Source organism: Martes martes (assembly GCF_963455335.1).
Source record: "Martes martes genome assembly, chromosome: 3".
Lineage (NCBI taxonomy): Eukaryota > Metazoa > Chordata > Mammalia > Carnivora > Mustelidae > Martes > Martes martes.
Window position 1 is genome coordinate 155,383,208 of NC_137890.1, and position 71,129 is coordinate 155,454,336.

At 43.7% G+C, this 71,129-nt stretch overlaps 1 protein-coding gene across 2 annotated transcripts; it reads right to left on the reverse strand.

Moving 5' to 3' along the window:
• Positions 1 to 29,438: 29,438 nt before the first annotated feature.
• SPP2 (secreted phosphoprotein 2) lies at positions 29,439 to 50,962 on the reverse strand. 2 transcript variants are annotated; one of them, XM_080798659.1, is made up of 8 exons: positions 50,777 to 50,962; positions 50,562 to 50,686; positions 46,525 to 46,647; positions 45,305 to 45,412; positions 40,547 to 40,601; positions 38,610 to 38,657; positions 36,068 to 36,165; positions 29,439 to 29,982 (listed from the first exon to the last, which is right to left on the reverse strand). In XM_080798659.1, the coding sequence occupies exons 1-7, from the start codon at positions 50,856 to 50,858 to the stop codon at positions 36,095 to 36,097; spliced, it is 612 nt and encodes a 203-aa protein (XP_080654785.1). In that variant the 5' UTR covers positions 50,859 to 50,962; the 3' UTR covers positions 29,439 to 29,982; positions 36,068 to 36,094. The 2 variants fall into 2 exon arrangements, with proteins under 2 accessions (XP_080654785.1, XP_080654784.1); XM_080798658.1 differs by lacking the exon at positions 29,439 to 29,982 and adding an exon at positions 30,118 to 30,482.
• Positions 50,963 to 71,129: the final 20,167 nt, after the last annotated feature.

Consider the following 71,129-nt stretch of genomic DNA (forward strand, 5'->3'; position numbering starts at 1 on the left):
AGCCATGTCCAGACTTCTGGCCAATGGAAGCTGTGAGTTGATGAAAGTGTGCTGCTTTAAGTTGCTAAGTTTGTGATGATTTGATAGGTAGCAACAGAAGGCTGATATAGGGTAGCACTGAGTACTGGACTAGATTTGTGAGTCATGTGATGATTGACATTTATATATGTGTAAGTAAGTACATTCCACAAGTACAAGGGCTACTATTATACCTGTAGGAAAAGGGTTCAGAAAACTACTATCTGGTACAGTGTAACTTGTTTATTAAACAACACGTAATTAAGTGCAGCAAAGTTCATTTTGGAACTCTATACAAGACTTCATACATATAATTTCAAGCATGTCAGCACACAACAAATCATAATTCAAACTACAGAGACATTTTGATTCTCTAATTTGTTAATAAAACCCCACATTTCACATCTCAAATAATTCCTCTATATTATTCATAATATAATTATAATTGCTCCATACTGTAGCAGTAGGAAATTTCCCATTTTATCTTCTTTTTAAGAAATAACGTTTAAACCTCAGGGTTAGAATAACAGAGATTGACTAGCTATATTTTAAATGGCTTCAACCCACTTCTCATTTTAAAAATTGTAAAGATAGTCAAATATGGAGAGGAAGAGCCAGAGGTCAATTTCAGGGTGAAATTTCTGCTGTGGTATAGAGTATGTAAGTGGATTGAGAAATACATGCTCCATCTTCTGAGCTTAAAAAAAACATAATTGATTTCCTACAATTTCCTGCAGACTATTTTTTTTTAAATCAGGAAAACAAACAAGAGTCAAAAAGCCATGTAGCCATCAGTCAACTTTACAGACACTTCCTTCTGAATGAGGCAGGTCAGGGACACAGCAGCCTCCCACCCCACCTTCGACCCATGGGCCTCTTCCCCGCATTCCCCCTTGCAGACTGTAACCCTCTGCAGGTAGCAGAAGGGCAAGGAGGGAATATGCTGGGGCCACTGCTTTTTGGTATGCTCTCTAATCATAAGTAAAGTAGCTTCAAGTCAGGAGCCTGAACTGCAGGGAAGCCCATCCTGACAGCCATAGCACCCAGCCAAAGAACCACACGCTATGCATCACCAGTGATTTAGTTACGAAAAATAAGGTGACTGATGGAGCAGGACATGAGTCAATGCTAGTCATGCACTGGAAATAATCAGAATCGGCTTGCTGTGGTTTTACAGTTTTGCTCATTTGGTTGAGTTTGGGGTCTAACTCCATAGTCTGGACTCCAAGCTACAAGCCATTTGATCCCTCAGAATTGGGAGTGCCTGAAAAGATATGCAAATTGGCCATGGGCCCCGAAACATAGAGTCAATAGATGATAGATAGATAGATAGATAGATAGAGATTATATAGATAGATGGTACAGGTACAGGTGCAGGTACAGGTGTAGGTAGCGGTATAAGTATAGATTAAGCTGCATTTATGTTTAGATATGATTGCTGGAAGCTGCCAGCCTTGGAGAGGGGCAAATGCTCCTCCAGCCATCCTGGCTGTTGACAAAATGCTCAGCCTAGTGGAAGTCTCCACATTCCTAAATGAATCGGAGAAAAAAAAAAAAAACCCAACAGCCTCTGCCCTCTGTAGCTTCTGACTCATAATGGTATGCAAATGATGATGCAAGTAATTAGCATTAGTAATTAGAAAATGTGTTGGAGAGGCTGACGACCTCTCCCAGAGATGCCGTTTGCACCCCGAGCAGAGGGAAGATTTGTTCGCAAATTACTTCCCAACAAGTCTATTAGAATTTCATTTCTGGGCCATTTATTTATTTATTTATGCTGCTCACGATATTCAGGAATCAATTTATTGCTACCTGGAGATGACTTTCGCTGATGAGGACAAAGACATTTCCCTGTCACTCTTAATACCATCATTAGCATGCGGTCCCCGTGGCCCCACTGGCTGTTCGGGAGCTGGGCTTTTGACTCCCTGTTGTGTGATTTGAAAATTCAACCTTTGCTCTCTGAGCTCTCACAGCGATCCAGGTAGAACCTGGGTGTGTTGCCAGGCCTCTGGTACCTGTGACACCCCTGCACTTACCCCCCACCGCCTCCACCTCCGGGCAACTTTGACCCCGTCAGAGGGCCACCATGCCCCTCTGGTCCTAAGCGACCTGGCAGACAACTCTATCTGTTAGGACAGGTCTCCTTTCCTTGATTCCCTGCCTGCCTTCCCTGACTCACATCCTGGAATCCTTGTTCTGGGACCCTTGCAGAGAAGGTGCCCAGGAATCCCCAGAGTCATGAGAAGGAAACACAACTCCTATTCAGAAACCAGTTGAGTTATTGGGCATAAGGTATGCCTCCACATACTGTACAAACAAAACAAATTGACGACATGATGAGGGAGGGCCCCCGGGAGAGGCGGGCACAGCTCACTGTGGAGGCTGGCAGTGAGTGGCACAACCAGCAGCCAGTGATTGGCAGCGTGGAGTGCCTTCTTGAGCCCAGGGACCTCCAACCACAAGAAGGGGGAGCGGGGCACCTGGGTGGCTCAGTGGGTTAAAGCCTCTGCCTTCGGCTCAGGTCATGATCCCAGAGTCCTGGGATCGAGCCCCTCATGAGGCCCTCCGCTCTGCGGGGAGCCTGCTTCCCTTCCTCTCTCTCTGCCTGCCTCTCTGCCTACTTGTGATCTCTCTCTGTCAAACAAATAAATAAAATCTTTAAAAAAAAAAAAAAGAAGGGGGAGCTTGCAGATGGTGGACACCCTCCCAAGCTTCTAAGGACAGCAACAGGGTGATGTGAGAACCACCCCGTTCTCCCACCATGGACTCCAAGAAGATGTGATGGGCAAGGAAATGCCAGGAAGAGATGACAGTACCTGTTAATCAAGCAGGTAGGGGTTCAGAGCATAGCTATTTACGGCATTCCCATAAGGAGACGCTTTTATAATCAACCATAGGGGAAGCTGGAAAACCAAAAAGACACTCCCTTAGTGATACTCTTATTTTCAAAAAGACAGTCCTTCGAAGCATGGAAAGGTTAGTTTTGATACCTATGACCATTGTTTCATGTAATGATCTAACTCCTGTACTACTAATTAAAACCTTTTAAACATTATTATTAATTGTCCTTCCTCCTCCTAAGTGACTCAAAAGAGGCTATCTATTCCTCACCCAAGAGGAATCTGGAACCTTGGCAAATATCTGTTTAATGGATAAGAGGTATTTGATAAAACTCCAGTCTTGCAAATAAAAATATAAAATTCATTTAGCTCAAATGATCTCTTCAAAGGCCTTTGCCTGCATCAGATTTGGCTCTAGAAATTTGCAGACTCTGGTCAGGAAGCTAAAGAAATGAAGGCAGAATAGGGCTCAGAGGGGCGCTTTGGATGTTTCCTTTTCTCCTTCTTTTCTGGTGCAAGCTTTTTGCAGACTCCTGTGGTTCACTGGTTTTTTTAGAGGTCTGATACAATCAACCAGACCTCACGAGAAGCTATCCCATGTGATGAAGGACGACCCGTCCCAGCAGGCTCTCCTTCAACACACAGATGAGGTTTCTCTGGCTACGGGCTTATTCATTTTCCCCATTGTTCGGCTACCTGGTTTCTTATCTTGCCTTTTTTCCAGAGATTCTTCAGAGATCATTTCTACGATTCTCTGATAGCCTTGTGGTAGTCACATTATCGCACATCCCAGGGGGAGGGGTCTCTGAGGAAGATCTGCAGTCAGGGCTGTGAATGTTTTGTTTCAAGACTTGTAAATCATGGATTTGTGTTGCTAGGGATGAACACCTGGGTTGTTTTCTTCCTTGTATTGGCACCATGACTTGTTTAATTCATTACAGGGCATCTGTGCCTTCAACATTTCCTATGGATGTTACAGAAATTCATCCCCGTTTTTGCAATAGTCAAAACAAGCTTGACATGGACACTTTTCCACTTTCAGATTTAAGCCGAAAGTCGGGCTAAAAGCAGGGGAAGAGTGCAAAGTGGCCCAGAATTTGCTGCGCTGACCATCCTTGTGCTGGACATCGTGCCAGGAGCAAGACACATCACATTCCTTGTCAGCCCTCATCGTGGCTCTGCCCAAACACACAGTTTGTACAAAATCATCTTCCCATTATCTGTGGGAAGGGGCGGGGTGTGTGGGGAGGAGGAGAGGGAGGAAGGTACACAGATGCCAAAATCACCCCAGGTCATCCAGAAGATCTGGGCCACACTGACCTCCTTTAAGACACAAAGGGGCAGGTTCATCTCCTCAGTGGGCCATGTAATCAGGCAGTGCCTGCCTGGCTCTGATTTCTTAGGGGTAGCTAAGCTGGTGGGTTCAAGTTCAAGTGGAGCAATCATAAAGCAGTTTCAGGACCTCTCAGATGCATGGGAGAAATGGGGGCCCTGCTTGGGCATGCGCAAATATGTCACGGATATTATTGAAAGTGCCTAAAGCCAGCTGAAGCAGTATTGTTGAATTGGGATAAAACAGTCACTCCTGGATAAACATAGCAGCTGTTGGATGCTTTAAGTTAACATAATGGAGCGCCCGGGTGGCTCAGGCAGTTAGGCGGCTATTTTCAGCTCAGGTCATGATCCTGGAGTCCCTGGATAGAGCTCCTCATTGGGCTCCCTGCTTCTCCCTCTACCCCACACCCCGCTCACACTCTCTTTCTCACTCTCTCTCTATCAAATAGATAAGTAAAAATCTTTAGAAAAAAATGAAGTTAAAATAATGAAACACAACGATACCGACCCTTTCTAGCCCTTGTCCTAGTTCTGGACAGTGAGCTAAGTGCTTTGTGGATATTCACCTACTTTATCCTCAGAGCAAGTCTATCTGGTGGGCATTTATACTCCACGCAACCCAGGAGGAAGCTGTGTGACCCATGCACTTCTGCTGAGGTCACACAGACACCAAGTACCAGAGCACAGGGGTCAGCCCAGCCTGCTGGACTCTGCCTTCAGTGCTCCCCAGGGAAGGTGGGCTCCAGTAGGACTGTTCTTAAAAGAGGCTCCCATCCAGTGCCCACCACAGGCAGGCTGCCTCCACTGGCCTGGAAGAAAGAGTTGTTGACACTATTAATTTTGAAGAAAACCAAATTTCTTCAACGTAAAGAATACTCCTTTACTTTAACATTGCCCTTCCGAAGTTTTCCTTTATATTAGAATGTCCTTTCTTCAGTGAATTGATAGCGCTAAGGGAAGGCGGTTTTTTTAAAATATCATTTTTTAAAAACAGAAATCTGCCAACATGTATGACAAATGCATATCTAACGCCATGTGAGCCAGATTACCCAAGGGTCTGTGAGCAACCCAGCCAGCGTTGGCATCTGTCACATGGGTCGACTAAGGATGGTGACTAGAGAGAGGCAGATGTTCGCCATTGTCCTGACCATCCTGAGAACATCCCATTACCTCCTGGTCAGAGGTAGAGGACCTGCTTCCCATCCCATTCCTGGGACCAGGTGCCCAGGTCCACCCTCTACCCAGAGGCAGGACTACAAGTGACCTTGCCCACTAGACAGCAAGTGCCTCCAGAACATGTGTCAGTGGGATCCACACTCGAAGAGGTTAAGTGGCTGTTATGTTCCTTCTACTCTGTCCTCAGGACAGCCTGTAGGCCCTTCTTCCTTTTGCGTTAGGAGGATTCTGCCCCTTCTTCTATCTACGAGGACCTCTTTCCAGCAGCGTTCCCCTCCTCCCAGCGGACCTCGCTAGTCCCTGCGAGCGGAGAAACTGGTTCTCCAAGAATCCTGGGAGCTTCATGCTTACCTTTTCTTCTCCAGGGTTTCTTGTGAGTCCTTCTCTCTGCTTTGGTGTAGGCTGAGGTGACCTGGAAGATAGGGGAGAAGTAGATGGAAGGATCCATACTCCAGTTGAGCTATGGACTGAACGTGTGTGTCCCCTCAAAGGTATACACTGAAGCTTATATCCCAATAAGGTGATGGGAGGTGATTAGGTCATGATGGGGGAGCCCTCACGAATGGGATCAGCACCCTTATGTGAGGATGGGGGAGACTCAGGGTCACATTATCTCTTTTCTCTGCCACTGAAGACATAAGAGAAGGCCATCTGCAACTCAGGAACCAGGTCCTCACCAGACACCAGGTCTGCCAACACCTTGATCTTGGACCTCCAGCCTCCAGAACTGTGAGAAATAAATGTCTATTGGTTAAGCCCCCAGCCTGTAGGTAATTGTTACAGCTCCCTGAACACATCGCTAAGAGCTACCACCTGGCTACTACCTGAGCACACACCTATTGTTGTCTGCGTGGGAAGAAGACTTGCTAGCAGATACTGAGCCCTGGCCCAGCACTGGGTGAAACACGGACAGTGCACTCCATCTAGTCCTAATGTGGAACTAGTGTGGAAACTCTTATTATCCTGCTCCTGTAGATGAGAAGGCTGAAAAATGATGTTTGGGTAAATTTTTCCGAAGGGTCATAGTTGGAGAATCAGGATCAAGTCTCTAATCTGTCTAACTCCACAACCAGTTGGTCCCAGTCAATGCAAAGCCAGCACCTGTGTGGTGCAGTATAGGCCAGTCCCTGCCACTTGCCTCCTCCTCCTCCTCCTCCTCCTCCTGCCTGGAGGTGCTCCCCTTATGCACAACAAGGTGCCTCTCCTCTTGGCTGCCTGAGCAAGTTTAGCTCTGCCCCCTATGACACCAGAGCCCCTCCGAAGGGAAATTTCCACAGTGAGAAAATTCATCAATAGGCCCTGTACCTTCTTCTCTTCCTCCTTATTCAGAATCCCAGATGCTTCATGGGAAAGTGTATTCAGAGGATAAAGCTTTCCCACAGCCTTCCTTACGGGGCCTCCATCCATCTGCACAGTGAACTTAATCCTATAAAAAAGCCTCCTCGGCATTTGAAAACCCTTATCCTGTGTAGTCAAAGGATCACAGACCTTGGGATTTCTTGCTGTCAAGAATAAGAGTAAGATATCCCTTACCTCCCTCTACCCACCTACTTTCACTGCCTCTTTGTGAAGAGCTTAATTTTTACTTGAGTCTTGGATGCAATTCTCTCTCATGTCACCAGTGATGACAAGACCAGTCAGGGGTCTTTGGGTGGATCCAGGGTAAATTTCAAAGACCAGTGCCTTTTGCCCAGGCAGTGTGAAAATATCACATGGATGCTGAAAATCCATATATTGGAGCAAGACAGAGGCTCTGTGCTTCTATATCTGGTTTATGGGGATCAAATCCAGAGCATAGATCCCCAACCCAAACATCAGAACACATGGACACAGGGCATTTGGGTCATGGGTAACAATGAAGTCTTCTTTCAGATTATACATATAGAAAAGAATCCAGGCCAATTGTAAAATGTCAAAGAGCCCTGAATTTCAGATTTTCAGTAGTTTGAATATTGTCACTAAGGATGCATCACTTTAACATTTTACTCATGCCAACTGTTATGCCAACAAGAAAAGCAGTTGTGCAAAAAATTTATTTATAATACAAGGAGTTTCTATCTGGGGGAACAACTCTAGAATTTTTCAACAAATTTGTAAAGAAATAACTGAAATATAACCAGGATAATGATAATTTTGGAGTAGGTATTCTTTTAAAACTTAAGGATTTGTAAATGAAATTATAGATAATAAGTTGCCATCTACTCACTCAAAACAAGTTGAGAAAAAGAAAAAAAAAACAAGTTGAGAAAAAGAAAATGAAATATACCTGAAGCTTACAGTAGAAAATATCTACTTTTTGGAAATCTGTGTTTGCCATTATTGAATTTTTGTTTTTCTGGAGAAAAGAAAAAAGAGTTCAAATGATGAACTCAGCTCGATTTCTTTTTTTTTTTTTTAAGATTTTTGTTTATTTATTTGACAGACAGAGACCACAAGTAGGCAGAGAGGCAGGCAGAGAGGAGGAAGCAAGCTCCCCACTGAGCAGAGAGCCCGATGCAGGGCTCGATCGCAGGACCCTGAGATCATGACCTGAGCCGAAGGCAGAGGCTTTAACCCACTGTCAGCTTGATTTCTATAAAAACATCCAAAATTCTAAAATGTATCATTAGCATATCTATCATTTCCTATTGCTATATAACAAATCTTCATAAAACATAGTGGCTTAAAACAATGACAATGATATTTTGCCTCTCGTGGATTGTGTCAGGAATTCAAGAACAGCTTAGTTAGGTGGTTCTGGCTCTGAGTTTCTCATCAGGTTAAATTAAAAAGTTGTTTGGCTGTAATCATCTGAAAGCTTGCCTGGGGCTGGAGGACCCAGTTCCTAGGTTGCTCCCTCATGTGACTGGCAGGTTGGTATAATGAGCTGTTTCTTCTCCATGTGAACCTCAGCATGGGGTTGCCTTTACAACATGGCTATAGCTTCCCCCAGAGTAAGTGGTCCAAGAGATCAAAATGGAAACTGAAATCCCTTTCATGACCTAGCCGCAGAAATCAGAAGCTGTAATTTCCACCGTACTCTACTGGGTGCACAGGGCCAGCCCTGATTAATGTAGGTGGGGAGAAACAAGGTGCTCATACAGGGATGAGAATCATTGAGGGCCATCTTGGAGGCTTGCCCTTAGGGAATAATAAGGACTGAAATGTATGGGTGAGGTCACCATTATCTAAGATTGTAAGACGATACATAATAATATATTTTTCAAGTACAATGGAAGAATAATAGCCAGCTTAATAGTGAATATTTTCTTTTTAAAAAATATTTTATCTATCTCCTTATTTATTTGAGAGAGAGAGAGAGAGCATGAGCGGGGGAGTGGGGAGAAGTGGAGGGGAGAGACATGGAGGGGGAAAGAAACTCGAAGCAGACTCCTCGCTGAGCGCAGAGCCTGACATGGGGTGCTATATCACAACCTTGACATCATGACCTGAGTGGAAACCAAGTGTCAGACGCTTAAACTACTGAACCACCCAGGTGTCCCAAGTGGTTCATATTTTCCATGTACATCTTAGTAAATGTTGCTGTTGTCGTTATTGTTTTTACTAATAAGGAGATAACTAGAATCTACACACATCAGTTATAAAAGTATTCCTACAAAAAAAATCAAAATTGATTCTGGTCTGGGATGGCACTAAACACAAGAGGCAGGGCCACTCAGCTGGGAAGAAATTTTAACAAATTAATTAATTTTGGCATAACTCCTTTATTCCCCAAATCACTTTGAAACTTCTATCATTTCTCGCAAATCATAAATACAGTATTTCTTTTCCTTTTGAAAAAAAGAAAAATAATATCTCTCACTTGTCTTTGAAGCATATTTTTAAAAGCCTGGAACACTCAACATTTGGTAAAGACATGACAATTTAGATTGGCCACTTGTAACTGCAGAATTGTTTAATAAACTCTCAATATTTCAACCAAAATTAATATCTGAGGATCTTGAAGCCATAACAGCTTCTTCTTTAGAAGAAATGAAATATTTGGGAGGCAAGTAGGAAATTTGTAAGAATAAGGATTGCAAAAATATGGTCAGCAGATGAAGAGTATGAAATCATTATCTATTACATAGGTATGTAATTGTGTGTAATTATATAATTAGTTAATATTACCAATGTTTGGAGACTTAGTATAAAAATACATTTTAATTTAAAATTTTTTTCATTTTTTGGTTGAAGCACAGTTGATGCGTGTTACACTACTTTTAGGTGTACAATGCTATGTTATGCTCACAGCAAGTCCAGATCCCTTCTGTCACCATACAGTGCTGTTACAATACTATTGACTACATTCCCTATGCTGAGCCTTTTATCTCCATGACTTATCCATTCCATAACTGGAAGCCAGCACCCGCCACTGCCCTTCACCCATTCTGCCCATCCATCCACCCCTGTCCCCCCAGGCACTACATTGTAATTTTTAAGATAATTTAAAAATGAGAAAAAAATTCATTTACAAAAAGTGAAAAAGATCAGAATTATATTTAAGTGGAAAGAGTGACTGGATGAGGTAAAGCAAAAATCAAACATGTGCGAGAATTTTACAAATTTATTGCAAATTCCAGAGAAATGTAGTCAGCTGGCACTCTGAAACCCTCTGTTGTTATCCATCTAAGTAACCTTGGTTGTTTGTGATATGGTCCTCAAAGCCAAGTTACTTCGTTGTCAGCACTACAAGATTTTGATTTGACCTAGCCAATCATGACAGTGAAGGCAGAGGGCTCATTTTCCATTGTAAGTTGCCTACAAATACACTGGCCTGACACAGATTCCTACTGAGTGGAAATTGTAACCAAATTCATGGAGCCTGAAGGACTCGCTGCTGGTATGTGAAACCTGACTGCCACAATGGAGTGAAGGTGATGGCTTATTAACTTCATTTCCCCATGAGAACTGTATACTTCAGTTACTGTGAGTTAGAGTTAAAAATGGAAGATAGATCTCCAAAATTGCTCCTGTGATTGTAATTGTGTCTCTCTCAATTCTTTCTGTGAGGTTACATTTTAAAAAACTGAAAGGCCATTTTATGAAAATATTTCATACTATCCAAAAACAAATAACTAGACATTTCTGGCCAAGATGGATTAACAGGGAATGTTTTTTAGAAAGCAAAAAACCAAAAGTACAGATGCTGATTCTTCAATCAAACATAACCCAGGTGGTACTGTATTTTATAGATGTCATTAGAGTCGATAATCAGTCAACTGTCAGTGGGATTATCCTAGAAAATCTGGGTGGACTGGATTCAATCAGTTCAAGGCCTGAAGAGCAGAGCTGAGTTTTCTTGATGAAGAAGAAATTCTGCCTTTGAATAGTAGCTTAAGCTTGTGACTGAGAATTCTGGTCTGCCCTCCTGAAGGACACTTCTATAATTTTAGATTTTTCTGGCCCATTCCCACACTCATGTAAGCCGGTTCCTTACCATAAAACTCTTAATACATACTTCCTACTGACTCCCTGACTCTAGTTGAACCCTGACTGATATGCCCCTCAATTAAGGACAGAGATTTTATACTCATGTAAGCCAGTTCCTTGCCATAAAACTCTTAATACATATTTCCTACTGACTCCCTGACTCTAGTTGAACCCTGACTGATATGCCCCTCAATTAAGGACAGAGATTTTCCAAGTAGATAAAACAGCAAAACTCCACTATATGCTGCCAACGAGAAATCCACTTTAAAGATGAAGATAGGAGTGTGCCTGGGTGGCTCAGTCAGTTAAGCATCCAATTCTTGATCTCAGCTCAGGTCTTGATCTCAGAGTTGTGAGTTTAAACCCCATACTGGACTTCACAGTTAGGCATGGAGTCTATTTTTTAAAAATATAAATAAATGAATAGAAATAAAGATAAAGACACAGGGTAAAAGTAGAAGAGAGAAAAGATATACACTGATCAAAAGAAAGCTGGAGTGTTTTTATTAATATCACACAAAGTAAATTCCAGAGCAAACAATATTAAAAGGGATAAAGAGAAACATTTCACAATGATAAGGGAGCCAATTCATCAGGGAAACATAGCAATTTTAAATGTGTATGCATCTAACTGAACTTTGAAATACAAAAGCTGATTTGACAAAAGCACAATTATGGTTCAATTTCAATCCTCCACTCAGTAAAAGAAAAAAATGGATTAAAAATCAGTTTAAAGTTGAAATTAAAATATCTCTTATGACTTAGCCTCAAAAATAACACACTGTCACTTCTGTTATATTCTATTAGGTACACAGATCCAATGTGCTGGATAGTATACAGGGTATAAATACCAGGAGACAAGAGTCATCTGTGGCCACATAGAGACTGGCTATTACAGAATAATAATAGGTAAAATTTCCTGGGTAAGATTGTCATTATCTAAGATTATAAAGCATTACATAGTAATAAACTTGCTAATGCAATAAAAACACTCGCCAATCTAATAGATGATATGAGCATTTTAATCATAGCAATATTGCTGTTGTTTTTTTCTCATTTTAACTAGAATCAATGCACATTGCTTATAAAGACATTTCTGCAACAAATCAAAATTGATTTTGATAAAATAGGGGCATGGCTTGTGGTGGCACCACAATACGGGTAGGGTCATACAACTGGGAAGGGATTTTAATTAACAAACTCACTTAAGTATATCATGATACATGTACAATCACGATACATGTATAATCCCTCTAAGTATATACTCTGTCATGCACCTCATTTGAGATTTTTTTTTGTTAAAAAACCAGAAACTAGCATCATCCAGGAGCTGATGCCATTGCCAGCTGGAGGAACAAAGGGTGAAAGTGGATTTACCAAAGCCCAGGGATGGTGTCATGGCTGGGTATGTCTGGTCTAAGCTGGATCCAAGGAGGATGTGTGACCCCTGTTAGTGGTAATGCCAAAGGCAGAGAAAGAAAAGAATAAATGCTTTGGCTTCTCTATTCCTTCACCCTCTAATCTCTCAATAATGCTTCCCCTTGGCCAAATCCATTTGGAAGCCAGTTAATAAATGTATTTGTTTCCTACTGCTGCTGTAACAAAATAGCTCAAACTTTCAACACACCATGACTTAAGTTTATTTTCTTACAGTTCTGAAGATGAGAAGTCCAGAATCAGTTTCATTGGACTAAAGTCAAAGTGTTAGAAAGATTGGTGCCTTCTGGAGGCTCTAGAGGAGAATCTGTTTCCTAGCTTTTTTCCCCCTCTAGAACTAATTCCCTGCATTTCTTGGTTCACAGTGCTTTCCTCTATTTTCAAAGTTGCAAGGGTAACATCTTCAAATTTCTTTCTCTCTGTTCCCACTCTTGGCTTCTGTTGTCACAACTCCTTCTCTCTGACTTTACTGATTACATGAACCCGCCTACATAATCCAGGGCAACTTTTCCGTCTCAAGATCTCCAGTTTAATCACATCTGCAAAATATCCTTTGCCATGTAGAGAAATATATTCACAGGTCTGAGGATTAGGACAGGACATCTTTGGAGGACCATTATTCTGTCTACCACAATAAGGGAGCCTGGGAGGTGTCACCTGCAGGGATCAAGCCTTCTGGGTACAGCCATAGAAGGGATTGCAAAAGAAATTATTCTCAAGGCAAAGAGAACCAAAAACAGACCCTCATTCAGAGAAGAAGTTCTCTAACTTTTCACTGTTGAAATCTTACACAAAAGGCTTCATTTCTTTGTCTTTCTCTTCCTAAACACTATCAATTAATGAGTTATTGTCTTCATCATGTCTCCTAGAATAGACTCGGGAGAATGCTGCTCAACTGAAAACAATTCACTGACAGACAATGATAACACGAACAGCAAGTTTTTCCTCTGGTTTTGAACTTGTAGAAACTGAGTGGGTTTTTAAAAAATCATATTCAGATTTTCATCTTTTACTTACTCCTTCCTTTCCAAACTATATAGGTTTGCTTTTCTTGTGTTGGGTTTGTTAAAGAGGAAAAGGAGCAATCCCCACATACTGTCATCTAGGACATTTAAAATCTTTCATCAAAAGACATGTTATCACAACAAGAACACTGGGTCTTCTTAACAGAAGTGGATCCCAAATTATGATCTGTGCAGAGCCTCAGCATCTCTCTGTGTATCACCTTCTTACCTCTGTATCCAAGTATCCATGATCCAGCATTACACCTGCCCACTGTCCACCCACCGTCTCCCACCATAGCACTGTCCTGATATGCAACTTCAGAGGCAGTCCCTAGAAGAAATGGGACCTTGGCAATTACCATGGTTCATTTGCTTAGGTCAGTTTTACTGTCTGTGTACAACTGAAAGACCATAACCTAAAATGGTCACTGGCTTCTTGCTTATTGATCATGCCAAGCATGTGACAGAGTCCAATTGGTAAAAAAAAAAAAAGGAATATCAGGTAATGGCTAGTCTTCAGAGAGTAAAGGAAATTTGTGATTGGTTACTGCCACTTGCATTACTCATTGATATCAAGAGTGGCCATGAAGGGCCAGAATGTTAAGACTGCCAATGAATTGTAGATGTTTAAGAAAAATACTAGAGTACAAAAACTCCATGAGGACAGGAACTCTAATGGTCTTGTTTGCCACAGAATCCTCAGCACCTAGGACAATGCCTGGCTCAACTGAATGCTGTCTCATTACTCACTGAATGAATGTATTACTTAATTTAACTTAAAAAAATCATTTGTTATAACATTACTCCTTTTGGACTGAAAATCTATAAACCATACTCATTACTACGACTCATTCTTTCTTTCTCCAAATCACGTATATAGAAAAGTTCACATGTACAAAAAAGTTGAAAGAATAGTCAAATAAATATTCATACACTGGCTGTCTAGTTCAGTAATTGTTAACAGTTTTTTGTATTCAATTTATTTTTTTCAATATTTTATTTATTTATATTTGTAGACAGACGTGTGTACCAGTTAAAGTTCAGAGACACAGAACCACCACATGTCTATATATCTTCATATCTGTATTTGTTTTTATATATCTGTAAGGCCATTATCCTCATGTCTGATGCTGGAGCTTGAAGTCCACAGAGCAGGAGTCAGAAGGGAAGACCAATGTAAAATGGAAGAGATCAAAGCTGGAACCCCACAAGGATGGACAGATGGCTACTCTTCAGTTGGCAGATTTGAGTCATTTTTGTTACCTCCAAACTTGATGGGACAGATGTCCTGCAAAAGCCAGCCCCTTCCTCATGAAGCTGGCCCAAGAGTCAAAGAAGCTGAAGGGAAATCCAAGGGAAGGTGGACTGGTTGCAGGTCCAGATGCTCATTCAGACCAACAAGGGGAAAGGTGAATCAGCTGCTCAGGGAAGTGCAAGACTTACAGAATGACTACAGTGTCCCTGTGCCCTCAGAATCTCCCACAAATGTCCTTGGTCACCCATGGAACCACAAACATACAGGAAAGGTGACCCTGGGAAACAGGTCAGCGTAGCCAAGCAAACACATTACAAAGCCACCATCTCAAATCAAGCTTCAAAACTGCTACCATCCCACCCCTAAATTGTTCAACTTTCACCTGAAGTGTCCCTTCCAAAATGACATAACAGCCATCTGAGGAATTATAATGGCATATGTTCAGCTCTCATGAGTCTTATGGATTCAGTGTTTAAAACAAGTCCTAGGCACTGTTGCAGTTTGATTTTACTTTCATTTGACACAGTATCTTCTGTTCTGGGAAGATTTTGTTAAACCCACCTGGCCTGGTCTAGCATTGATTTTTTACTTCACTCCACCAAACAATAGAATAAGATCATCAGAATCATTTTGACAAGTACTAAACTTTTATTTTCGTCAGGAAAAACAAGTTAGCATAAAATTTCTGATGGGAGCCTGCCTCCCAACTAACAGCTTGAGTTTTAAAATGAATCCTTTGACAAATGGCTTTTCTCCCATTCACAAGCTGCTATGATAAAATCTCCATCCTGGAAAAAGAAAACCATTCCAAATGTTTCTTCTCAAAGATCTGTATTGTAGCTCTCATGAAGTATCGCTGTCTCTTGTTTTGTTTTTGAAGGGATTCAGAAGAAGTCTCCCCAAAATTTGCCACTTTAGCATGTGGACTATTTTAAATTGAAGATAGTCAAGACCCAGGAGACACAAGAAAAACTCTCATCTCTCCTTTAAACTAGCTAAAAGAATTTGGATAGGGGTCAAACCCCAGAAAGAGAGCGATTACTAAGAGATCACTTTCTTATCTTCATGACCTAGCCACATGGCAGGACAAACATCTGATTACCAAACAACTGATCTTCTCAACTTCCTGTGAATTGCCCTCCTCCCCTTTGAAGCCCCAGGCCCTATCCCTTTTCTTAGCTCAAAATGACATATAAGCCTCAATTGTCCAGCTTGTCCTCAGGTCTCATATCTTTTGGGGGGCCCCTACATACATAATGAAATAAACTTAATTTAATAAAGGTTTTCTCCTCTTAATATGTCTTACGTTAATTTGATTATTATACCAGTCAAAAAACCTAGAAGGGTAGAAGGAAAAAATCCTCCCCCACCACCAACATTTTCTTTTCTTGGCTCTCCTTGGGTAGGCATTGCTAAACCTGTTAAAAAAATTTATGTATTGTCTCTCATTAGAATCAGACTATTCCTTCAGCTTCTGAAACTTGAGTTGAATTAGGAACAGCAGATGAAGAATTTGCAACCAAGCAAAACTCCATAGCAACAAGTAATTAAAGTTGATTATAATTGTAAGACATTTACTCAGGATTTTTTTTTTAATTCTTAAGAGAAATTCAATATGAAAGAACATCTCAGAATTTCAAGGCACATAAGTTGGCAACAAGTAAAAACCATTCATGTTAGGTTTAGTCATTCAAAAAATGGATGCATATTTTAGGCTTGATAAAAAGCTTTACTTTGAGAATTCCAACAAAGTCAGATCCCCAGTGAAGCCTGGGATGAATTCCGTATGTATGTTTCTCATCTGTGTGCAACCTTGAGTGGATTCTTCTCTAGTGAGAGCTGTATCCCTGGTAGTTTGGTTTCCAGACTAGTCCACAAAATCTTGTTTTACCCACATACACCCAAATTACAGCTCTAATCATACTATTTCAACTACTTCTAGCTGCATTGTTCTATGCAAAATGAATCTTGAATTCCAAGTTACAATGCCAAGAACACATCTTCTCTGAACCCAAGAGCCAGAACAAGCAACTGCAATGGGTTTTAATTTTACTTAGTAAAATATAACTCTAGGTTAGCACTTCCCAAAACATCCCTTGGGAAGTTCCCCAAAACAGAAAGGGAAGGAAAGTCCAACCAAATAAGCTCAGGAAATTGTAGGGGAGGAAAAGTAACTTCCCCCCACCCTTCTGAGTTCTTAGTTGAAACCCCTAAATAAAAGACAGATGAACAAGAGAAAAACAAGCTGAAGTTGATTAACATATATACTTCACTGTATAGTAGGAGATACTCAAAGGAAAGTGAGCAGGTGGCCCAAGATACCATCTTCAGCTTAGATATCATCTTTATTAAAGACAAAAGGAAGAAAGATATGTGTCGGTGTAGGAGAAGCCAGTCCCAGAGAGGTTGCTAGGAAAGCCATGGTAATTAAGGGCAAGGATGTTATGCAGGTTTGAGTGGTGACTTCTCCACTGATAGAAGTTTCTCATGGTTTAGAGAATTTCCTAATTCATCCTTCTCTTCCTGGTACAGAGAAAGAGACACCCATACAAATGGAAATTTTTCTTTATACATGTTAATTTCCCTTTAAAAAAGGTAATTTCAACTCCATTTTCAGAACTTTTCCTGTATCTGCTGTGTCTCAAAATAATCAGCTCACATTAATCCTTCTGCCAAAGAAACATATTTTGGAGTAGTGCATTCTGCTAGCCTTCAAAGTGCTGCACCTCCTCTCTGTGTCTCTGAAGACTTCAGTTCATATTAGGATATGTTAAAGAATGACTACAAGAGACAATTTTGGTGACACAAACAAATTTTATTTAACACTCCGCAGTGTAAGCAGTCTCCATGAGAACGGCAAAATGGAGCAGAAGGCGAGATCTTTCATAGGGTAAAGAACAAGGAGCCTGGACCTCCTCTCTTGTCCGTCAGCTGGAACCAGATGCCACCATCAGTTTATGACTGACCCCGTCCCAGCTGAGCCTTCAGAAGAGCACCAGCCCTAGGCAACACCTTGAGTGCAGCCTGTGATGGACGGGAAGCAGAAGGCCCACCTAAGCCACCCTCAGGTTCCCGACCCATAGGAGCTCTGAGATAATAAGATGTGTTGTTTTAAGCTGCAAAGTGGAGGTAATTTAAACAGATAAGTAATACAACAGCATTTGGAAAACTTCTACTTCCCAAACTTCCTGTACATTTATACTGTATTCATTTCCTAAGGCTGCCATAAGAAATTTCCAGAAACCGGGTGGCTTAAACAAGAGAAATTTATTTGCTCACAGCTCTGGAGGCTGGAAGTCTGACATTAATGTGTGTGCTAAGACATGCACTCTTTGAAACCTGAGAGGGGATCCTTTCTTACCTTTTCCCACCTTCTGGTGGTAGCTGCAGTCCTTGCTAATCCTCGGCTTCCAGCTGCAGTACTCCATTCTCTGGCTCCACCTACACATGTCCTTCTCCGTGTCTGTCTGCACACGGCCGTCCTCTTATAAGGACAGCAGCCGTACTGGATTCGGGGCCCACCCTACTTCAGTATGGCCTCATCTCAATCACGCCTACAATAAGGCTATTTCCAAATAAGTTGGAGGCACTGGGATTCAGACCACACATATCTTTTTTTTTTCTTTTTGATGGTTGTGGGGGGCAAAAAAATTCAACCCATAATATATAAAAGGATACTTTTAACTACGTGATGTCATTTTCTGAATTAAACACGCTTAATCTGACCACCATCTTTTTACAGAGAGTAAAAGTTTGTTATTCCTGGTCCATGTGTGACTGATTAAATGCAAAACAAAAAGTGAGAATTGCCAGGGGCATCAATCACTTGTAAAACCCAGTGATTCACAATGTCAAATAAATGCCCTGGCCAGATGACTTTTATAATATTTCCGGTTGACACAATTACTGCTCAGTGGAGGAAGGTGGCGAAGCATGAAAAGGATAGCATTTGTTTCTGCCACTGATGTGAGTAATAGGATAGCTGGGAAGTTTATGGATCTGGAAGATGAGAGTAGTTTAAGGAGAAATACAATGTTCAATACAGTTTCCAAACGAGGGTTTTTATAATGGTAACAAGATACCCTCAGATAATGCTCCACAATCTCCTTTTATTGTTCATCCCTGGCAACATGCCTTTCACACAGCGGACACCCAACATGTTGGCATGAACAAATGGATCAGCATAACAAGCAGCGTGGGCAGAAGATGTGTCCGGAGACTGTTGTCCTCCTTCTCCTATTCCAGGGGAAGCCTGGGTGTCAGACAATGACCTGCACATGGTGATTTCCAGGTCTTAAAACCACATGGTCTGATTCGGGGTCTTATATGTCTGTCCTTAAATACAATGTCTAGAAAAACAAAAGGTGGGTTATTGGGAGGTAGAATCAGGAGTAGGGTACATAAGCGACGAAGACGAGAGGGAGAAAGGTAAGAGGGTCCACGCTTCTCTGAAAAAAGTCCAGCCATGTGGGAGGGGGGGCTGTCTGCAGCCCCTCTTCTGCTCCTCCTCTTCCCTATAAGGCAAAGTCTAGAATGGATATGTATGCAAGATGTCCTCAGGAACCTATAAGCCTTTCTGAGCATTACAACAGCAACAGTCAAACATTCTAATCAAGAGGCAAGAACTAATTGGAGAATATAAATCTTAATTAGCTTGCCCATCAATATCAAAACTCTAAAATGTTATTCATTAGGCAGGTACCTTGGTGCACGAGCAAGGATTAAGAAGAATCCCAGTAAACTGGGTCATCAAGATACGGTGTCCCACACAAACACTGCTCCATTGACTTTATCTATTTTCTCTGATCATCAAAGACCCTCACCAGAAGAACCCATTGCTCCACCAAAGCATAACATTTGAAAAAGTATGTGCAAGATCTGCTTGAGGTTATAAAGGCCCATCAGGAGACTGGGACCTGGTGCTGGGTGGGCTTTGTGTAAGTAGTTGACGATCTTGGGCAGGCCCTGAAGCCATAACCTAATGGGTTCTGGTTTCCTGTATAAAATGAAATGAACCAAATGTGACAGTCTGTCACACAAACCCCTCCAATAATCACCCACCCAAAATGACTCAACAATAAAGAATGAATCAGCTCTGGAAGTACAGGTTTGGGGCTTCATTGAACTTGCTGGCTCTGGTCCCATGCCTCAGATTCTCTTAGCTCTGCCTCCTGCCCTGCATCATCCTCATCTTTGTAGAAGAAAGATAGACCCAAAATGCAAGAAAGCCATACCCAGTAGCTTCTAGCACACTCTTTGTTGCTCATCTCTGGCTGACATGCATTCACATGCCCATTTCTGGAGCAGTCACTGGGTGGAGCTGGCAGTCAGCTTCCAGGAGGACAGAAGACCTCCGCACTTCTGCCACAGGTGTGCTCTGAAGCTCACCCAACTCCAAAGACTCAACACATTGTATGAAATGACATAAACAAATCAAAACTTAGAGAAATAAAGGAAACCAGATAGTAACATAACTTTAAGGAAAAATAATGTAACTAAGTCAATCCTGAATCTCCTAGAGATACTGCACACACCCTGAGGACCCATATCTATTAGCTCCCCGCTAAATTCAAAGGGGGGTTACATGAACATGTCACCTTTCTCTATGATGGCTTTACTACTACAGGCCTTTCCCCATGATGCATGGGGTGGTTAGCTCTTCCTAAAGAAGAGGCATTGGCATTTGCTAAGTTGGCATTGGCATTGCTAAGAGGAAGGTTGCACACTTTCTAGTGTGTGTGGCTATGCATAGGCATGCATGAGTGTGTGGCCCGAGTGTGTGGATGAGCATATGTGTTGTGTTTCTTTCTTTGAATCAAGAGGGAGGATTGTCCAATAGTTATTGGCCAAATAGATAAGGCATCTCATATTTAATTACACTAATAGGCTTCTTTCTGGACTAAATCTTAAAAGTCATTTTCAGATTCCAGGTCAGAATTATATAGACATATTGTGCAAGTTTGTGGCAGGACACAGTCTTTTATAAAGCTACAAATGAGACAAAATAGTTTGGTAATAATTCCATGATTTATTTTATTGCCTTTAATGACAACATTTTGTGTCAAGATGGTTGTTCATATAATAATAAAATGTTTCATTCAGCTGAAACACCGAGGTAGGCTCCTAGAGCAATAACTATCTTTGTGATAGTTATTTTGGCAAGAACTGGACTCCAGGTATCACCATTGAGCACAAAGGATGGCTTGGTATGACTCCGATACATATGCTCCAGTACTGAGCAATGAACATGCCAATGCCCTTCAAATGGGCCATTCAAACATCAGTGGGAGAATAGAATCTTGGAATCTTTGAGTTTATTTAGCCTACTGTTCTTATTGCCCAGATATGCCACTGAGGTGAAGTGAAACTTGCAAACATTCCCGAGGTAAAAATAATTTGATGTTAGCAAAGTACAAATTGAATTGCAGATCTTCTGACTCTAGTTACAGTGTTCAGTGATTTTTCTGTGCTGTCTTCTTCAGAACAATGATACCCACAGACCTCTTGGGTTAACATTACATGCAGCTGCCAGTACATTCGTGTTATTCAAACCTGGGGGCTAAGAAGCACCCCCATGCAACTGTTACTCTGGCTACTTAAGGATGACTGGCTAGAGCTAAGGATTTGCCTTCATTTATTTTTATTTTTAAAAGATTTTATTTATTTATTTGAGAGAGAGAGAAAGCATGAGTTGGAGGGCAAGGGCAGAGGGAGTGAGAGAAGCAGACTCCCCGCTGAGCAGGGAGCCCGACACCAGTCTCCATCCCAGCACCCCATGATCACGACCTGAGCAGAAGGTAGATGCTTAACCGACAGAGCCACCCAGGTTCCCCAAGGGTTTGCTTTTAGAGTGGAGACGTATAAAAGAAGAAGCACAAAGAAGCATGTTTTAAATATGTGTCTGCCACTAAGATGGAGAGACATGAGTTGATGTTGACTAAAACATATCAGAGGGAAACCCAGACAGCTAAGTGCTGGGTTACCTGGTCCTCAGGGAGTTGTTGTTCATGCTCATAAGGACAGCATTTGTAAGCATTGTCATGCAGATAGGTCACAGGGTTATTACACATCTTATACTAACTAGCGTAAAATAATATTTACAGGCTTTGAGCAGTCGGCTTCTTGCAAGAGAGGCACGTGTGAGCTGAACATGCGTTCTTTGACCAAGCAGTTCCACTTCTGGGGGATCTTCCTGAGGATGTCATCAGGTTCTCAAAATGCATCATCAAGTGCATTTAACTCCTTGCTATTTTAGTTCGTTCAATTTTAAAATATTTAATAATTTGCCATAGAAGATTGACAGGCTTCCTCAAACTATAGAATCGTGTGCTGTCCTTAAAGATAATTACCACCATGTGTAGTAGCATGGGAAAGTACTTACAAAATAATTCATGTGTTAGGTTTCTAGGGCTGTCATAACAAATTACCACAAACGGGGGGCTTAAAACAAGAGAAATTTACTGACTCACACTCATGGAGGCTGGAAGTCTGAAACCAAGGTATCAGCCAAGGTGTCAGTGGGGCCATGTTCCCCACCAAGTTCCCAGGGGAAAATTCTACCTTGCCTCTTGCAGCCACTGGTGGCTCCAGACATTCATGGTCTTGGAGCTGTATGATTCCCATCTTTGCGTCTCTCCTCATGTGGCTTTCTCCGCTGTGTGTCTCTGTGTCCTCCCCTCCTTGAAAGGACACCTGTCATTGGATTTAGGACCTACCTTGAAATCAAGATGTTCTCATCTTGAGATCCTTAAATGAATTCTAATGGCAAAGACCCTTTTTCCAAATCAGGTCATATTCATGGGTTCTGGGAAGACATATCTTTTGGGGGAGGAGAAAGGCACAATTCGATCTATTATAATTAGTTAGAAAGGCAGTCTATAAACTTTATGCAGTCCTACCACAACAATGTACATATACACAGCGGTAACACAATGTTAGGACAGGACTGGAGAGCCAACATAAATATGAAAAGACCCCGCCACTGCCCCCCTATGCAGAGTTAAGAGAATGAAGGAGTCCTGGAGGCCAGAAGTCCCCAGAAGGTGTTGGTGGGTTTGGTTCCTTCTGGAGGCTCTGAGGGAGGATCGGGTCCAGGCATATCTCCTAGCTCCTGGTTGTTCTGGCAATCCTTGGCTTTTCTTGGCTTGTAGGCAAAAACTCCAGTGTCCACTCCATTGTCATACAGCCTTTCTTCCTGTCTCCGTGTCTCTGTTTTCTCTTATAAGGACACAGTCACTGCTTAGGGTCCATTCGAATCCAGGATGACCTCATCTTAACTAATTACATCTTTAAAGACCCTATTTCTAAATAAAGTCACTTTCTGAGGTTCTGGATAGATATGAGTTTTGGAGGAACATTACTGAACCCAAGCCAGCTGGCATGAGTTATCCCAAGACAGTCCAGTGTGGGGGCCTTGAGTGGGCAAGTAGACCTGGAGAAGGAGGGTGAGGTGTGGTACAAGATGCCCTGGGGATGACCAATGAGTCACAGGAACTATCTCGAGGGGAGCTCTGTCAGCTCCAGGCCCAGTCCAAAGGAACCCAGGAAAAAAGGAGCACAGGGTATCATTTCTAAAGAGTCCTAAGTGGAAGAACCAGACTTACCACGAGCCATTCCCTAGTGCAAAGAGTGCAACTCTCCAAAACTGTCCAGTACCCCCATGCCACTGCTTGCAGGGCGAGTGTGAGAACCGAAGACCACACATATTAAATGCCATGCATTTTCTTGAAAATGTGAGTTTTGCTGCCACAAAAACTCACTTTAAGAGTTGAGATGGGATGTCCCTCCCCCAATGTGTGCCTCAAAGTGGGAAACAGTAGGAGACCACCTTCTGAGCCACCAGGTGTCACACTAGCTGATCCACTGAGCTGGTCATTGAGGGGGCATAGCAGGGGAACACATGACAAAGCAAAAAAGAAAAGAAAGCAAGGAAGGGTGGAATGAGCAGGAAGCCTTCCACAGTGGCTGCAACCATGTGGAGCTCTCGTGGATGAAGCACCAACAGCCCCTGTGCTTCTGCCCACAGAACGACAAGCACTTTCCAATTTCATTGTGACCTAGTTCCTGGGCCTCGCCCTCCTCACCACAGGCCCGCAGAGCCCGGCTTAGCAAATCCTGCCACCTAGTGCCCTCCAGCTCCCTCCGAGCACCCTGAAGCAACTGGGAGTCTAAAGAAACAGCTCCTTTTTTCTTACCCTCCCCCGCTGTACCCACAAAGCCATTACCTCCACCACATCTTAGTTCAGGGAAAAATAAGGCTCAAATGTCTTATCAGCTCACCAATTTTGTTTTTTCTTCTGAGGTAGGTTTTGTTTGGCTTTTAGGAATGCCAGTTTTCTGTTGAGTGAAAGCCAAGGGAGTGTCTATTTGGATGTCCAAAGAAAGAATGCCAAGGTCATGGGCACAGGAAAACTGGGAATGAACCCAGGTCCTCATCTAATTGCATAAACTGGGAACTCCAGGCCTTCACTCTAAAAAGAATTAAATAGACGGGCAACAGTGTGAGTGTTTAACAGAGAGCTTTAGGGTAAATCAATTCTCCACGCCCACCTGTATGGAGTCCCCATAGCTGATGCAGAGAACCATGCTCCCTGACTTGGTGTATAGAATGCTTAATGCACATTTATCCGAGGGGTAGGTGAGTCTGCAGGGTGAGCTCGCAATGGTTTTGTAAGAAGTCGCACCGGAAACATCTGATGGTCAAAGTGGTCTATCAGGCCAACAGTCTGGCTATCATTCTCTTTGCTTCCTATCTACTGAGAGAACTTCAAACCTACTGGTTAACTTTCTAAAGGTTTATTTATTTATTTATTTATTTAATACTTTAAATTTTTTTAGGGAAGGGAGAACACAATTCAGAGAGCTGAGATGTAAGCTCTGGGTTTGCCTCTTACTAGCAATAGGGTGAGTTTTCTCTAAGCCGTGCCTTCCTCATTGGTCAAATTACAGTTATAGTGGCAGGCACCCAATAGGGTTATTTTAAGAATTACATGATGGAATCCATGTGGAGTGCCTGCCTGGTCTGTGGTGTCCAATAAATGATAGCTATTGGGCTGTTTGATTCGGTGATTGTGGTCAGGTGAGGAATGGCCTCCTAAACATGTCCACATCCTAACCCCCAGAGTCTGTGAGTGTGTTATCTTACAAGGTAACAGGGATCTTGCAGATATGTTTAAATTAAAGCACTTGAGATGAACATATCCTGAAATATCTGGGTGGACACAATGAATCATGAGCTTCCTTGTAAGACAAATGTGGCATGGTCACAGAAAAGGCCATGAGTGATGGAAATGAAGGTTGGAGATTTGTCCTTTGAAGATGGAGGAGGGGCTCTAAGCCAGGGAATGAGGAGGACAGCCTCTAGAAGCTGAAAAAAGCAAGGAAATGGATCCTCCCTGGAGACTCCAGAAAGAACACAACCCTGTTAAAAATACCTTGATTTTGCCCCAGGAGACCCATTTTGAACTTCAAACCTTCAAAACTGTAAGATGATACATTTGTATTATTCAAAGCCATTAAAGTTTGTGCTTCAGCAGCAACAAGAAACCAATATAGTTATAAATACCCAAATCTCCCAGTGTGGCTGGCCTCATGACACTGGTTCAGGATCTTTTTATAAGAGGGATTCCTTCCCTGTCACTAGCCCAAGGATCCAGTCAGGGTGAACATATTAGTGAGTAATATATTGATTGAAATAGCTGACCATTAACCATGGCAATAGAGTCAAATTCAAATCATATTTTCAAAATGAGTAACATCACTTGGAATAAAACAGTCCTGCACCCCAAACAGAGCAAAACAATGAAGGATGACAGGGAGAAAGCTCATGTGAACACTGACTGAAGATATAATGGAAAATACATGTTTGATACTCTGCCTAATTTGGAACATGGGAGGAGAATGGCTGAAGCAGTCTACTACCAAGACAAGAGAACGTGAAAACCAACACAGACAATGGGACCAATCCTAAGCTACATCCCACATGTAAGGCCATGAGAACACCAGGAGGGAGAGAAGCAGACTGAGCTGCGCAGGGGAGAAATCAGCTCTGGGGGCCTTCCAGGGCGATGCAGAAGACCTCGCAACATGGAGGGTGGAGAGGAGAGTGGGGTCAAAGGGAGAAGGAAGACAGAAGACACGTGGAGTTTGGATAAATATGCAAACTCAAGCACATGAGTTTGAGAAAGCTGAGCGTCTCATATCTGTGGCTTCTCTCATTGACCTCTTGCTGTTTTATGTAAATTCTATTGGCAAGTCCATCAAAATGGGCAGCTTTGGACTGCTTCTCTCCCTCTGCCTATTGGCAACTCCAGGAGGATGGGTTCTTACCATGGGGAATCCATTCCTTTGGCAGGGTGAGCTGGTGGGTAGAATCAGGACTGTAGCAACCATGACAGTTCAGAGATAGAGCAGAAACATCCTGCTGTTGTGTAGAAATGGCTCTAGCCAGGGGACATAAGGGGTGGATGTTGTCACAAATCAAATCTGGGATTTTGTCTCTCAAAGTTCCCAGGGTGGGATGGAGGTCACAACCTCTCTGGTGTGTCTAATTCTCTTGACCACCAATGCTCACCTTTCTGCATCTGACCCTGGCAGCTCCCTGTAGTTCACTGCCTGATCCTAGCCAGAGATTTCATATGTTGCATGGACCAGTGGCTCCATCTGTCACATGGCAACTGTGGCTGGGCTCCTGACTAGGAAACATTATTTGCCCTTGGGCAATGATTAGGGCAACCACAGGAAACCATACACCGTAACAAGGGTGTTACGTGACCACTCTGGAGAAGTCTCACCTCCAGAAAGACTTCAGGAGGCTCCAGCTCCCACCATGTTCTAGGCTCCTTGTGTCCCAAGATCACCCACCCAGGCCCCACACCTACCCACTGCAACTGCAGCTCCAGCTGAAGCCCCTTTGGGCTTCTCTTCCTCACCCCACTCACATTCATCCACAATGGGCCCCACATACCCTCCGTAAAATCTACCATCTGCATACGCAGAGCTCTACACATAGACAGTTGGAAAGATGGAAAAATCTTCATTTGCCTTCCTTGGGTTGCAGAAGGACTAAAGATACCACAGCCTAGAGAAGGAGAAGACAGGTATGAGGAAAGACAACAGAGAAAGAAGGAAAGAGACAGTCCAGAAGCTCAGAGGTGATTAAGCTGAGCTTCATTTTAATAGGCCAGAACATGACATCCCTAGTGCAGAGCAATTTGTAGACTGTTTTTTACATTGTCCCCATCTCACTTCTCCTGAGTCACTAATGCCCAATAATCTCTGAAGAAATCAGGCCATGTATTGTGAAATGTACATAAAATTAATCTTAGGACCAGAATTGAATCTCCCACTGTGGTCTGGAAGGAAAGTAACACAAAAAAGAAGACCCACAAAACAGTTTGGGAAGTTGCCCCAAACTCGAGGAAGACACCAGCAAACCTTCAGGCTAGAGCAGCTCCAAAGGTAAGACTTGAGTGTACAGCTTTCCTCGCACATGTCCCCTGGACGAGGGAAGACAAGTGTGGTATGTGATGGGTTGGCGACACGCCAAGCCACACCAAGACATTCCAGGATGGAAAAATGAAAAAGAATGTTAAATGTTGGAACCCTGGGCAATTTCTCATCCAAGCTGTGAAGGGACAAGGGAGGTCAATGCAGTCCCTCTGTAGAGGGGTGTTCATGTTCCCGGGGCTCACAAGAATGCAACATTGTTACACTTGTTCACACTGCTAATGATTCCCTAGCCAACCTGTCACCTCATACAGATTGGCTCCAGTCACACCTGCCTCTGGATAGAGGCCAAATTGTTCTGCTGCCAACCCCAGAGTGGCACAATGACATTTTTAGGGAGAGGTTTTTGTCACTGTTCCTTGTACTGGGATTCCTATAGAGGTGGGAGCTGGAAGAGGACAGGTGCGTGCTGATCAAAGGAAACCCATGAACTCTCTTGGGTCAACAGAAAACCACTCACCTGAATTCTGGCCTGAAGGAATTAGAAACAGCCTCAGTGGAGCACGCAGAACCTGGAGGTCCTACACTCACAGTTTGTATTTTTGTAGTCCCCGCCATTGCCAATGGTGGATGAGCCCATTTCCCCCACTAAGTGTGTCTATCCCTGCTGGTCTGCTAACATCCTGGGAACATCAGTGCTTGGAGAAGGCACAGGCTGAGTGAGAGCATGGTGTCTGTACTCAGTGAGGAGAATGACATGCACAATTCCCATGCACACATTTACAGAACAAATCAGACAGTTTCTCTGCCAGATACATGACCCAGCAGACTCCTACCCCAGTGCCCGTGAGTATTGCTAAGCACACCATTTCAGGCCAAAGTCTGTTTCTTGCTATTCTCTCCTTCCAGAACACAGTGGCAGAAATGTGTTGCAAAAATGTTTGGGGAAGGGTGTACCTGGGTGGCTCAGTCAGTTAGACATCGGCCTTTGGTTCAGGTCAGGATCCCAGGGTCTGGGGTTGAGCTGCTAGTCAGGCTCCCTGCTCAGTGGGGAATCTGCTTCTCCTTCTCCCACTCCCCCTGCTTGTGCTCTCCCTCCCTTTCGTTCTCTGTCAAACAAATAAAAATCTTTAAGAAAAGTTTGGGGAAGGCAGATGACAGAAATATTAAAATTACTTAAATGTGGTTAATATATTGTTGTGATCACTGAAGAGGTCATACCTGTCCGCCATGGATGCAGGATGCATCCTGCATGGATGCTCCTTTATTAGACCAGGGCGCAGGGAGATGGTGAGAAGAGGGAAAATCCACATACAAGCTGTGTTGGGTTTCACAAACCCAGTAAGATGCACAACAGCACAAAAAGAGAGTGACAGACCACTCTCACGTATGAATGGTGATTTGGACATCCTCCGTGAAGCAACTAGAATCTGGCAGCGTTTTTAAAAAATAGTAAACCATGGCCAAGTGGGGTCATTCCAGGAATGCAAAGATGGTTCGATTTAGGCAATATATTAACATGATTCACCATGTTTTGTTATCAAAGAAGAAAGACAAATTCCAAATCTCCAACTTTAAATTAAAAAAATTTTTTTCAAAAAAGGTTTGTTTAAAAGCTCCATATATACTTATGTTCTAAACTCTTAGCAGTGGAAGAACGGATGCAACCCAAATAGAACTGAACTATAAACACCGCTTATACCAGACCTGAAGGCATCATGGAGCTTAAGGGTGCAACACTGACATGCTTCTCAGAATGCTATCAAAGTGAGGACTAAGACAGGATGCTTATCACCATACCATTGTTGTCTAACCCTGTCAGAATATGCTCAAAGAGAATAAGAAAAAGAAAAAAAGGGCACAGATTAATGATGAGAGGAGGCAAAATTAATATTATTTGCAAAAGTTATATGGTATCCATGGGAAACTCTGGAATAGCAACTGAAAAACTTATTAAAAACAATATGAAAATTGTTGAAGACAGGCCAAAAACCTAACGTATATTAGTCAGTTTATGTTATAAGATAGAATGACAGAAGATCTTATTTGTAATAACAAAAAGAAAATACCAATAAATAATTTTTTAAAATGCCAAACACACCTTTCATGCAAAAAAAACAAAATTTTAATATGTCATACACACCTCTTACACGCACACCCAAAAAAAAAAAAAAAAAAAACCCTCTTAGATTCTATTAAGGGTCACATAAGAAGACTTCGGGAAATGGAAATGTATGGCTTATTCCCACAGGACAAACCTCAGAAGTTGAAAGATGTCAAGTTTTCAAAATAAGCTACAAATTTGGTGTAATAGATTTCAGATACCAACAATTTTTTTCATGACTTGACATGCTGATCTTAAAGTGGAAATAAAATTAGTATATGGGAATATCCAGGAAAGTTCTGAAAAATAGGCAAGATTGTGTAGCAAGACAGTTTCTAGTCTTAGCAGACATTGAGAAGCTATAGGAAGTGGGGCAGTTTGCTACGGGAGCAGGAGTAAGCATTCACTTCTTTTTTTTTTTTTAAGATTTTATTTATTTATTTGACAGACAGAGATCACAAGTAGGCAGAGAGGCAGGCAGAGAGAGAGGGGGAAACAGGATTCCCGCTGAGCAGGGAGCCTGATGCGGGGCTTGATCCCAGGACCCCAAGACTATGACCTGAACCGAAGGCAGAGGCTTAACCCACTGAGCCACACAGGTGCCCCAGCAGTCACTTCTAAATGAAGGTGCAAATGACCAATAATGCCTTTACTGTATCACCCATCTGGGAAATAGTTCTCAGGGGCTTGTGACATCTTCCTGGAAAGCCAGGGGGATCTGACAAGAGTTTCAGTCTCACTGGAAAGGGACTGCATTTGGGTTTGTGGATTCTCACGTCCTGTAATCCTCTCGGGGCTACTGCAGAAGGGCCTGGATCCAGGAACGTCCTCTAGCTGCTGCAATTGCTGAGTGGCCTGGGAACACAGACCTCTGTCCTTGGGTACTTTCCTGGCAATATCCACTTTGACAGAAAGCTAGTTCTTCTATATTGTTGCCCGGGACTGAGAAGTCTAGAGAAAAAGAATCCACAGGAACATTTTGATGATTAAGGGAGGGGCCTGCCTTTCATCCCTAATTCACCAGATGATTTATTATTTTTTTTAATTAAAATAAGTCACAAAAGGAAAGACACTCTTGACACCAAGTTGCCTGGACTGATTGTCTTCTTAAGAATAAGGAATTTACCAAAATAATAATAAAAAAAAAAAGGAATAAGGAATTTACAATCATTGCATATTGATCCAAAACACACATTTGAAATAATTATGCTAAGCATGGCTACTATGTGAGTTCTTAGCTCCTAAAATCCTTAGGTAATATTAATCTCCTCAAGTAATTGCTTCTTATCTAAAAATTTGATAGTTATGCCTTTTTTTTTTTTTAAATCAGTCAATGGAAAAAGAGGAAGAGTAAAGCATTTCTTAAGGACTGGAACCCATCAAAAGAAAAATCACACAATTCATGAAGCATCTTTCTTCTCTGGTACGTCTATTCTTTCCAGTGTATTTTGCTGTGAAAAGAGAGAAGGAGGGGGGGTTAGACTCTGCGGCATGCATTCCACATTCCTGCTATGGAGACGCAGGACCCAACACCCCTGGGTGTATTCAAAGGGAATCCAAGGTGGCACTAGAGACTGGAGCAACTGTGCAAAGTGACCAGCTCCTTGAACAAAGAACAGAGGTAACAGACACCTGCTGGGGAAGGGGAGAAGTATTCCAGTTTGAGCATGTGGCAACATATCCAGATGGAGGAGTCTGGCATGCTGTTGGTTAAGGCAGAGTCTGGAAATGGAGGGTGGAAGGCTCCCTCCAACGGATGGGCGTCAAAGTGCTGGGGGCGCCTGGGATCACCTGGGAAAGAGAAGACAGTGAGTAGAGGAAGAGCCCAGGCTGGAGTTCCAGGGACCACCCCCTGGGGAGCAGGAGGAAGAAGAGAGACCCATGCAGAACAGAGAGAAGACTTAGAACAGGAAAGAAACACCAGAGGCAGCCACAAAGTTCAGTGGGCAAAGGGAAGCCCAGGGGGCTGAAGGCACCAAGAGGTGGAGAGAGAGAGCAGGGCAGAGCCACTGGAGAGAGGTCCTGGCATGCAGCAGTGCAGACAGCATTTCTTTCAAGCCAGGTGGAAAGGAGACCAGAGAGAGTAAAGAGGAGGTGGGGACGTATGGGGGAGGGGGGGACCTAAACCCTCATTATTTGCAAAAATTTGCCTACTCACTAACATTCCTTTGTAATCCCCAAATGGATATTCCTGGTGCTTTTGTGTTCATTCTAAGACATGCTTAGGGTGGTGAAAAGCTAGTCTCCCGGCATCCATGTTGCCAGCCAAGGTCAAACAAGGTGATGCTCTGTCTCCTTATTTCAGCTCATACTGTAAACAAGTGTCCTTCTTGCATACCATTAAAGGCCATGCTTTGGGCATTTTCGTATTTTTTGTTGGTGATTTTGCTGTTTCAAATGGCCCCCACGCATGGTGCTGGGGTGGTGTCCAGCTCTGTTTAGCATAGAAGGCTGCGGCATGCCTTATGGAGAATACGTGTATGTTCAAGGAGTGTGGTCCGGGCCTGAGTTATGGTGCCGTTGACCGTGAGTTCAATATGAATCAATAGCGGATGTTAAATAAGGTGCCTTTCAATGGAAACACACATAAAACAAGGCCGTGTACTGACTGGTTGATGAAAGGTGACCAAAGGCTCAAAGGAGCCTAACCCTTACTTCCCACTGGAACAACGGCTCAGTATTCGCTAATTCAGTGTTGGCAACAACTTTATGGATCATAACTACCAAGATGCTGAGAGTGGACTGTCCTTCCTCCTTCAGGTGTGCACAGCGAAAGAGCATCAGAGTAGACTGTAAGTGGACACAGCCCCACATGGCCAGCTTTCCATCTCCCAGGCACCAGCTGGTCTTTCCTATCTCAGATGGGGAAAGGGGTCTGGCTCCTCCGGTGGGTGGGCAGCCATGGAAGGTCATGACAACAAGTTGTCACTCATGGGTCTAATCCCCAAATATGGAAATCACTCAGCCAGCTCACTTAAGGGGCCACATTGTGGGATCACCTCTCCCAGGGAGCTGATGATAGGTAGGTATGTATAAAGGCTTCCAGGCTTCTAATCTTTGCCTTCCAGTGGGAGGCTGCCTACCTAGCTTCACCCAACATGTGACAGATGTAAATAATCCTTGGGTTTCTAGGGTGCATGGGTGACTCAGTCCGTTAAGCATCTGACTCCAACTCAGGTCATGAACTTGGGGTCCTGAATTGAATACTGTGCCAGGCCCTGTGCTCAGTGGGGAGTCTGCTTGTCTCTCTTCCCCTGCCCATCCCTCGTCTCTCAAATAAATAAAGTCTTTAAAAAAATAATACTAACCATTGGACTTTTGCTCTCTCGTGCTGTTTCCTAAACATGGAGATATTGACATGAGGTTGAATGTCACAGGGCCGGGAAAGAGACACAGACGGATATCAGTAACAATATCCCAATCTCAGAGGCATCTGGGTGGCTCAGTTGGTTAAGCATCTGCCCTCGGCTCAGGTCATGAGCCTGGGGTCCTGGGATGGAGCCTAGCGTGGGGCTCACTGCTCAGCTGGGAGTCTGCTTCTCCCTCTGCTCCTCACCCTACTTGCGTGCCCTCTCTCCCTCTCTCTCTCTCTCACTAAGCAAATTTTAAAAGAACTCTTTAAAATCCCAATCTTAGCATCACCTCTAAGAGCAAGAGCCTCTGATGTCCGCACTTCCTCATCTACAAAACAGAAAAGAATGACAAAGCTTCATATGAGTTGTTGCAAGATTTATAAAAGGCAGTGCATGAGAAGGTCCATGCACAGACCCAGGCACTCTTGAGTGTTCTGGTCTTCCCTGGGGCAGGGACCAGACACATTTGTTAAGCAAACTGACAAACTCATGAAACTGATCCTTCTCAGCATGCCACTGTCCACATCAGACCTTACTTGCAATGGCCTGCTTTGCAGCTCTGGGGCCAAGTTTCAGGGGTCCACACGAATCGTCATTGCAACATAAAGGAAAACACCTCACTCACGCCACTGTGGTTTGGGTGCTTTCCGTGTGGTTTGTGGTCATCTGGCCACTGAGTAATTGAAAAGGGTGAACTATTCCAGCTATAAAGATCAAGCAAGGGCTATAGCTGAGAGATCCCTTAGAGCACGAGAGTTGGGACCTGATTTTCATGGCCCCTATGTTAGAGGAACAAATAAGAAAAAATTCCAAAGCTCATGTTGAAATCCTACCTTTTGCTATGGATTCCTATAAATGAAATTATTTTCTAGCATCCTGAAAGAAGCCTATAACACTTTATTAAATTACAAAAACACTTAGCCCCTATAAAACCAGGCTCAGAGGGTTCCGTGGTCCTTGAATCAAAGACTCTGTCTTTGGGGAGCTCCCTACCAGAAGAATGACATCCACGACTTGAACACAGTCATCCTGCCTTGGGTCACACATGTGTTTTTTTCCTTCCTTCCAGCCTGATTATTATGTTCTAGACATTGTTCTTAACTTTATGGTAGTAAACTAAAATAATTAATGAGAATGAGGGCCATGCGTTGCCAAGGAGGTCACAGTCTAGCAGGGCCAAAAACAAGTATGAAAATAATAATGAACCTTTGAAGGAAGGTAGCCAAGAGGTTAAGAGACTGGAGCATGATCTCACAGCTCCTGGTGGCAGAGCAGGCTTGGAGCCAGGTCCGCAGACTCAGGTCCCTGTGCTGGCCTTCCCAGGCTCATTTTGGGATTCTAGGAAATTCGGAGCACCGTGGAAAAATCTGAAGGTCACGGGAGCTCAGGGACATAACTGGGACAAGGATGGCAATGTTGAGCCTTTCATGGGTGCTGCCTTTAAAAACACATTTGATAAGCAATCAGTTTTGTTATAGAAATCAAATCAATAATATTCACACACATGAATTGCAAACATATTGCAATCCATGTGTGTGAATATGCCCAATATAATCATATTATTAATAAATGAAACACAGCCAGTTCATGGGGAACTCTATTTTGCCCCCTGAGGATACTCTATAAAGCAAAAGGAAATGATTTAAATTGGTTTTAAAAAAAAAAGGAATACGATGAGTCCATTTCTTCATAATGAGTAGATTCTAGATCTCCGTATGAAGCCAGTGTTTATTTTTAGGAGGCACATAGATTAAATAGAAAACCTACCATTTGCATCTTTCATCCAATACAGACTCAGTGGTAAATTTTCCTTCTATTTTTGTAAAATGTCAGTTGACTTCTTTCAAATTCCAGTGGTTAAAAATTAATTATACTATGCTTAACTGATTTTTTTTTTTTTAAATAACAGTCTCAGGCACCTAAAGTGAAGGATTCCGTCATCCCCTCAAAAATACTTGTCGATTGCTTGTTGTGTGCCAGGCTCTGGGCAGGGCGCTGGGAGACAGTAGCGCGTGACGTGCCCTGAGCCCTGTGTACACCCCGCGCCCCGCGCCCAGGGCGTCTGGGTCAGCCCGGTGGGACAGAGAAGAGATGAGCAACTGCAGGGCTCTGTGATGAGGACAATTGGAAAGGGGTCAGAGTACACCTCCCATGGGAAATGACACTGTGCTGAGGCCTGACCGGTGAGGAGGGATTAGCCAGGGAGCTGTCCCATGTGAAGGTCTCAGCACGACAAGCTGTGAGATCTCAGTACACCTGGAGCTTAGGGCCGAGGCAGAGTTGGAGAAGTGGACAGGGGCTGGATCACCAAGACCTTTGTGTGCCATGCTAAGGAGCTCAGACTTTATCCTGAAAGTATGCAGTGTTATGCAAACTAAAGTCTGTGAAGGCTCAAACTTTGTTATTAACGTGCGTGTGTGTGTGCGTGTGTGTGTGTATAAAAATGAATGTGCATTGAATTGATGTCTATAATTGCATCTGAAGATTCTTTTCAAGTGTGCCCTTCCTGACGTCCCCTTACTACATGGAAGCCTTTAGAAAGACTTAGCTACATCTGCTCCAATCCCTAGTAACTGGGAATTTATATACTTGGTGATAGTGTGGGTTTGGTAAACCCGGGCTCAGTCTTCAGCTCCCCACCACACTAGTGGAATAGGCTATTCTTCCTTTTGGCTTAGCGGCTGCATTTTGCATACCTCTGCTTTATCCCCAAGTGAAGCAAACACTAGGGGGTTAATGTGGAAAGGATCAGACTCTTCTGTTTCAGGATAAGCTTGAGGACAGCGTGTAAGGTGAACAGCATGAGGTCAGGACCTGGAGCAAAAATGCAGGCACCAGTCAGTGGTGACAGTAATGACATGAGTGGCCAATGCCAGAGAGAATGTGTGGCCATGATTCATAAGACTGGACCCCTGTGGATGTCAGGAGAAGAGAAAGGGGAAAGAAGGGTCAATGATGCTCTAAAATTCTGAGCTTGAGGAAATAAGGTGGATGGTGACAGCCTGATTTAAGGAAGGCAGTTGAAGAGGGCACCAGGTAGGTTCCAGGAGGTTACGGGTGCCCATACTAACTGCATCCAGGACAGAGCATGGTAAGAGATGTGTGCTTGGACGTAATTGCAGATCATTGATGAAGTCAGCAGGTGGAAGATATGACAAAGCAATCTATGGAAGGAGGAGAGGGTGGGCTAAGGAGATAACACAAGTATTTAAATTATTGACCGAAGACAGGAAGGCAGATCCAGTTTCTTGGATCTGAGGGCTGAAAGTCCAGGGTGCAAAAAGCAGACCGTGAATGGGAGGAGAGGAGGGTGGGGCAGCAGCCAAGGACCACAACTGTGTGGAGAAGCTCAGCACATAAGGAGAAAGGAGGGCAGTCCCTGGGATGGGGAGGCATCAAAGGAACGACCGTTCTGTCCGTCTCTCTGTTTGCTCTTCAAATGGACATTTGATCATGTTAATGGTGACAAATACAAAAGCCACAGGAGAAAGCTCAAGGTCTGTGGGATGGGAGAGACGACTGAGGGACAGAGTCTGAGAGGAGACCAGGTGGTGGGAAGGTGAGCGAAGATGAGAGCTGAATGACAGAGTAAGACATTTGAGGGCATGAAGACAGCAGTGTTAACGCAATCTCTCCAAGCAGCTTCTATTTTTAAATACACGTTTTTAACTGTGTCCCCTTACCTTGAGGCTATTACTCAAAGCCAGTGTTTATTCTTGAAGTCTGTGCCACTTGTTCCGGTACCCTCGATTCCCAGGAGGAAAGATCCCTCTTGGCCTCTCTGCAGACGGAAGGACATATAGGCTCTGTCATTCACACCAAGGTCTGAGACAACGTGGACCCCACAACTATGAACAGTGGGAAGAGGTGTGACTAGCATAACCAGACCCACACTGCTGAGAGATGTCCAAAGACAGGACAGCTCTGTCTTCCTTCCTTGGTTCTTCCTTCCCCTCCCCTGAGTGGTGTCACAGCTGAACCCATGCTTATTTCTCTCTCTGTGTGATCTATCCCAGGCACTACTATAAGTCCTCCATGAGATCGGCTCAGTGCTTGTCGCACACATTTGGTGGAATAAATTAAATTGTTGTCTTCAAAGAAGTCTCTGAGATGACTGCATAGCTGCATCCATGATGTTCCTAAGGCCCAAAAAGGTTTTTAAAATTCAGCTCTGGAGTTATCTTCTGAGCCACATAAAAAGGATCAGTCACATTAACTTACAGTCATAAAACATTTTTGGTCCCAAATGACATTTTCCCAATGCAATAGCCAGCCTCCATGATGGCTTCTGGTATTCACCCTTAGATATTTCTCTCTGACACTGGACCAAGGCTGGTCTGTGTGACTAATAAAATATACAAAAGGGATGACACACAAATTCCAAAATTAGGTCACAAAAGCCCGTGTCTTCTCTCTTGGATGTTCTGTGACTTGCTCCCTCTCTCTCTCTGTCATCATTGTCTCTGGGAAAAGCCAGCTGTCATGTTTTGAGGACATTCAGACAACCCTATGGAAAGGTCCACAGAGGGTGAAACTGAAACCCTCAGTTCAAGGGTCCATGAAGAGCTGAGGCCTGCCAACAAACACATGAATGATCTTGGAAGTGGATCTTTCAGACCCAGTCCAGCCTTCAAATGAGATCGCAGCCCCAGATAACATCTTATCTCAAGCTTGTTAGAGACTCTGCATCAGAACCACTCAACCAAGCTGCCTGGGGGTTCCTGACCTTCAGAAACTATAATATAACAAACATTTGTTGTTTTAAGCTGCTTAGTTTGGGGATAATTTGACACACAGCAATATGTAACTAATGTACTTAATCTGATTAATCACATTTATTTTGGCTATTTCCAAAATCAAATCCAAGGACAAATATTTTCCACCACTATAGCAATTCAAAAGAATGGGTCATAGATTCTGAAGGCAATGTCCAAAAAAAAAGTGTTCAAAAATGTCCTCTGAAATGGTCACACTGTTCAAATAACTGATGTTCTCCCAAAGCAAAAACTGGGAGGTTGTCTAAAACTTTTGTTTAAATTAAGTCTCAGGGGGTGCCTGGTGGCTCAGTCAGTTAAGTATCTGACTCTTGGTTTTGACTCAGGTCGTGATCTCAGGGCGATGAGATCCAGCCCCACATTGGGCTCCATGCTCAGCGGGGAGTCTGCTTAAGTTTCTCTCTCCACCCCTCCCCCTGCTCTTGGCCAATCTCTCTCTCTCTCTCTCAAATAAATTAAATAAATAAAATAAAAAGGAAATAAATCAATAAATAAATCAAGCCTCAGATTATAAGCCCTACCACTTGAAATAAATTCAGTATGCCTAGAGAGGATCAAACATTGAGCTCAATGAAATATCAGTATCTGTGTTATTCATTTTTCTAATTTAATTTAATTTAATTTCTTTTCAGTGTTCCAGAATTCATTGTCTATTCATTTTAATGAAGAACTCCAAAATATGATGAAATTCACAACTTGTCTGGAAAACAGCATTGGCAAAAACAAAAGCTGGAAGAGTCTGACAGGTCTGTACCAAAGTCCTGTCTCTGCCGCTCACTACCTGGATCTAAGTTCCACGTTGGCCATATAGCCTTGGACACACTAAAGAAATTCACTAAGCCTCAGTTTGCTCATCTACAAAATGGGAAGGCACATAGTGTTGCCTCATAGGATGGTTGTGAAGAGAAAGCTGTGTCAAGCAATTAGCACAGAGCTAAGTGTCTTGCATGTAATATTAGCACCAAGAGTCATTGTTTATCTCTTCTATAGAAGCAGGTCATAAGACATCTGGTTCGCAGATGTCTATTCTGAAAATTAAATGAAATGAGAGGGAAGCTGATCTGTAAAAGGAAGGAACTACATTACTGTTAATGTTACCTGCTGGCCCCAAAATACCATACCACTGAGGGTGGAGGGCAAAGAGGGGTTCAAGAGAATTTAAGCTTTTTCAGAAAATGCCCCCAAAGTGAAGCGGGAGGAAAGGTCAGTGCTGATATCCTGAGCCTGATTTGCTATTTTGATTCCTGCTAACATTTAAGCAAGTCACAATACCTCAAGTTTGCCTTTTTAGTGATTTGCAAACCAAGTTTATGCAGTACTGTTCTCTTCATTTTCATTTAAAGTAGCTCATACTTCAGAGGTTAATCTACTATGAAATGGTTTCAGCAGAGTCTGGCTTGATCTGAAAAGCATCTGTTGGTGTCATATGGAAGAAAGTAGGACCACTTACCAAGTGACCGTTCATAAAATTCACTTCTGGATCTGTCAGAAATGAGACCTGTAATACAGAACAGTCATAAGGCAAGGTCCCTCTCTCCACTTTCAGGATGTTCCATGATTTTATTACCGATGCCCCAAATACACCTCTTAAGCAAGGAAGCAGTGGACAACCACCAGATGGTTTTGCTGCCATCAGCACTAATGGGGAAAAACCTCAGGAAAGTAAAAATGGCTCCCAATCCCCATCCCACTTCAAATGAGAGGCCACACAAAAAGGAAAGAAAGAAAGGCCCTCCCTTCCCCCAAACAAGCCACTTAAAGGGATGATCAGCTTTCATCACATGGCAGGAGGATAACAGAATTAGACCTCAATCAACTAGATGGACTTTAGTCTAGACCGTCCAGCCACACATTATTGCACACCTGGGCCCTGTAAGTTGGGCTGTGCACCCAGGATGAAACAAGCATGTTTGAGTTAGGGGACCCTCTCAAGGTGTAATCCAATATCTGCCCTGTTTATTTGACACATGGGGCCATCAGATTGAATCATGTACAGAAAATCTCTGTATGAATATACAGGGATACCTAAATGGTAAGTTGTGTCTTTATTGCCTAATTGTAAGAAAGGAACAAAAACAAATAATCCAGAAACAAATAATCCAGAAGATATGAAAAAACAATTCTCCATAGAAGACATACAAATGGCCAACAGACACATGAAAAATGTTCCACGTCTCTTGTCATCTGTGATAAACAAATCAAAATCACAATAAGTTAGCACCTCACATCAGTCAGAATGGCTAAAATTAACAAGACAGGATACAATAAATGTTGGCAAGGATGTGGAGAAAGGGGAACCCTCTTACACTGATGGTGGGAATGCAAGAACAGTATGAAGGTTCTTCAAGAAGTTAAAAATAGAAATCCCTATGACCCAGAAATTGCACTACCGTGCATTTTCCCCAAAGATACAGATGTAGTGAAAAGAAGGGACACATGAACCCTAATGTTCATAGCAGCAATGTCCACAATAACCAAACTGTGGAAGGAGCCAAGATGTCCTTCAGCAGATGAATGGATAAAGAAGATGTGATTCATATATACAATGGAGTATTACTCAGCCATCAGAAAGGATGAAAACCTACCATTTGCATCGACATGGATGGAACTGGAGGGGATTATGCTGAGTGAAGTAAGTCAAGCAGAGAAAGACAATTATCGTATGGTTTCACTCATATGTGGAACATAAGAAATAATGCAGGATCATAGGGGAAGGGAGGGAAAACTAAATGGGAAGAAAAACCAGAGAGGGAGATAAACCATGAAAGACTTGTGACTCTGGGAAACAAACTAGGACTGTGGAAGGGCAGGTGGGTGGAGGGATGGGGTAACGGGGTGATGGGCATTAAAGAGGGCATTAATGTGATGAGCACTGGGTATAATACACAACTAATGAATCATTGAACACTACATCAAAAAGAAATGATGTACTATACATTGGCTAACTGAAATTTTTAAAAAAAAGAAAGTTAAAAAAAGGAACAAAAATAAAAGAGAGTGTTCATTTTCTGGAATTAGTGTAACTGTTCAAAGTTTATGTATCGATGTTTCCAGTTTTTCTTTAAGATTTCTTTTCTTTCTTTCTTTTTTTTTTTTTTTTTTTTTTTTTTTTTGGTCAGAGAAAGAGACAGAGAGCAAGCACAAGCAAGGGAAATGGCAGGCAGTGGGAGAAGCAGTCTCCATGCTGAGTAGGGACCCCCCCCCCACTTCGATGCGGGACTCGATCCCAGGACCCTGGGATCATGACCTGAGCTGAAGGCAGTGGCTTTACCGACTGAGCCACCCAAATGTCTTCAATGTTTCCAGTTTTAAATGAATCACTAACAGAGTTTCAATATGAAGTTGTTTCAAGGAAAAAAATCTTAACTTACCAAGATCTTAACTTACCAAGTAGGTAGTTGTTTCTCCATTTAGAGGATCCCAGTATGTCCCCCAAAAACATCTAAGTCAATGTAGGCATATAGGGATATATCAACACATGAAAGAAAAGAAGGAGACACTGTAACAAATGCAAATATTATCTGGAGAACTCTAATGCGTTACATAATTAATTATTAATGAAATAAAGCAACATATTTTATTAAATAACTCTATGTGGTATAAAACATGTGTGTCTAAGGAAGCACATAGGAAGAGAAACTTAAGTGAAATTTAAATTGTGCAAAGTTTTCCACTGGAATCAGAATGTGTTCCCCAAAATTGGGGACCAGCAAGATGGAAACTTTTTTTTTTTAAGATTTTTATTTGTTTTTTTTTTTTTTTTTTGACTGAGAGAGCGACAGCAAGAGAGGGAACACAAGCAGGGGGAGTGGGAGAGGGAGAAGCAGGTTCCCCGCTGAGCAGGGAACCCGATGCAGGGCTTGATCCCAGGACTCTGGGTTCATGACCTGAGCCGAAGGCAGAAGCTTAACGACTAAGCCGTGCAGGTGCCCTAAGATGGAACCTTTTATGTGGACTTGCAAAGAGACTACATTTAGGTCAGATGTGGAGGTTTCCTGTCTATGAAGTTCCCATATGTTCAGATTGGAAAAGGCTTACACAAGTCGTCTTCAGGAAGCCACTGAAAGCCCACGTAACAACATAAGCCCACACAAAAACCCGTACATGAATACTCATTGCATCATTATTTATAATAGCCAAAAAGTGGAAGTAACCCAAGTGTTGATCAACAGGTAAATGGCTGGACCAAACATAGTATATCTGTACAAACCATCTTATTCAACACTAAAAAGGAACAAAGTTCTGATACACCCTACAACAGGTAATATGAGCATGATACTTAGTGAGATAAGCCAGTCACGAAAGGATACATAATTCCATTTACATCAAAATGGCCAGAACAGACAAATCCGTAAACCCAGACCACTGTAGATGAGTGGTTGCTGGGAGCTGGGGGAATGGGGAACAGAGAATGGGGGCACATGCGGACAAGGTTTCTTTTCAAGGTGATGAAAAGGATTTTTCATCTGGATTTAGATACTGGTGGAGGTATCTGTATCTGGATTAGTATCTGGATTTAGATACTGGTGGAGGTTGTACCACCTTATGAATATACTAAAAACCACCCAACTGGACACATTGTAAGGGTGAGTTGTATACTATGTGGATTGTAACTCAATAAAAGTGTAATTTTTAAAAGTTTGGGGCGGGGGGGGGAGACACATAACCAAAGCCAGGCCAAAGAAGTCATGTCAAGAGGCATCTCTGGTGGCCCTAGAGAGAAAAGTTCCCTTTTCCTCCTAAGTTTAGGGGATCTGAATCTGGAGCACATTGTGACCCTGCTTCCTGATACAAGGAAAAATTTCATCTTCAGTAAAAGAGGGAGAATAGAAAGGAGTGGGGTGGGTTAGGGCAGAGGGGGAGTAGTGAAGAAGGCGGAGGGACGGGGAGAAATAAAAGTGGCACAGGTGGTGTCGAATGCTCCTAAATTAACTGGTCCATGAGGCTAACTCTTTCGGGTCCTTTCTGGGAATGTGATCCAGGGACTTATCCCACTGGGGCTTAGGCAATTTGTAGTTGAAGTTCTATCATTGGAAATGGAACACAGTAAGTAAATCAAATGCCTGTCCCCTCCCCTTCCCTGAGCTCAGAATTCCGTATTAGTTCTTCTTCCTCAGTTTCTCCCTTTGGACTGTTTCTAGGTCTCTTAGCTGAAGGCTTAGCCAAATCTCATTCTATGTACTCCAAACCAGAGTTTCTCAAGTGTCAAGTTCACTCGTCAACCTAAAGGTATTAGCATCGCACTCTAGATGGGGACAAAACCAAGAAGTGTTTGGCTGCGGACTCCCGTCCTGTCCAGAGCCCTTTATCCTCTCTCTTTTTCACTTTCAAAATTAACACAAATAATGGAACCTTACCGCAACATAAATATGTATTTGGTGAAGGAGAGAAGCATATTAGCAAACTTAGAAATTTATTTCCTCAAATTTCCTTATAACGTTTATCCTTTTAAAAATCCTGTAAGGGGAAAATCCAAGCTTCGTACATTCAGCAATTTCTCACATTATATCATTACAAGAGATTTTCCATTTGATCGAAGTCCTTATTCCTCATATTTTGGATTTTCGATCATTTTCTCCATGAGTTACACCTTTGTTCACATTATGTTCCTTTCCCTGGAAATTTTTCTAGAACATACATATGTTTTTCAAATGATCTTCATTTTCATTACTCCAGGTTTTTTTATTTCAGTTTTATTTCTTCTATTTCCTACTTCCAACAATGATTTACTTCTTTGATGACTAAATTCATTCTAGTCTATTCTCTTTTATGTTTATAAGATCACTGCTTATTTCAATGAAAATGGTTAACAGCTGTTTTCTTTTCTTTTTTTTTCTGTTTCATATAAGAAATCTATTTCAGAGTTTCCAGGAATTACTTGAAATCTCCATCTGCTTTCTTCTTCTTCCTTTGAATTATAGTATTCTTTAATTTAAGGAATTCTTTTTTTTTTAATTTGCTCACAGTTCTTTTCAATTTCCTAATCTTTGAGGAACATCCACCTGAGAGTTTATTTTAAAATATTGTGTGTTTCAAGGGCCAATTTAACTTATGTCAGAGTCTTCTTACAAAACTTGGATTGGAAGAAAAGTGTATAGTCCTCACTATGCAATGAGAAAGTTTCAACAGATTTGTGGGCTGTGTGGTCAGAATCAACTTCCCAAATCAGAGATGGAAGAGGGGTTAAATGGTGGGGTGAGGGGGAGTTACTGAATTCAGTTCAGTGTGTTAAAGGTCATAGAATGAACTAAAATCCATTCTTCAACACCCACTATTAACTCCTGGCATCCACTAACATTCCCTCTCACCTGTCCTGCCAACATCCTAGAGCTCTTAGCCAATAGGCCCATTGCCATTAGGATGAAGCCAAAGATCCTAGACGTGACCCCTGAGGTCCATCCCGACTTCTTCTCCAGATCAACCCTTATGCCTCTGTCCTGTATTTTGTTCATTACAGTCATAATGATTTCTGTCCATTCCAACCCAACCAGCTTCTCATGCCTCAGAGGAATTCCTTCATGATCCCCTTGTGCTTAGAATTGCTTTTTTTGCTCCACTCCATAACTGTCCCCTCTGTCCTGATGGAAGTTCTTGAGGTGACCATCAAGTCCCTCAGGGAAGCTCTCCTGTGCCCAGATGAGCTTCTGTCCTCTTGACATGTGCCCCCACATGCTGGCCTGGTAGTCAGGGTTGCTCCTGCTGAATGGACCCCCCCCCAATTCAGTATGAACAAAATGTTTGTGACACACTGTGCTTGATCCTTGTCATTTCTGTATTAGCCAGGTCACAAGCATGCGAGTGTGTCAGCAGGAACACACCTGACTTAACAGATGCTTCAGTGGAGTCTAGAAAAGGAGGCCCTTCATACTTTCCCTAATACCCAGGAACTAGATCCTGAAGCCATGGCTCCATGGAAAGCCCAGAAACCACCTGTGGATTAATCCTCAAAGGTACCAGTGTGCAACTGAACATTTCTGTGGAGAAGGTCCTAGCACCTGGGTTTAGTCATCCTGCACCTGTCAAACTGTCTCCTGTCATAGGCACTCCTGGCCATTAGCTTCCTCACATCCTAATCCCACAATGGGCTTCCATGCAAAATATTTATGGTATGAGTATATTCATAACATGGGATCATTAACTTTAATGTATAATTCTTAAAGCTGAATTTTCTTTACTCTTCTAATATTACTCTCACCTACAGAATGAAATCTTAAGAAACTGAGCAGAGAAATGTTGTCATTAGACAGATCGAGCTGTACCCCAGTACAAATATTTTAAAATACCAGTCAAAACTGTTATCCCATCTTGAATAAATAATGTGACAATTATGTTTTCATGCCTAGGTGGAGTCAAGAGGTTTCCTCCACATATCATATATTTTACCCTCTCTTCCTCCATTCTTTTGTATTCATTCAATAAGCATTTACTGGACTTCTACCCTGTGACAAACATTGTCCTACACCCTCAAAAACCAACACTCCTCACCCTCAGGAGACATACATTCAAGGAAGAAAAGCAGTTAATTAGCAGATAGACGAATAAATATGTAATATATGTTCAAGCCATAAATTGACATATTGTTAATTTTACAGAATGATGGCAAGTCAATTTCAACACATTTGGGGTGGGGAAAGCCATGTCCTGCCATTCACCAAGCATCTCTTGTGGACCAGATGCTGGACCAGATCTTTCTTGTCCACCAACTTACTCAGTTCTCCCTACATTATCAGGTGGCTTTTACTCTTGGCATCTCACCAAGAAGAAGCAGCACATCATGGAATTAAGTGCCCTGACCTAGACTGCAGAGCTGCTGAATGATTTTGAACTCTCGTCTGACAAAAATGCCCCTCCCCCTTCTCTCCACGAAACCACCGTGTCTAGGAGCTGCATACTCAGATCTCAAACTTTTAAGATTTGTCAACAGTTGCTCTAAGCTCTGTTTCCAAATGTCTGGGAAATAAAGACAGAGTGGAAGAGGGAGAGAGAGAGGAAGAAGGTTGGTGTAGGGAAGACTCCAGCCAGCAGAGCTGTACTCGCCTCTGCCTGGTGATGTTCCCGTGACTCTATCACACCGGTCTGCTTGTCACAGACTCACACAGACCCTACTAGGTGCTGTTCCAGAGGACACCAAGCCCCTGGTCCTACCTCTTCACTGCTGTTAGACTCAGAGCTGGAAGACCAGTGGCAGCGAACCCACACGCCCTGCACCTGTTCGGCAGACATCCGCACCGTGCTTCTGCAAATAGCTGGAGACTGCAAAAGAAAACACTGAGTTCAGTCCTCAGCAGCTCACAGAATGGGTTAGGACCTCTGTGAGAGCTCGGGTGATGCTGTAAGGCAGACAGAAAGGAAGAATTCAGAGAGGCATTTCATGTTTCTAAAATGAAACCTTCTCAAGACTGAAGCAGAAACAAATGAAACATTTAAAGATCTGTTAGGCATTGGTGTATCACGAGTCCCCTGGGAGAGCAAACATTCCCTCCAGGAGCACGGAGCGGGCTGCCCGGAAGTTTCATGGTGAAACAAAAGGAAGTGGGAAGAACACAAAGGACTTTGTTCTCTTCTTTGACATGAGATTCTGTTAGGAGCAGACACTGTGACACTTGGGTTTGAGTCCTTCATAAAACAGTTACAGAGAAAATTCCCATGAAACAACAAAACAAATGATTTCCTTTTCAGAATTTACACTGTTGTGAAGGGACCCTGACACAAAGTAACTCACCAAGTAACAAACTCATAAAGTAACAAAACCGGAGAATTCATACATCTGAACACCAACACCCAGGAGAGCAAGTGTTAGCGCTAACCTTATCCACCAGACCCTTGCCCATGGGTGTTAAAGCAAGTGTGGGGCCATGCTCTGGTTGCCGGGGATACAAAATTGAACACACCGTGGTCCTGACCCCATGGAGCCCAAGCCAGTAGGAGGAGGAGGACAGATATCACACAATAGTCAACTACAAAATAATGCAACTCACGCCAAGAACACAGTGGGTGTTTTAGATTCATTTAAAATGGAATTTGAAATATCTCTGGAATTTGCCTTTGGGGTTGGCCTCTTTGTATTCACTTTGCCTGGAACCATCATTCTACCCATTTCAAGAGGCAGGAAACTGAGGCAACGGGGAATAATTTGCCAGGATCACTCAAGACCATGGACTCCAGAGCCCAAGTCCTCAACCACCAAACCACACCACCCCTTCCCCGGGAAACTCAGCATGGACACAGTTAGTGCCTCCAAGTGGGGCTGGATGCCAGGCCAGGTCCAAGCTCTCCTTATGACTTGGAACAGCTCCAGGTCATGGAAGAAGCAAGGTGCTTTGTTCTGCTAATTTCTGGGATATGGCATTTCCTGCCAAACCTACCGTGTAGTAGCCCCTTTGGAAGTCACACGTAGCAGGGTCTTCTCCAGAATCTCTCCTGCATGTTGTCTCCCGAATGCCAAACTCTAGGTCCATGTTCAAGCTGTCCTCATCCAGAACATTGACCTTCACAAAAAACAGAGTATCAGTTTGCCTTGATGAGCTTCTGAAGGTTACGATGCTACAAATATCTCTTCCCGCACAATGAGGAAAAGTTAGACTCCTTCCCTGGGAAAGCTGTTAAGTGGTTTTAGCAATCCCCAGTTCCACCCCCTCAGTCTGAGACCAGTAGTGCTTTTCCAAAGGCACATAACACTTCTTTTAAAGAAATGGAACCAGAACTTAGGTGTCTGGACTGCAAGGTCAATGTTACCTCTGATGACTTAATTTATAGTTGATCCTCATGTTCAGAGATTTCATTTTTGCAAATGTGCCTCCTCACCAAAATATATCATAATCCCCAAAATCAATATTCAGGGTCTCTTTGCAGTCATCCACAGACAGGCACAGAGTGCCAAAGAACTTGAATTGCCCCGTGCGCACATTCCCTACTGAGATCAGACAAGGCAGGGCTCTGCCTTCTAGCTTTGGCTGTCATACTGCAGACAAGTGTCACTTTTATGGTTTATTTTGGACTATGTTTTTCTCACTTTTGTGGGGTTTTTTTCTTGGTGCTTTTGCTGTTTCAAATGGCCTCCACGTGTAGCCCCAGAGTGCTGTCCATGCTCCAAAGCACCAAAAGGCTTGGGTGTGCCACATGGAGAGGACACAGGCATTAGAACAGGAGCAGTGGTTCAGCAGGTATTAATTTAATGTGCATGGTGACTTTACAGAACACAACTGCCACACATAATGAAAACCAACTGTATTTTTTGAGGGTCATTTTCCTAAAAGAATGACCCATAATTTCTTAATAATCCCTGAAATAAGAAACAAAGTGGTAAGTACATCTCTGCTCTACTGTCCTACAGTACTACCCCATCCTGCTTCCTGCTAGCTCGACTATGGTCCATGAATGAATTCTCACCATTTTCTATTCCTTTCCACCAAGGGTGGGATATGGGGGGAAACTTCCAAACATCGTGATGAATCTGTGATGCTCTGATGACACAGAAATCCCATGACTTAATGATCACCCACAGTGTGTCCAGCCCCAAAGACAGAGCAGGGGACACCCCATGCAGCTTAGATTCTGGCTTAGATTACACACAACCACAGAGTAAACACCTTAAAAAGAAGTTAGCAAGGTCATTCTGGAAGGTTATGGTGTTATGAAGGAACAAACAGCATGGTAATGGGGGTAGGGAGGAGGAAGTAGCTACTGTAGAGGAAGTGACAGAGAAATCCTTCCAACGCTTATAGGATGCAAAAGAGCCTGTCAGGTGTGGAAAAAGTAAGGCCAATGTCCTGGGGCAGAATAAGTCCAGCTGTTGTTGCTGGAGAAAAAATGAACAAGAGGAGAGCCATACACTATGATGTTTGAGAGAGAGCATATGTCATGTAATTTATGATCTTGTCACCCATGGGACAGTGTATAGATTTCATTCTCATTGCAAAGGGGACATTCTCAGAAGAATTTAAGAGCTAAGATGTAAATCACTATGGCTACTGCAAAGAGACCACACTGGGGCAGAGACAAGATGGTGGCAGGGAGGCCAGTTGGAAGTTGCCATGGCCCAGTACCCAACTATACCCTCAGACTCCAAAACTCTAGTCCTTTTCAGTCCTTGAGCCCACCTTGACAAAGTTGAGTCAGCACACATTCAACCAACTTCCCAGTGAGGAGGGTAGGGAGAATCCTCTGTGAATGCACAGACCACTCACACATTGGGAAGGATGGGCACAGCTAGAAGACTGTATTTGGAAATAAATGACAAACTCCAAGTCTGGGATGGGGGACCTTCACATCTCCATCTAACAGTGGACGAAGAGTGCTCATAGAAGTAAAGTTTTCTGAAAACAAGTGAGACTAAAAATTCAGCTTTGACAATATTTATTATTACATTTATTCATAATTTTAAAATATTAGATATTAAATCTGCACCTCATTAAAAAAAATAAAGCCCTCTCCTGCTGGAGTGCATTGTTGAGTCTCTGCACCCAGATTATGCTCCAATAATTCCCTTAAAGCAATCCAATGAAAACAAACTGACAAAACAAAGGCTTAGTTAAAAAAATGAAAATGCGGGATTTTTTTTTGAGTACAGATAATTTTATTGAACTATGAGATAAATTTGCAACCTTTCTTTGCATCTTTAAGCACTCTTTTCAGAATAAGAAGAAAAGCCTAATGGTTTTGCTTTTTCATCCAAACTCACTTTCAACCCACTAATTTCTACTTTGTGTTGTTTGAAAAAGGTGGAACAACCTCAATGTTTGATAATAAAGAATCAACTAGAGAAAATCCCAAATCCAGCATCCTTGCTGAGGTAAATCGTGGTATTTTACAATTGATGTTACACTATGCTCCTGTTTTTCTTCTTAAAAATATGTTTTATACCAATATATGAAAAGGATCCAAAAAGACCTTCTCCCACACGTTCATAGTGGGTGTCTCAGAGGAAAGGATAATAGATAGTACTTTTGGTTTCTTCTTTCTTGTTATATTTTCTGAACTTTGAGCATATTTTGGCTTTTTATTCCAAAAAGAAACAAAAAATATCCGAGCAATAAAAAAACCAATAACAATTCCTTTTGGTGATTGTAATGGTTAATTTTATGTGTCCACTTGACTGGGCCATGATGCTGAGATATTTGGTGAAACACTCTGGATATTTCTGTGAAGGTGTTTTTTGGATGGGACTAACATTTATTTTTTTAAAGATTTTATTTATTTATTCATGAGAGACAGGGAAGGGGGAGGCAGAGGGAGAAGCAGACTCCCCACTGAGCAGGGAGCCCAATGTGGGACTCAATCCCAAGACCCTGGGATCGTGACCTGAGCTGAAGGCAGACACTTAACCACTGAGCCACCCAGGTACCCCAGGACTAACATTTTAATATGGTGGGTTTGAGTAAAGCAGATCATCCTCCTTAATGTGGGTGGGCCTCATGTAATCAGTTGAAGGCCTGGATAGAACAGACAGTCTTTTTCCTGAGCAAGAAGGGATTCTGCCAGCAGACTGCCTTCAGACATGAACAGCAGTGTCGGTTCTTTCCTGGGTCTCCAGCCCATCAGCCCACCCTACAGATTTTGGATTTACTAAACCTCCACATAGTATAAGCCAATTCTTTATGATAAATCTCTCTCACTCACTCATTCTCCTTCTCCCTCTCCCTCCAAATCTCTCTCTCTCTCTCTCTCTCTCTCTCTCTCTCACACACACACACACACACACACACGTGCGTTCTATTGGTTCTTCTCCCATCTTAGCATCCACTAGACTGGGGGAATTTCTGTTCCTCCCATGCCTGGACAGTGAGTAAGCTGTGAAGTCACCTGCAGACGGAGGAGGGAAAGGTAACTCGCTGTCCAGGCTCCTCATTTCCTTGGAAGTGAATTTCTGCATTTCTTTCTTTGCCAATCACAAACCGAGTCATTGGAAGCCCAAGAAAATTCACATTTCCCCATTTCCCTAAGCTAACAGGAAACAAACCATCACCAAATTGACAAAGGAAGATGGGATTTCTGGGGCTTAAAAGCCAGAATTTATTGCCTCTAAACACAAGGAGCAGGACTGCTGAAATCGAGAAAGTCTCATTTCTCATAAACGAGCAGTTCTTACTAAAACATCTCAAGAGGAACCATGGGGGCTGTGGATACAGAAGCAGGACACATGCAGGGCAACATCTGGAAATGGGAAGCCAGGCCAGAGGGAAGACACCCCAGAAGAATCCTGCATCCAAACGGGCTATGAGGGCCTTAGGACAATAACTGTTATTAAATTCTTTCTCTGTCCAAAAACAGTATGAAAGAGAGGACTAGCTATTATCTTTTAAACCTGGAAAAATGTTTTAAGTGTACCCAACAGACAAAAAATAAATAAATAGCAGAAAGCAGCACATATAAAAAGGAATCAAGAAGATGTAAATGCACTTACTCTTTTTACGGAGCTTCTGAATGCCCGAAACAGGTACGGGCTCAGGGACTGGGAATTCACTTTTGCCACAGACGCACGGAGGGCTTCCCTCAAGGAGGACGAGTCATAGTCGTATACCGGGAAACCTGGACCCACAAGCACACGGGGACATAGTAAGATGAGGCAAGGGGGCCACAGCGTTTGGGGAAGGGGACCTGTGTCTTCGAGTTCCTTACCTGCACAAGACGGGTAGTTCATCCCAAGCACAAACAAGATCAATATCTTCATCACCATCTTCTCCGTTCCGGGAAGAATCATTTTAATTCAGAAGCAGCAAGATCGTTTTTATGTGTTTGGGGGTGACAAACAGCTCTTTTTCAGCTGGGGCCTGGCTTGCTGTCTCTGACTGGAGCAGTCTGCAGCTTAAGCAGAAACAATTGATCCTGGGGTCAATATTCACTGATAGCTCTTCCTATGGAAAGGTTCCAGTTTGAGGCTACTTTTGAAGTTTTGACCTCGGATGGGACTTTAGCCCACGGCGAGAGACATCAAGAGGCTCGGGACTCTGTGTGCGCTGTTTGTTTTTCTCTATTTTAATTTCATCCACATGTACCACTTATTTCTCCTTATTGTAATTGCTTTTTTGTAAGGGAGGGGAGATGTAATCTTATTTTCGGCAAAACCGTGAACTTTAAACTGATGTCAGTTTAGTTCTCTCTTGTGTTCCTGAAGATCTTGTAGTTGACTGTGTGTAGAAATTGTGTGTTATTTCAAGATGTTTTTGGAAATTATGACTGTAAAGGAGAGGATTGCATATATAGGACCTAAATAGGTCAAACGCACGTACTGTGTACGTAGCTATTGACCAGACTTCTCTGCTAAAGGAAAATTTGCATGATTCTCACATGCTATAAGAGCCCAGTGTACCTGGAGAATACTAAAAAGGAGCGAGGATTTGTAGTAAATAGTGTGGCTATTAGCAGGTCCCTGTGTTTTCTTCCTTCAAGTTCTGCAGGAGAAGCTGTATTGTGCTATGGCTCAGGAAGACCTAGCCTGGAATCTTGGCTTCACACTCATCAAGTGTCTGCCCTCAGGCACTGTGCTTATTGTCTCAACTTCCTCATCTCTAAAATGGGCATAAATAGTAAGATATAAAGTGTGTTATTAATCGGGGTTCCCCAGAGAAACAGAACCAACACGGTGTTTAGAGAGACAAACAGACCACAGAAGGAGACAGAGAGAGAGAGAGCGAGAGAGAGAGAGATGTGTTAAGGAATTGGCTCACACAGTGGTGGAGAATGGCAAGTCTAGAATCTGCAAGATAGGCCAGCAGGCGGAAGACCCAAGGAGAGGTCAGTGCAATGCAAAGGCAATCTGCTGGCACAATTCCCTCTTGCTCAGGGGAGGTCAGTTTCTGTCTATTGATGCCTTCACCTGATTAGACAAGGCCCACCCCCAATATAGAGACTATCAGCTTTACTCAAAGTCTGTTGATTAAAATGTTAATCTGATTTGAAAATATATTTGGAGAAGGATCCAGAAAAGTGTTTGACCTAGTATCTGGGCACCATGGTCAAGCTGCCTCATAAAATTGACCATCACATAAGGATTAAATCACTAACACTTGGAAGAGCCCTTGACCAATTAATCACTCAATAAATGGTAACTGCTAGTAAGAATGGAATTCAATACATACTTTCTTGTATCTGTTATGTATAAGGCAACAGGTCCAGAGAATAGCTTCAATGAACGAATGATCTAGCTCCTGCTTACACAAGGCAAATATGAGTGCCAGCAAGAGAAGTATCCATTGTTGTAAGAGTTCTTGGCAGTTCACTCACTCCTCCTGACCTCACTCCCAGGTGGGTGTGTGTCTGAACCTGACCTTGACAGAAGCAGAAGCACCCACAGGGGAGGAGGGGACCTAGGCCAGGAAGACAGAGCAGAGAGGAGACCTCTGGGAAGGGGACTGTAGCCATTGATCAGGGACACAGTGTGAGAAAAGATGTTGGTCAGAGGCAGGCCAGCCATTGTTACCGACAGGAAGGATGAAGAGGGGAAACCAGGTAGATTTACTGTCACCACTGTGCCCTGCTGGAAGTGTGGTATCAAGTATGAAATTAATATTTCCATGTGAGATAATTCGATTAATCAAAATATTGCCTCTGTCTTGCCTGCCCTTTGTACAAAGGGTCAAAATCATGCCTCTGATGACATCACAGACTGGCTGGATCATGAATATTTACAGCTCTGATCCCAGAGACACTTTTTCTACAGGACTTATTCATCAGCACGTTGCCACGGAGGTTATTAAAAAAAAACAACAACAACAAGAAAAAAAAAACCTAGATATTCTCAGGATCCAAATTCCATTTGCCCCATGCAACATCTCTGGGTCCAGTAGCTTCTGGCCTCATGTGGGACCATCCGACTTGCCCCTATAGACTCCAGTCATTCAGGTGTCCCCGCAGTTCCTTGGGGACACAAAACAACTTGCATCCCACAACTTGAATCCCCGATTCCTTCTAACAAACAGTGATGACATTCCTCTTGCTTTCCCTGAGTCAGCTCCTTCCCATCATCCAAGCATCAGCTTAACTATCACTTCCTCAGAGAGCTTTCCTGAGCACCCCTCCACGTCATCTCTGCTTCCTCCCTTCCCACCAGTTATCACGATGCCTGGTGGTCTTGCTTGCTTGCTTCTTACTGTCCTTCACCTCCAGGAGACTACAGTCTCCATGAGACAGGGAGCGTGCCCTGTCTTGTTTGTTCCACACCACATGTCAGCTAGGAGCCCACGTGGTCTCTCTGAACCTTAATCCAGGTCTTCCCGTTTGGAGCCTACACTAATTTCTGGGGTGCCAAAGGTTCACAAAGCAGTATGCTAAGAGATTTGTAATTCTCTTACTCTTAACCTGGTTTGAACTCAATTCCATTAGAGTCTTCCAGATTTAACTAACGGCACCATCTGGCTCCAAACTCCAAGGTCTCATTAAATGAGCAATACTAATAAAAGTAATTGCAAAAGAATAGAGGAGATTAAGGAGACAACAATAAAATAATGTTGCCAGTACAGGGCTAGTGGTTTTGTCTGTAGCTTGCTGGCACGAGATAGATCATTGCGGGTGTGGGTTCACATGGCTGTAATAAACAAGGCACAGGGCATGCAGTTGGTGCTCAAAAGCGATGATCTAAAACTGCGTCATGTCTGGTAAACCTGGAATATATATAAGCTATCTGTTGAAATTCAGACCATAATGATGTTTTTTTGTTTTTTGTTTTTTGTTTTTTGGAGGTTTTTTTTGCCTATCTGCCAAAAGGTGTACAGCATAAATTCCAGCAGTTTTCTGCTATTCCAACAAAAATTATTTAGTCGAACTATTAAATGTGATGTAGCTGTAAGTGAAAAAGGTTGCAAAGGTTTTTTGTTTGTTTGTTTTACACAGCCCCTGGACATTTGTATAAAATTTATCACAGGAAGCTTAACAAGCAATTGGGAAAAGTTTTTTGTGTGTTTTGTTTGTTTGTTTGTTTGTTTTTTAAAGATTTTATTTACTTACTTGACAGAGATCACAAGTAGGCAGAGAGGCAGGCAGAGAGAGAGAGGAGGAGGAAGGAGGTTCCCCGCTGAGCAGAGAGCCTGATATGGGGCTCGATCCTAGGACCCCGGGTTCACAACCAGAGCCGAAAGCAGAGGCTTTAACCCACTGAGCCACCCAGGCACCCCTGGGAAAAGTTTTAGTAAAGATGGATGGACATCTACATCACAGACTAATAAGATCCATTGCTATCATCTTTATCATTGTTTCTTTCATTTTGAGACTGTTTCTTTCATTTTGGTCATCTCTCTAGTAATATTAAACTTAAGAAAAATCACTAAGTTTAGAGCAAATGTAAACCAAATCTTCATCTGATCCATAAATCACAAATTTTGCCTCTGTCTTGCAATCTCATGTAAGAACATGGTTTCTCAACTCCTGAACTCCACTGTCAAGACGTACCTTGATTACGTATGACCATAACATTTCTGTGTCCTGGAAATGTCAATATTATTGTTGCTTTCATATTTTAGGGGATGATGTGATTACTTGCAAGAAATTCTCAAAGTGTGTTCCCCAGGTCAACTTCTTCAGCACCACCAGGGAACTTCCTAAAAAAGGAAATTCTCAAACCCCCCACCCCAGACCTATTACATCAGAAATTCTAGGGAGAAGACTCAGCTGTCTGTGTTTTACACAGGCTCTATGTGGTGTGGACACATGCTCAAATGTGAGAATTACCATGTAGAGCTACAGGTCTCAGCTGGGGCTGAGTTTGCTCCTCAAGGGCATGTGGCAATGTCTAGAGACACTTTTGGTTGTCAATAACTAGGGCAGAGGACACTACTGGGCATCTAGTAGCCAGAGATGCTGCTGAACATCCTACAATGAGCAGGACAGACACCCCCCCCCCCGCCATGACAAAGAGTTGTCCAGTCCAAAACGTCAGTCACGCCAACGTTGAGAAACCCTAATGAAAGGAAAGAAACTGTGATCAGCAGCCCTGTGTTTTAATTATGGTTTCCTATAAAATTTTCATGTATTTTAGTTTTGGTATGATATGTCCTATGAAAGATTTTATTTTTCTTTGAAACCTCACTCAACTTGTTTTTGGTTTTTACTAGCATCATCTTTAGAAAGTCATCAGGTTAAAGTCATAATTATTTACCTATATATTATAATTTCCCATTTTACATTTTAATTATTTAATCCATTTGGAATAAATTTTGATAAAAGCTGTGAAGTAATGATTTAGCAGTTTCTTTTTTTGTATAAAAGCCCTCATATTTAGGGTGTACAGTCACTTCAATTTCTTAACCAAGCCACGACAGATAAGAGGATGTGCTTCACCAAAACAAAGGAATTAGCTAAGTACAAGGAATCAGCTTCGACCTCATGTGACCAGAAATTCAACCCCAGATTAAATGATATTTAAGTTTATTTTTCACATTAAAAAATTAAGTGTGAGGATAGGCACACTGGAGGTTCCACAATTATTAGGGATCTGGACTCCTTCAGGATATCCTATCATTATGGTCCAAAATGGCAGCCAGAGCCCCAGCCATCACATTCTATTCCATGCAGCTTGAAGCAGGAAAGAGAAAGATGAGCCTCTTCTTAACACATTTTCCAAAGGTCACACACAACATTGCTGCTTACATCTCATTGACCAAACACAAGTCACCGGGGATTTATGCTCCACAGTAGAGAGGTGATGAGAACCCCCAGCAAGACAATTGTGCAGGAGGCTAGAGGGTCATCCTTGAATAGAGAAAGGATAATATTAATAGAGTCTCTGGTAAAGAATTCTGAGAAGAGATTCAGACCCTTCGTGTAGACTTTGAGTTGTATTTCTGATTGGTACGGAGAAAATTAAGCAAATCTTTTTAAATGACGCATTGCTATTTCCAGAAAAAATAAACATTTGCTCAGGAAAGAACTCAGTTAGGAAAACTTTGGTTACAGTGTGGTAACCAACATCAACCTCCAAACCACAGTAGCTTAAAACAATCAAATCTTATATTTTGCTTATGCTAGATGCTCTCTGCCAGTTGAAAAAGGGATGCTCTTCATCATAGTCACAAAAGACCCAGATGGATGGAACAATCATCCTCTAGAACATGGGTAATTAGCAATGCCCAATGCAAAGACAGCCCTGGAGAATTTCATATCAGCTATTGAATGCTCTGGAGCTTGTTGGCAAGGTCAGTCACATGACCCCCCCCCTCTATTCAGAAGTCCACCTGAAGGTAGACTCCCAAATAGTTCACACAGAGCGACAGTGGCAACGACTAAAGGACATGCTGCGTTGCTGTGAAAAATGCAGAAATAGTCATGATCACATGAGCACTGAACAGCAATGGTTGGCGGCACCTCTGGGAAGTGTTTATTGCATGGAGGTGGGGGTGGGGAGGGGACATTAATAAAAGGAATCCTCGTCTTCCACAGTAGGAAGTCCCAGGAATCGAAAAATCTATAAATAGCAGTACAAGCCTATTATTTAGAAATATACATGTAAAAAGGTAGAACAAACAGGCAAAAGACTTTCAAGGGTTTGTCGCCATTCCTTGTTAGGCACAGACTGTTATTTTTCACTCTAAGCCTCACGGCACTTTTTGGCTTTTTAAAATATGTCAAATATTATTTTGGAAGGGAAAGAAATTAAATTTCAGATTTCAAGAGTGGGAGGAAATGCCTCAAATATTTGATAGCAATCGTCTCTTTATCTGTTGAATGCACAACACCACATGTCATCCTTTCACGAAAAAAGCGAGGAACACAATGAGATGCCTTATTGGTGTCTTTGCCCCTCGACTCTGTGTCCTCAGACCTGGAACAAATCCTGTGTCTGTTTCCATTTCCACAAGCAGCAAATAAGCACCATTTAAGAGCAAAGCAAACTACAGAACTCAATAACCCCCAAAGGAAGGATAATTTGCAGACTTTTATACTTCCAGTCACCATGTCTAATCCTGTGCTAACCCCTTGCGAGCACAACAGCGTTTCCAAGAGACAGGAATCCAGAGAATTCTAAAACAACACTGTCCTTTTAGAAATGTAAATCAGCGGACACGTTTGCGGGCTCCATCTCTGAATGCACTCCAAGGATTTATCGAAAAGCTTCCTTGATGCTTCCAAAATCTTGGGATTGCTTTGTGCCTTTCTGCGATTAATAAGAGATAGTAAATATTTTTTCCTACCTGTAAGATGTGGCTATTTTCAGACTAGTCATTTCCCCCAAGCATATGCTTGTTTGAAGAACATGGGGAGCGGGAGCTAGTTGGGGACCAGCATGGCTCTGTCCTCCTGCAGGCTTCTGGAAGGGCAGCCAGCCCCTGGGGGCTGAAGCTTTTTCAGCTCTTTTCATTGACTCGCATGGATGTAAATAATGATGAGAGTCTGGCATTTTCTGGCCAGATGCCTTGCACTGCCCTGTGTCTTCCTTCGGACGACTGTGATAAAGGTGATTGAGAAGACCAAGGTAAAGGAATAAGGAGTCTATAAAGCCACCTCAAGACAGTATCCTGCTTCTCAAGCCTCACCTCTTGCAGCCTAATCCTATTACGCCCGTTGGAAACTGAGAATTACCTCTAGTTCCCCGCAGGATTCTCGTTCTCGTCTCTGCTCCCTCCTCCCAGCCCAGGCAGATGGAGATCCTGGGCCAAGTAGGGAGAAGGTCATGTTCTCAAAGAGGCAAAAACAAAGTCATGAATAATTTTCAAAGTGTTCCCCTGGTTTTGATGCAGTCGCTTGGATGTTTGCCATGTGCCAGGACCCTGCTGAGCACTCACATCTCACAACCACCCCCTGAGGGACACTGATTCCACCCCCTTTGGGCAGACAAGATGACGGGGCCCAGATGGTAGGGTTAATGGTAGAGTTCAGTGTGTTGTCCTGCTGCCTTCCGGCAGGTACACTTTTCATGGCCCTAGGGGTGATAAAGACTCTCCCCAGGGACACCATTGGAGGCTTAGGGCCATCTATTGGTAGAGGCACAGCCTGGTTAGTCAAGGCTCAACGGGAATTGTTGGGACTTCCTTCTTCCTTTGACCAAAATCTCCTTCTTGGCCTTCTTCCTGGCCAAGCACCTGCACCACAAGACTCGGCTGAGACCCCAGCTGCCTGCACGGTTCACTGTGATTCCTTCTTGCTGCTCTGCCCACCCACATGGGCCCTGCAGTGGGTGCCCAGGACCTCCTCTGTTATCATGCTTTTCACACCCCATTAGGATCTTGAATTCTCTCATCTGTCTCATTAGAGTGTGAGTCCTTTGAAGGAAGCAATGGTGTCATTTCTTTCAAATAATTTATTTTTTTTAAGATTTTATTTATTTATTTGACAGACAGAGATCACAAGTAGGCAGAGAGGCAGGCAGAGGGAGAGGGAAGCAGGCTCCCCACTGAGCAGAGAGCCCGATGTGGGACTGGATCCCAGGACCCCGAGATCATGACCTGAGCCGAAGGCAGAGGCTTAACCCACTGAGCCACCCAGGCACCCCTATTTCAAATAATTTAAAAAGTGATTGTAGAATGAATGAGTGCGCGAATGAATGAATGCATGCATGAACTCAGATGAGGAAGCCAGAGTTTCATGACCTGCTCCATCTCACGTAACCAGTTACACGAGAACAGATCTAAAAGTTACATCTCCTAACTTCTGAACCAGGGCTTTTCCCACCATCCTTTCCAGAACCTACAACGTTTTCCCTCTTTAGAAATCCCCGCTACGATTTCACAAACACTGTGCGAGAAACTAGCTTAACCACTTGAAAGGGAACAGAGCAGAGATGAAAGAACTCGGAGGGGAAAAAAAACTATACATCAGAAGAAGAAAAAAGAGAACATACAACCATGAGAGCAAAGAAGAGTGTTGGTCACCAAAGCCTCCACTTCCGTCAGCAGTGATCCCGGGATGCAGTTTGTCTCATGGAAGCCCAAAAAGGGCCTGGGCTCATGATGTCCTCGTGCTTCGTTTTTCCACATCTTGACACCAAAGTCCAAGAAACATGCAGAATGAATAAAATAGTCTAATTTATATCAAGAACTGTGAAAGTTCTGAGATTTCACCCAGCCAGGGATGGGCATGGAAGCTGGGAGAAAACCCACCACTCCCGTGTCAGAGATGACAGGCAGTCTATCAGTGATGGCAACAGTCAGGGGACCTGCATGGTTCGTGTTGGTTACCTAAGCCCTGGGTCCGCCTAGGCGATGAAGAAGAGCCAGACTCTACCCACATATACAACCAACCAGGCTGTAGGATTCCTGCTTCTAGAGAACCCAGATCTTTCCTAGCGGGCAGTAGGGTGCCGACCCTTTCTCCCAGAGGAAAATGTTACCTTCCTATCAGAAAGTTAGCGCACCTGTCCTTGGTCTCGAAGAGAGACCTTGTCTCGAACTTCCAAGGCTGTTTATCATATGAAAACCCTGAAACAAATAGTCCGCAACAAAGGCAGATGTGCAGAGACATAGGAAACCAGCGACAAGTGCCTCCCAGCAAGCACCTGACCTAGGCATTCGCTCACGAACGGAACATTCGTCAGCAGTCATATGCCAGGCACTGCACTGCTCACTGGTTATACATCGGGAAGCAAACCTGACATAGTTCCTGACCTTGGGGAGCTTACACTGTGGTGGGTGGGGAGATAAGTATTCATCCAAGATCCCATAAGTACACACAAAATGACTATAGTGACAAAGAACGTCAGAGGAGGCTGGGGGCACCTAGTGGCATAGCATGGCGTCCTCTGAACATGTGTCACCAGAGAGTCTGAGCTTGGGATGAGGGATGAAGGCTGAGCTGGAACCAATGAGGCAAGGAGAGAGAGTCCCAGGCAGAAGGTGTAGAATGAGCGCACGCCCAGGCAGCAGAGAGCAGGTCACCTCTGAGTAGGGAAATCACATGGCTTCTCCACCACAGGCCCGTTGCTCCAGACTCCCTGTTCATAGCATCCACTGCCCCTCTCTGGGGTGCCCTGTGAGGAACCGAGGTGGCAGAGCTCAGGGAGGGGGAGCATGGGTCAGACGAGGCTAGAAAGGTAAATAGTACCGGAGCATGAAGAGCTTCACGGTCTCTGTTAATAACCAAGGCCATTATCCTCAGAGCATCAAGAAGATGCTTAAGAGCTTTAAGCAAGAGGGTCACATGATCAGGTTTTCGCATTGAGGAGGGCACTTTGGCCCTGCTGTGGAGTCTAGAGGAAGTGCATAGCACATAGTGAACAGGGAGGGTCGGAGTCAATTGCTAGGGTTGGGATGAGGCTAGTAGCAGTGGAAAAGGAGAGAGTGGTTAGATTTCAGAGACATTTGGGGTACCACTGCCAGGGTATGAAGTGAGAGGAGAGAGGGCACCTAGGAGGACCCCAGGATTTCTACCTGGCATGGCAGGTGCAAACACTGGGCAGTGTGAGCAGAGAGGCAGCAAGGCCATTGGATAAGCAGACATGGATCGCAGGTGGGAGACCTGGGTTGGAAGTTATAAATCCAGAACCTGACACCGTGTAGACAGTAACTGAAATTGTGAGCCTAAACAAGAGGCCCCAGAGTGGCACGAGGAGAGAGCCCAAGACGGAGCCCTGAGAAAGTCATCATTAATAGACAAGGAGCCTAGAAGGGGTTCCAAAGGCTACTGGGAATGTGCCATCAGAGGTATGAAGAAAACTCACAGACTGTGGTTTCCAGAAAGCCAAGAGAAGAGGAGAAGAAGGAAGATGGAAACCATCACCAGTGTCAAATCTGCTGAGAAACAAGGTAAGAGGACTGAGAAATGCTGTTGGCTGTGAAGGTGCTGGACTCACTGGTGATCTTGGGAAGAGGTGTTCTGTGTAGAAGGAGAGCTGATGCATGAGTGGGAGGGAAAGAAATGGAGGCCATGAATACGGGACATCCGTGACAACCCAGACCACGAAAGAAAGGGACAGAAAGGCCAATGGAAAGATGGGGAGCAGAGGCTTAGCATTTTGAGAGTAGGAAAGGTTTGAGCAGATGGAAATACTTCCAATGAGAGACAGTCACTTGAGCAGGAAAGAGGTTAAATGAAAGTGGGGAGCTGTGGTCCACATTTAACCTGAGATGCACAGAGGGGAACGGGTGACATTCAACACACAGGAGGGAGGACTGACTTGGAGAAGATAAAGGACAGGGCCTGTGTGGCAGTGGGGAGGAGGAGAACACCCTGGGTCTGGGTGTAGGGTCTCTAAATCTGGAGGAGGAAGCTTGAGTGAGAACCCATGGGGGTGGGGGGAGCGAGATGCAAGGCTGTTTGCCAAAAGATGGGGGCAGGGGAGCCAGAGCTCATGCGGATGGTGGAGGTCTGGCATGGCCACTGCAGAGAGGGGGGGCAAGGGAAACAAGGAGGGTCAGACAGAGTGTGTGTGTGCCTGTACACACACACATGAACGTGCAGTCACACGCAAGACATGACCCAGTCTCCACATGCTGTGAATTGTCTCTCGAATCCAGCCAGCCAGACCCCCTTCCTCCTGTCCACTTGCCAGCCCAGTGTCTGTTCCCAAACTATCCCTCACCAGGATCATCCCCACAATATGGAGTGGTCTGAGGAACCCAGCAAGAACGTCTACTCCCCAGAAGGCTGGGGAAGCTGGCCAGGGGGAGAGAAACTGCGAACGCTCAGCACTTCACATCAGTCCTTCATTCCTGCCCCATCTCCAGAAATGAATTCAAAGCAACCCAAAGGACCGAAAAGAGGCGGCCATCAGTGTTCTGACCCAAGCCGTTTCCACTATCGATTATCCGGGGAGTGGCAGATCCCGAGGGCTTCAGAGAGCAGGGGTCATGCATGGTTCAGCTCAGCCCTTCCTTCACCCACCATTTCAGCCACGGGCTGTCTATATTCTATGAGAAACTGAAATACGGGAGAATTAACCCAGGCGCAGTGGACCCAGAGGCAGGCAGCCCGTGCTCCATGCAAGTGAATTTATCTTCCCTTCTCCAAGCCTAAAAAAATGCTCTGTCCAAGTCAGGTGCTTTTCATTCTGAAAATGAAAGCCTCCTCTCTTTTTAATAGGGGCTGAAACGGTGTCCCTTACTTACAGAAGGATTTGAAGAGGAAAGCTCACAAAGAAGGGACTTAAATCCAGAATTCTGCAGCTGGACCACAGAGTGCTGTCAGGAGCGAGAGGAAATTGTTCTCCTGACCTGGAAACAACCCTCACTCAGAATGAGTTCCTGCTTCCTGACGCTCCAAGGACAGCAGGGCTCAGAGCCTGAGGCTTCCAAGGGGTGGGGGGCCGGTGGGTAGAGAGGTAGGTGTTCTGCAAGGTGCAGAGGATGCTGATGGTGTCAGCTCTGGGCTGTCCCTGGGGAGGGAGGGGGCAGAGAAATCTGCAGGGAAAATGGGGGGGGAGCGGGGGGGGGGGGTTGGTTTGCAGAACCTGCCCCGGGGTGTCTTCAGTTCTGGGTCACTGAAGGCACACAACTCAGAGAAAAGCATCCATAAACCGCCTAATCTGCCTAAAGAAAACTGACAGCAGAGCTTGAAAGGAAACCATTTCTGGAATAATCCGAGAGTGCTGCAGCTTCCGCTGGGCAGATTTAAGAAGAACCAGAGAGCCTCAGGGGGCAGGGTAGGGGAAGGGCTTCATTTTGCAGTGGGAGCTTTATCCAGAGGCCCTCTCCATCAACCTGGAAGAGCGGTTTCTCTTTTACCCGTCACACAACTCAGAAAAAAATTAACTAGACCTCAAAGCTTGGAGGGACAGTGAGGGGTGGCAGGAAACCAGGACAGAGCACCTTGCCCTTAATTGTGCACCAAGCCAGAGTTCTGGCAAGTCCTGGAGAATCAGGGCTGGTTCTTCTGGACTTACGTAAAAGCGCTAAATCAGGGTGAGCACGTGCAATTTTCACTTCTGTCCATAAGAAATTATTGCAAACAGTATTCCCCCACCTCATAACTCAGGGGGGAAAAAAGGCTACTAAATCTCTTAATTGGGGAGCTATGTCCTTTTTTGCTTATTTTAAAAATAAAAACAAAACCTTCTGCTATGTGAAGAATGCAGTTTGGGCCGTGGTTGCAGATGTGCCTTAAAGCCTTTGTCCACGCGGGTTCCCCTGAGACTCTGCAGGAAGTCCCCGTCCTCTATATTTATGCAGGTACGGGTCCCTGCAGTCCTTTGGTTTGTTTTCATTTCCCCTGGCAAAATCTTCCCCAAGGGTGAATGTCACAGGATAACCAAATGCTCAAACATTTGCCCGGAACACAGAAGTTAAGCCGAGTTAATAAATGACAGACAGATACAATAGCTAACGTTATGTGGATGTGGACTGTTTGCCCCAGCAGTGGGCTCAGCAAATTTCAGAATCAGGATTTGAACCCAGGCAAACTGGTTCAAGTCTGTGCTCTTAACCCCTCGCCCTCTACCTCAAACACTCCTCCCTGGATTAGTCCTCTTTAGCCCTTAGCTGTTTCCAGGGGGTACCTTCCTGCTCCCCAGAGCTGGGCTGGGAGCCCTTTCTACCTGCTCCCCAGGAGCCCCGTACTGAAGTCTTCATCCTAGTTCATGCAAGACTCAGGACTGAAATCCTTTGGACTTGCCTCTTCCTATAAACGGTAAGGTCTCTGCGGACAGGGTTGAGATTATAACCAACTCTGCAAGGTGCATGATGTGTGTGTCTACCCCCACGGGTTAATGAAAGGATGAAAAAGACCAGGTTTTTGTTCTGCGAGAGCTGCTAATCCACTGGGGAGCAGATTGTTGTACCATGATCGGGAATGATTCCTCATAGACAGGCCGCCGTCAATTCAGGTTCCAAACCCACATGGGGAAGGACCGGTGATCTCTGCCCCCTGGAAACCAGAGAAGACCTGGACGGTGTTTAATTAGAGATGAGTAATATTTTAACCAGCCAAGAAGGGAGAAGAAACAACATGAATGAAGAAACCTCAGGGCAGGTTAAAGAACAGTAAAGAATAGTCCAGTTCAATCACACACGTACCTAACTGGGGTCCTGCAAGAGACCAGCATCACCTAGGTATAGTGCCTAAAACAAACCAGTAGGACAAAGTCTCTTCAGTCCAGAACCTCACAGAGAAGGAGGAGGAAGACACATAAGCAGATCATGATAAGAACTGATAACCAGAACTTCCCGACCAGGATTCTGGACCTTAAATGGGGTACAAGTATGCCAAGTGCTGATATTCCCAGCTGAGTAGCTGGATGGGGCAGGGGAACATGGCTGGCCAAGGCCCGTGGCCTCCAGAAGTCCTCATCCAACACCCAGGGGATGCACAGATGCTTCTCTTCTCTACCCGTGCCATGAGGTCTAAGGGTCAGGAAGCTCTGGGAGTAGAGGATCAAGGCAGGCTTTCTAGAGGAGGTGATTTCTGAGTTGGGCTGTAGCAGTAGAGTAAGAACTCACCAAGAGGCAGGTGGAAGAGACTTGACGATTTTATTTATTTATTTGACACAGAGAGAGAGATCACAAGTAGGTAGAGAGGCGGGCAGAGAGAGAGGGGGAAGCAGAATCCCTGCTGAGCAGAGAGCCCGATGTGGGGCTCGATCCCAGGACCCTGAGATCATGACCTGAGCCGAAGGCAGAGGCTAACCCACTGAGCCACCCAGACGCCCCTGGAAGAGACTTTAAACAATGAAACAGCAGAAAGTGGTGACGGTAGAGATGCCAAATTCACTGAGCAGTTACCAAGGGCCAGCCAGACCTGAGACCCTTTCAAGCTATCTCGTTTAATTCTCTCAACACTTCGAGGCAAAGGGGGGTGTGGTTTGAGGTCATTTTACAGATGAGCAAACCAAGGCACAGAGAGTTTATGTAACCTTTGCAAAGCCACACAACCGGCCGGCAGTGGAGTTGGAATTCCCAGCCAGCTCACCTGTCCCATAGTTCTGAGCCATGGCAGAAGACTGTTTTCTCTTCAAGAATCCATTGGAGCGTGAAACCAAAGATCGGGGGAAAGTCACAGGGAAGGGAAGGCAGCACACGCTGCATGGTTTTCCCAGGCCATGGAGTGCTGAGCAGTCAGAAGTAAGGTTCAGGCTGGGAGGAGGACACAGCATTCAGCCCAGGCTAAGAGGGCCACACAGGGGTGGCCTGGGATCCATGCAAGGCAGCTAGTCCTGCAATTCAGGAACTAGGCAGGTAGCTCAGACCAAGCACCTGTGGAGGTGGGTAAGAGCAAGGCTGCCGAGGTCATAAGCTCCATTTCAGGGAGCTGAGCAGGACTTCACAGGGAGCCATGGAAGGCATGAGCAGGGGCTGATACGCTGTGTCGTGATGTCGGGAAGACAGCTCTCAAACAGCATCAGAAGTCCAGGGGGGAGATAAGACTTTGGTGGAAACATGCATCCCAAGGACATTGCTGTAATCTGGGGAGGTGGGAGGCCACAGGGGCTCACAGGCATGATGTGGCCCATGGTCTACATTACGTGTGATCTGTTGCCACGATGGCTTTGTGGTCTGTATGTTCTTTTACCGAAGATTTGCCCTGTGGCAGGGAAGGGGCCCCAGACACTGTCCCTGAATTTCCCCCTTAACGTACCCCTGCTAAGCCACCCTTTCTCCTGTGTCCCCTTCCTGGTGGGTCCTCCTCGATTTCCCCGGGCAACTTCATATGCCTCCCCACCGCCTGTGCACAGTGGCTAGCGGCCATCTTCAGCCACTTGGGTTTCACCGTCTACCCCCAGGAGCTTCTCCGGTGTTTGTGCAAATGTGGGTGGGAGTGATCTCCATGAGAAGAATTGGGGGGAAGCCAGTTTCCTCCATTAAGTGACCAAGCACGTGCTTCTCAGAGCCTTCTCATGACCCTTCTTAGTCTGCACCCCACTGTCCTTGCACCTTCCCTCGCTGGGCATACTGCCGTGCGGTGTTACTTCTGCTTCTTAAATCAGTGCCCTCTCCTCTGGGAGATGGTACAACGGAGGGGGCGGGCAGGGGCTTTCAAATGCTTCTGTTTATTCTGAACCATCCTTATTACCCAGGAAGTCCTCACAGTGAACAGCTAATGACCGCACATTGTACATAGACGGGGATGAGGGAGATTTCTCCTTGTCAAACAAGACTTCTGTAGGGGGAAGAAACTGATTTTTAAAACTCCATGCTATAAATGTGTTGATCAGAGCAGAGGGCTTATTTCTGAACCACAGATGTTCATGATTAAGCTGGGGCTTTGGGGCACTCTGGTCTGATCAACCACCAAAGGTTCCTTTCCCCTAAAGACTTCCATCTTCAGGAGAATAAAGGCGTAGGGTGGGAGGAGTGGGCAGGGAGGCCAGTGGGATGTTCATCTCTGATACCAGCCCCAGCTCGGCTGAGGGCCCAACTTCTGAGACTTTTATTTTTGAGACAGAGGCTGTGGGCAGAGGCTGTCTCCATGGCGACCTGCAGCTCAGTCTCCACTAGACCCAGAAGAAGCTGAGACGGGTGAGAGGGATAGGGGGACATACACTCCCTCAATTCTCTCTGGAACAAATGTGGCCACTTTGGAGCAAGAGGACCCCGCCTTCAGCAAGGAAACCATGCTCCAGGCTGGGCCTGAGACTCCATGATTACGTGGGGTTGTGGACAATGGACATCCATGTCGGCCCCAAGACGGATCTTGACCCACTTGTGAGCTCACAGGGGATCTCTCTAACCTCAGAAACAGCTAAGCATGTCTGAGGGGTGATGACATATGGGGGACTTTTGTTTAGAGAAGTCAGCTCATGTAACCCTGGGAACAAAATTCCTATAGAAACAAATCTGACTAAACTAAGGAATTTGAAGCCTTCTCCAAGAGAACCAGTCCAGGCCTCCCGAATGGCCAAGGATCCAGCAATCATCAAGCCGCCCATGATGGACAAACCAGTGACAGAAGGGAAGAAACCACCACCACGGTCATATAGTCTCAAAGCCCATGACTTGAATGTGCTCACACCCCTTGGCTTCTAGAGCTGTGTGTATCCCAGGGACCCTGCATGGAGGGTATGTTGGGCCCAACTCCCACTTTATCTTGGCCCTGACGTGGGAAGGGCTGTTACTTGTTTATTTTTTTAGACCTCTTAAACCAAGGCTAGAGCTGGAGACCTAATTGGTTTTGGAGAGATGTTAGTGCAAAGCTTCTCCTTATGTGGAAGAAGCCATTTTGTACTTGTTCATTAACAGTGAAACTAAGGAACCCCAGCAGTGAAGTAGGGGGGCCTCACCGCCCATTTTTGTATTGTTTACCATAGACAAGAACTTTGCCCATTGCTTACTGGGTAGCTAATGTTTGTGTCATTTCAGAACTGGGGCTTCTCGGTTTCCGGACCACGATCAGTGGGAGGATGGACAAATCATGGAATAGAGGCATGCAGGGGCTAGTTGAGACTCTGATCCAGTTGACGGTGCTCTTCCGTGTGCTCCAGCCTTGCCAGCTGGGGGGACATGACATCTGTTTGAGACCTGGGTACAGCTCCCAGTCAGACTGGGCAGGGACCGTGTATCCACCCACTTTGGTGGCCCCAACAGGCCACTTCTTCCTGCAACCACTTCTTACCAGAGCACCTCTTGGAGTCACACAACAGACACTGGTCTTGCATATCCCTTTTTGCACTTTTCAAGTGAGATCAACCTAACTCCACTTTGGGTGAAAACTTCCTAAGGGGGGAGATTCAGTCTATTGTTTTGGGACATATATATGGATGGTAAACCTTTTTAAAGTAAAGAAGGTGGCACCTACATGTAAAGTGCAGTCTTGAAACTAGTGTCACCCTATTTCTATTTTCTTGTTCAGGACAGGCATAAGGCTTTTATTTCTTTTTTTTTTCTGAGAAGTGGAAGAATTTTAAGTTTTTCTGCGTGAAACTATTAAAAAGACCCCAGAAAGAACCACATATTTTTTTAAAGATTTTATTTATTTATTTGAGAAAGAGAGACAATGAGTGAAAGAGAGAGACCATGAGCTGGGGGGAGGGGAAGAGGGAGAAGCAGACTCCCTGCACAGCAGGGAGCCTGATGTGGGACGCAATCCCAGGACCCCCGGATCATGACCTGGGCCAAAGGGAGATGCTTCACTGGCTGAGCCACCCAGGCGTCCCTAAGAGCCACCTGTTGTTATAAATATGTAACTTACTGAGGAAAAGAATGAGGGAAGCCACCTTTTTATTTCTCCTCTCACCATGTACGTATTTGGCCATTGTCTTAAACACTTTCTCAAAATAGCCCTGTTTTGTATGTTTGTTTTGGACAGTATCGTGTCTACATAAGAAACTGAGCTGACCGTTCCATAGAGAGGTCCTGGCATCAAAAATGATCAGGATAATTAATTAGTTTGTGTCTTCTGTTGTACTTGTATCTCTCATTTGTGTTGACAATAAAAATCCTTACTGCTTTCTCAAGAAGAAAAAAAAAAAAGAATTTTATTTTAGGTCTACTGTCAATAAAATGACGGAAGCAACACCGGACCGTCCTTCCTTGTCATCTAATTCATTGACACACTCATTTAAATCAAGCTGCAGATTACCTATGTAATAGCATAGGACACAGTGAGCACCACACACAAAGACATAGCAGCTTTGGTTAGAGGTACCGATCCACACCTGTGCTATTTCTGTGAGCTACACTTAAAATAATGACTTTGCGTATGTAAATACCATGGGGCATGGCCATGCAAAAACATCTACCAGACAAGCTGAGTTGAAAACACTTTCTTCTCTAGGACCAGTGAATTCTGAGTATGGGCCAGCTTCCCCGTCACTATCGTCAACAGGAGAGCTTCTTGTGCTGCTGTTACTAAGGTGTGTGTGGGTCTTTTTCTTAAACTAACAAAAACACGGACAATGGAGATTCCTATCCATATGTTTGTATGGACAAACAGGTTGAGGGGGATCGGCCAACAGTTATGCTAAACTTTGTCCTATGAGACAAACCGAAAATAGTTTGATTTACTGACTTTATTCAAATTCACTATTTGAACGAGGGTAAGAGGCTGAGACTGCTGGTTCTCCTCAGATAACCTTACACATACACTGCCACACACTTTCTTTTTCCCAGGCAGTATGGAGAGAACCTAAGACTCTTCTTGGTGGCTTCAGAAAAGGCAGATACTCTAGTTGAAACAAAAGGAACATTCTCCCACGAACAGAGAAGTTTTGAAAATTCCACTCATTGGCAATTTCTGTCATACAAATTTTATTCCATCTACTTTCAGCATCTGAAACCATGAGCTCGTCAACCCTATTGAAGAGGATTCCCCTTTAAGCCATTAATAAGGTTTAAGTAAAAAAGACATTCATTCCCATGAATTCATTCCCTGCCAACATTATGAATGTTGTGAGTAATCATTTTAACTAAAGCCCAGACAAAATGATAAAACACTTTTTTTGGTTCGTGCTTTTGTAGTTTTTTAAATTAGATGATCTTTTAATAGCTTCCTTCCAAGATTTCCTTCTTCAGCCACTGAGTTTATAGTCTAGTCAAAGCTGGAAAAACTAATTATGGACACTTAAAGTGCCTTATGTTCTTCTAGCACATCTTTTAGGCAAAGCTACCTCCCCTTCCAGAGAAAACTGAGACTAGAAGTGTTCAGCTAGATGATCTCCCCAATTCTAAACCAATACCTTCAATTTCCAAAAATATTTAAGTAAGCATGTCGATTTCTGCCTAAACTAAGGATTAAATATAATACCTTATGTTAAGAGTTCTAAGTTCACGCATCTCGCAAAAATATTTAAGTAAGCATGTTGATTTCTGCCTAAATGAAGGATTAAATACAATACTTTATGTTAAGAGTTCTAAGTTCAAGAACCTCTTATCTTAGACTTAAGTTAATAATTCCTATTTGCTATACATTTATGAAAAAGCATTGTAAATGATTTGATAATCAATATATACCCCCAGGAGTCTAGCTATGGGAAAATTTCCCAAATGCAGAAAAAGATTCATGCACCAAGATGCTCATCCCCACGACCAACTGGAAACAGCCTTCAATGACCTGCACTATGGAAATCATTGGAGGTTGAATCATTAATATAATGTTTAAGAAGACCATGAATATAACAAAAACATCCTTGATAAAATACTAAGTGAAAAAGCTTATACAAAATTGTATATGTGGTCTGATGACATCATGTAAAATCTTATAAGAGAAATAAAATATGCATAGAAAAAAATAGATTTGGAAACATACCCTAAAATGTTAGCAGTTATTATCTTTAACCACTAGTGGGACTATTTATACTCCTTCTACTTTTCCATGTAGTCTGAATTTTCTATAATATTCATGGGTTATTTTTACTGAGAAAAGAATGGATAAGAGAAGAAAGGAGCACCCCCTGAAAACGAAATCAGGGGGTGCCTCTCAAGGTCCCATTTCGGAGTGATTCTTCATGTTCACATCTTCAAGAGTTCCTGGTGAAGTGGGAGAAGACAGGATAAGGGTTTGTCACCTCCACTGATAAATAAAAAGCCTAATGAGAAGTGAGAATAGTATTTCCTGAGAAGAGCAGGGCCCTCTTGCTCCACCATGTTTCAGAATCCGCCCTGACGGGGCAGACTTTAAACAACACGCCAGCTAACTAGTCACATATTCCACAAAGGGAAGTAGCAGAGAAGTGATTGCGCTAAACGACAGTGGCATGGGAGGACAGGCGTGACCCGGTTCTTACTGCCAGGAGAGATGTCATACACATGGGTCAGAAGTGGGAGGAGTGAAGGAAGAAGAGGATGCAGGAACACGCTCTAAAATGATCCACGGCGAGTACGAGTGTGAGACTCAGGAAGAAACAGGGCAGCCGTCAGGAAAAGCTCTTCCTTCACATCCATCTTCTCGTGTGAAACCAAACGCATGTCTGTTTCTCAGATTTGAGCACACTGGGGCGATGAAAGCCATCCTCTGGGCACACCCAGGGCTGGTATAGTTCTTACTGAGTGGTCAGTAACAAAGCTCTTCCTCAGCCTTCTTGACTTGTTCCCACCTACACTTCTGATGTCACCTGTGAAACGGAAAGGACACTGTCTTAAGAATGGATTCCCCACGTCCGTGCTCAGGAGATGATTTTCTTCGAAATATATTGGTAATATACGGGTCATGAGTCCAAACGCATTTCTCAAAAATTGATTTTCTT

Coding starts and splice junctions, on each gene's coding strand:
- SPP2 (XM_080798659.1), bottom strand. CDS start 50,858: ATGATTCTTCCCGGAACGGAGAAGATGGTGATGAAGATATTGATCTTG. Junction 50,687..50,776: donor GAACTACCCGTCTTGTGCAG/GTAAGGAACTCG, acceptor TTGTGGGTCCAG/GTTTCCCGGTATACGACTAT. Junction 46,648..50,561: donor TCAGAAGCTCCGTAAAAAGA/GTAAGTGCATTT, acceptor TTTTTTGTGAAG/GTCAATGTTCTGGATGAGGA.